This window comes from Lissotriton helveticus, chromosome 4_1 (assembly GCF_964261635.1).
Source record: "Lissotriton helveticus chromosome 4_1, aLisHel1.1, whole genome shotgun sequence".
Taxonomy (NCBI): Eukaryota; Metazoa; Chordata; class Amphibia; order Caudata; family Salamandridae; genus Lissotriton; species Lissotriton helveticus.
Window position 1 is genome coordinate 1,826,998,361 of NC_136063.1, and position 72,089 is coordinate 1,827,070,449.

Below are 72,089 nucleotides of genomic sequence, written 5' to 3' on the forward strand. Positions count from 1 at the left end.
TAAACAAACCAAGGAAGTGCAAGCCCCAATAAGGGCTAGATTAGGGCTCTTCAATGTATAGGGACTAGATTAGGGCTCACTAATGTTTGTGGTGGAGTAAGATCTCTTTAAGATGTCTTATAGATTCATAACACTAGATAAAGGAGTTGATATTATGGTACTTTAAGACGGCCAACAGATTCACGGAGTACAAATAGGAGCAATATATGCATTTGTAGAAATGAAAGAGTGAATCAAGAGAAAAAGAAAGCCCAGAATTTGGCAGTTGGGATCCGTTTCAGCTCAGAACAACATAGCATTGGTGGGATGCCATGAAATCGTTTGAAGTGAGTAAACAAAGATTTAGTCAGCATGAATTTACATTTTACAACAAATGAAGAGTGTTGTGCAAAATGCATTTCAATTATCCATTTCTTTAATTAAGATCTTTTTGACTGCTCCATTCCTTAAAAGTAAAAGATTACTGTTCTCAGTGCCTAGTGGTGGAGAAGATACATTCTGTTTGTAAATCAATAAATACATTTGAAAACAGGTTTGGAGATTTGCAATTTTGACAGAAAATGTGTTTTGTATGCTTCAAAAAACGTGACTAATATTAGGACTTATTGTGAAAGAAATTCTTTTTGATGATTGTGTGTGTTTCCATTATCATTTAAATCTTGATGAGGTGTCTGTGCCCGTTGACTTTTGATGCCCATTAACTGGCGACTAGAGAACTAAGCACTTGGGGTGGAAACAATACCAGTACCTACTTTTGCATGCCTAAGCACTTTAGTAATTTAGAAATTGATGTGTATATCTGGCATATATAACCGAGTGTGGCACAGGCTCGTATTAACAATCAAATTTGCTGAGGAAAGGCTAGGCAATAATAACGCTGAAATGTAGGATGACATAGAGGATTGAACGGAATGTTCCAGCACTCTCTAACCTGCTCTAGCAGGGTTATTTCATCACCATTGCCTAAGAGCACTGAGTTTCCTCATGCAGCTTGTTCAGCATTCTAGACAAGCATCACGCATCAAAATGAGTCTACTAATTTCATATTCTTCTGATGTGTTTTATACTTTCTGATGTGGGTCCGTGTTGGACCTGGTCCTTTTTGCAGGGCTGTTCCAAAACCTTTTGCCTTCCTCCTGTATTTTTTCTGACCTGTTATTATTGGCTTTAGGACTCTGGGCACTTTACCACTGCTGATCAGTACTAAACATGCACGTGCTCTCCCCTCTAAACTTGGTATGATTTGTCTAGACCTGTTTGGCATATTTAATTTACCTGTAAATCCGTTGTACAGTGGTATCTTATAAACCCAGGGCATGCAAATGAATATCTACTAGAGGGCCCGCAGCTAGCTTGTGCCACCCACAGAAGTAACCTTTCAAACCTGTCTCTGGCCTCTGCCACTGCAGGGCCCCATGCATAGTTTACTGCTACAGTAAATATTACTATTTTACGAATGCCACTTTTAGAAAATGGATACAAGGAGAAAATGGACGCAGCGCTGAAACTTTGCAGACACTCACCCCCAGTCACAGATCAGGGTTGAATCCATCATCATTCTTTAGCTCACTTCACCATCTTAGTTCAGACCCGGCTATATGCAAATCAGTCTTGACCATGTGCCTCATGGGAACAGCCCAGCCCGAACTGCCAAGCCAGGTCTTCCCTGAACCAGAAACAAGCATCCTGGGAACGGTTTCTGGGTAACACCTTTCATCAGCCAGGTTAGCTTGAATTCAGTGGCAAAGTGATCAAGGAACCCACATCTGGGCATACCCAGCCAACTTAGGGCGAACAAAGCAAACACAAGAAGATGATTGACGGCACACTGAAACTTTGCAGACACTCACCCCCAGTCATACATCTGAGTTGGATCCATCATCATTCATTAGATCCATTCGCCACCTCAGTTCAGACCTAGCTATATGTAAATCAGTCTTGACCCTGTGCCTCCTGGGAACAGTCCAGCCTAATCTGCCAAGCTATGTCTTCCCTGAACTGGAAACAAGCATCCTGGGAACAGTTTCTGGGTAACACCCTTCATCAGCCAGGCAGTAGTAGTAGTAGTAGTTGTTTATTTGCATAGTTACTTAAAACCATTGCAATACAAAGTTTAAAATAAACAATATATCAACAAATTTTAAATTACCTTCCTGTACAAAAGAAGAAACAGTATATCATCCCTCACAAATTTTCCTTCCTAAATAAAGTCATAAATTCTCATGTTTTGATTAGCAGTAAATAAATATAGGTTCATTAGTAAAATTATCCAAAAAACTGTTAAGAGCAGCTTTAGGCAAAATCTTTCCCTCAACCTTCATGAATTTCACAAGACTACCATTCTACTGAGAATCATGAAATACCAAAATTATCTAAAAGACAGTTAAGAACACGTCGTAATGATTTCTTATCTAGTGCCTTGCTAAACTTCACAAGTTCGCAGATCAGGTAAGGTGCGAGAGATGCAAAGAGTGTCTAAAGGCAATTAAGAGTCAGCTTTTGGCATTTTCTTTTCCACTGCATCATAAACCTCACTAATCTACAGTTCAACTGAGGATCATGGGGAGTGAGGCAGGCAAGAACTGCCTGTCTTCGTGAACGAATTCCTCATTGGTTAAAAAGGAATTTTAGCAGGCGCTTTCGTTCTTCCAACAGTTTGTCACAGCACAGCAAATGCGGCATATCCTCTGGCGCCGAACCACATAACCGACAGAAGAATCCCGCATTTTCCTTTAACCAGTGCGTGAGGTGCCGGATACAGGGTAACAGACCCAACCTGTACTTTAAGAATTTCATTTTGGTTATTTTTGGATAACCCAAGCCGAGATAGTTCTGCAAAACCTGTGTGGTATATGAGTTCTGGATCATCCAGCAGTGTGACCTTTTTTTTAATGCTGCCTTATCCTCAATCCATGTGAGATACTTAATTGTTTTCCTGACCAATCTTTTCAGCATGTATATAGGGACGGTGCACCAAAAGGAGTACTCGAATGCTCCAGATCTTATTCCAAAAGTTCTTTTATTTTATTTAATTCTCATAAAAACAGACTCCCCAGCCAACGCGTTTCGTTCACATTGAACTTCGTCAGGGCTCACTAAAACAGAGTAACTGGCTTGGTCCCAAAAGCTTGATAACTTGGGGAGGGTCCCACCAAAAATCTTGGCCGCCCGTTCGAATAAGTTGACGTCTCGCGGATGAAAAAAATTGCAGGATGTGGCAAAGCATTGCGATTTATTTCATCCGCGACACGGTGAATTATTCCAACCGGCGGCCAAGATTTTTGGTGGGACCCTCCCTAAGTTATCAAGCTTTTGGGACCAAGTCAGTTACTCTGTTTTAGAGAGCCCTGACGAAGTTCAATGTGAACGAAACACGTTGGCTGAGGAGTCTGTTTTTATGAGAATTAAATAAAATAAAATAACTTTTTGAATAAGATCTGGAGCATTCGAGTACTCCTTTTGGTGCACCGTCCCTATATACATGAACTTTGGGATCTGCTTTGCAAGAGAGTATTGGTGCGACATACTCTGGACGTCTTGTGCACAATCCTTGGACTTTAATTTCATACTTTGAAATACTGTGTGCATAACTTGAGTCAGCCGCCCTTTCTTTTTTAATCCAATCTTTTCAGCATGATATGGCTTGTCGGGGTGTCCCAAGCTGTTGTAAACCAAGATGCAACAGGCTCCTTTTGAGGTTCTTTGCAGCTGGTGAGGCTGGATGTTGTTCTAGCTCGTTCCATGGATGGTCATTTAAGGTACCTTGTTTGGTTTTTCGCGTTTTGTCCCAAACTAATATATACGCGCACTGTCTTGCCAGGGTCTGTTTCTGGACGACAAACTCAAGCCTGATTTGGGCCGGTGAAGTTTGTTTGGGCAGGCTAAATATAATCCTGTACGCAGCTGTGACTGTATTGTCCAGAATCTTAGCATCTCTGCCTCCCTTACGTTATTGTTGGCAACAATTTAGCTCGTATTACTTGTGTCAGAGGCAAAAGAGAAGGGCCCGTAAGTTTACTATTTAGTGCTTTCAGAGCGATTGCTGAGGCAACGCCTTTACCTCTGATGCTAGTTTTCTGTACAGTAAACAGGCCGCTGTTATCAATTTTTACACCTAAATATTTGTATACTGACGTATTCTCAATACGAGTTTTGCTCCAAAACCAGGTGTATGGCTTGTTCCGTTTCTTACTAATTGTCATTGTCTGTGTTTTTTCTAGATTTATTGTCAGATAATTTGCATCCGAATATCCCTGTGTTGCATTCACGAGTTGTTGAAGCCCAACTTTTGTGTGGCTGAATAGGACTATATTGTCCTCATAGAGGAGGCACGGTAATAGTAGCTTTCCTAATTTTGGTGCATGGGAGTTACAGCTATTTAGAGTAGGGATTAAATCCCCTAAGAACATGTTAAATAGAGTGGGAGCTAGGACGCATATCTGTTTAAGACCCTTGTTGGTTCCTATGCGTCTTGACAGGAGTGAGCCGTCTCCCAACTTTATCTGGATCCACGTCTCCGTATGTAGGTTGATCAGCAGGTCTAACAATGGTCCTGGTATCCCCCATCTCTTTAGTTTGGACCATAACATGTTCCGGTTTATGTGATCAAAGGCGGCCTTGTAGTCAATAAAACAAAAGTGAATCGGCATTTTGTTTGTTTCAGCCTTATCTATTAGCATACCCATTGTTAAGAAATTAGAAATTGTTCCCACCGATTTAGCAAAACCGGTCTGATTAACCGGAATTAGGGATTTTTCTGAGGCCCAGTTCTGCAGTTCTTCCAAGAGTGTTCCTTCGAAAAATTTGGCCTCATTATCCATAAGGGCAATTAGTCGATAATTTTGGGGAAGAGACTAGTCCCCGGATTTAAAAATGGGTGAGATGATTGAGCCCTTCCAGGAGCTAGGTAGTATATTAAAGTGCCTCATTTCCAAAAATAATGGTTCAAGCGCAGCAGTCTATTCTTTTTCCGCTTGTTTATAGAGGATGGGCGGAATTCCGTTCGGGCCTGGTGCCCCCTCTTTTCTTCCCTTTTTGATTTGGCGCCTGATATTTTTTTGTTAACCTGACACTCCTTCGTTTGCACTAAGCATGGGCGGATTTTGCGAATTGGCAATCCGCGAACTTGCGTATTTACGGATTCACAATCCGCAAAATCCGTGAACTCTCGCGAATTTGCGGATTTTCTTTTTTTTTGTGTTCGCAAGGATTTCTGCCAGTTCGCGAGGGTTCTGTGCCAGTTCGCAATTGCGAACTTACTTGTCGGCTCGCAACGGCCGCGACTATGTTGTTTCTACATCTGGTTCATCATCACAGGTTCACAGCACCCTCTGTTTCACCACTGCCACCCTCTGGTACACCCATGCCACCCTCTGGTACATCACTGCCACCCTCTGGTTGATTTATCACTGTAGATTATGGGGGTGAAAAAAAGCAAGCACACCTGCCCTGCTTCAACTGACATGAATTAATTTGGGGTTGATTAATGTGTCACTGAATTTAAACTTCCAGTCTGGCTGGCACCTGCTTCCTTATCTGTAATTTGCTTTCTGTTGCAGTGCAATTTTTTCTTCACAGGACCTTTGTGAACTCTGAAGGGGCCCCTCAGGAAGCACTACAGGGAATGATTACTAATGATAAGATTGAACTTTTGCACCTGCTGAGTGCTTTCAGTTTTGTCTGTAATTGCTTTCTGTTGCAGTGTAATTTTTTTAACAGGACCTTTGTTGTATACTTGTAGCTATTCTCTGAGCCTGCTGTGAGGGTCAGAGCAGGGTCATAGAATAGTTGCAAGTAGGCAAATGAACTCTGGAGGGGCCCCTCAGGAAGCACTACAGGGAATGGTTACTAATGATAAGATTGAACTTTTGCACCTGCTGAGTGCTTTCAGTTTTGCAAAAATTCAAATATCCAGCAGCATCCACAAAAAGTAATCCTTCCAGGTCAAGATCCAAATCAAAGTGACCAGCACATGAAGAAAGCACTGGGAGGAGCCTGGTGGACAGGAACAGGAAGTTGGAGACTGTGGGGCACTTCCTTCCTCCCACCCCCACCCACCAAAATGGACTCCTTGCAAAGAAAAAGTGCAGGCAAATGTCAACCTGAGGAGTTATTCTGATAAAAATCATAATTTTCAAGGTTTATGCTGCCTGCTGGTGGATTTCTTGTGCGAAATTGCAAATTTTGCAATGTCGCTGCCCGCCGCATCTACGTGTTCGCAAGTGTTTACTCCCGCGAAATTGTATAGTATTCTAGTTGGCAAGTGCGACCAAGCAAAAAATCCGCTTTGCACGGATTTTACGAATTTTTGGCAAGTTCGCGAGAGTTCGCGGATTGCGAATTTACCGAAAATCCGCGAGCGGAACGGATTTTACGCCCATGCTTAGTTTGCAGATGGTGCATGAATTCCTCAATTACCTGTATTCCTATGCAGTGACAGTGGGTTATTGTTGACAGAATCTATTTCCACATTAACAACTTCTGTCTTAAAATAAGAATCTTTTTCTTGATTAAAATGACTTCTGAGGTGGGTTGCCCAGTTTTCTTCTGTGATATTAGAAGAGATTCTTTCATGCAAAGGTCTTAAAAAAAGATTCATGGTTTTCCAGAATCTTGCGGCGTCGCTTTGTTTACAATCTGCATATAGTTTTGCCCACATATTTTCCTCCATAAGTCTATTGGCTTCCCATTTTGTTTTTTTCTGCAGTACTCTCGATTTCCGAAGCAGATGTTTTACAATGTCCATAGGGTTGTACCGTAGTTGTCTCATCGTTTGATAGATTGATCTTTTTATCCCCTTGATCTTTTCTTTATGTTCTCGTGTGAAGTTTTTCATGCTACTACGGCCCAGTTGGTCATGTTGCTTGTTTTTTTTTTAATAAGTTGCCATAGTAGCAATGAAATATTCCCATTTCTCAATTTCGCTGGAGCCCACTCTAGTATGGAAAAGCTGTCTGGCCTTTTCTAATGTGCTTTCATCGGTTGCTACCGAGTATTTGATCCTTTTGTAATTGATTGTAAGGACTGACTCTTTAGGCACCAAGGATAGCTCGTATTTAGGTTTCATGATGTTGAGAACAATTTCTTGGGGACAATGATCGCTATCAGCTTTTTCCCCTATATGAAATGAGCTCATTCGTTGAAATAAGGATAATGAAATGAAGGTATAATCCAGTGTTGAATTAGTTCTTGTTGAATAAAAAGTGGTGACCGGTGGATTGTCTCCAATGAATCTTCCTTGTAATGCTCTACTATTAAAAAGTTCAAGATCATGTAATATCTGCTTGTCTTGTTCGGTCGGTTTCGATGTTAGCAACTTCCCTTGGAATGGTATGTCCCAGGTTGAGTTTTGAATTAGGTTTTTGTCCTCTGATGAGTTTCCCATAAGGTTGAGATTAAAGTCCCCGGTGATAATCAAGTTTGTTGTTGTTGTTTCCCGTATGCACTCCTCAATGAACTTACATAGTTCTTTAGCTGCCTTTAATTTCCTTTTTGGGTGAATATAGGTATTGATCAAGGTGAGGTTGGTTCCCTACGTGCCTGTTTCTGATTGCGAGAAATTAAAGTTTACTGCCATTGAACCAAGGGTAGTTTGTCCAACTTCTTTGAACACGTAGGCACTAGTGGCTGAAACGTAGGTTACTAAACCACCTTGAAGATGTCTATATTTCGCCCTCCTTGTGGTGCCTATAAAGAAACGCAAAAAACCTTGAAGGTGCGGTGGGTCTGCTTGCCATGTTTCTTGCAGTACCAAAATGTCGAACGACCTTATATAGCCGATGAAATCCGTGTCCATCATTTTAGAGGCAAGTCCGTTAACATTCCACAAGCATATTCTTAAGTGGTTTCCTCAATCGATCTTAAGTTTGTCTTTTGTCAATTTGCATGGATGTTTACTTAGATCACTTAATCCTGTTGGAGAGGATGTCCCGTCCTTGGTACTTCTAGTAATACTGTTATAATACTGTTATGTTTCATGTTTCTTGGTCCATTTGACCCGACTACAACTCTAAGTACCGATATCCTGTGCCTAATTACTTATATCTTGGTTTTATGTACGGAGTTGTTGTTATCCCCCAGTTTTTAAATGTTTGAGCCTCTGCAAGTATTTTGTATGCAATTGACGATGTCGACCATGTTGCTTTTGGTTTTTCACCACATGACCTATCCTCGGCTATGAATTCAATTGAAACCAGATCTGCTGTCATCACATCTTCTAGAGAGGGAATGTGAGATAGCATCCGTAAGATGTTGCCCCTGTTCAATCTGTCATGCCTGCCTTTTGATGTATAATCTGGGCTCAGCAATATAGTATTTGTTAGGCTTCTTGAGTCACCCGGCCTATAGATCTTTTTGTTGCCTTCGCTAGTTTGAGTAGATTCATGGCCTTTTGTTTCTGACAGTAGAGCCTGATTTGTAGAAGGATGTTCTTCCTCTTTTTTTATAATGTGTTATTTGTTGTCCTCTTAGGTTGGACCTTTGTCCCACCTCTCCTTGCCCATAGTCACCAAGCGTGTTTGCCAGTTCCTTTATGGGTTCATGTCTATTGTCTCTGTGGTTCATCTTTCTGTGTATGGATGATGACACTTGTTCAATGGCAACCTGTTCTCTGTTGGTTAACTCAGCAAGATAATGTTTTGTTGTTTTTTCTGACATTTTAGGCAGGATCCATTGAACCATTTTGATCTCAGGCTTTGATACCCAAGTGCCTTCCCCGATTGCTGTTTTGTTGGCAATAGAACAGAATTGTAGTATCGCACTTCCTTGGTTGGTTCTGCTCAAGCTTAGATTGTGTTTTTACTTTTTACTATTACTTGGGAAGTTAAGTTTGTCCCTTCCTGGTGCGGCTTCTACTTCCTTATTCTTAGCATTCCTCGAGGTATGAACTTTCTCAATTGCTTCCTTCATTTTATCGCCAGGCTGCGTTATTGTTTTTGCACTTTCTGCATTTCATTCGGGGGTCCCTGCTATGCTCATGTCATTTCCAAACGTGAGTTCAATTGTACTAATGGTGTTGGCGTCCCAAAAAGACGCTTGAATCCTTCATGAATTAGGTTTGTTTTTTGATTTCGGCCTTTCCTTTTTTTGCTCTTCTTTATTTTGCGTTCATTATTTTGTCTCCTTTGTCTTCCAGTGAGGCCTCAGGCGTCTGGCCGTCTGGTGCTTTGGTTACTGTGTTTTCTCGTTCTCTAGTCATGTAAGCCTGGGCTTCCTTTGTCCTAATGCCTCCCTTATTTTTTGCTTTAGCTGGTGCTATATTTGTTGTGTTTGTTACATCATGTTTCAATTACCGTAGGTTTCTCAGGAAATTCTTTATCTGAGAACTGCATAGACTTTTTGATTTGGTTACATAAGTCATTTACATAGATGAAAGGGAGGTCAATTTATCAATTATGGGCCCGCATCCATAAGTTAGGTTCACACCTTGCGAGTGATCGTATTTATTTTGTAAAAGTGTGTTTAATGAACCCAGCTTCCCGTCGATGGCAACCACAAAGACAGCCAGGGTGTCTAATAGTGTCAGTTGGGTGTCCATTTTATCGGATTGGTAATGGAGGACCTCTACCTAGAGTTGCATTGTTTTTAACTTATTTATGTATTTTTGTAGGCCTTCCTGTTTTGCTGAATTTTTTATCACATTTTGGCCTCCTTTGCATTCCCTCCCCAATTGTTGATCTTGGTTAAATTCTGGTGTCCCACACAAAGCGTTCCCAGTGGGTTCACTCCTGCATTTATCCTGGGAATAGCCGGCCATGAGATCTTCCCACTCTTCCTTTCCCAGGTATGAAGAGATTTCTGTAATTTCTGCTGCTTCAATTCCTAGCCCTCCTTCTTTTTCTTTTGTCCCCACTACTTTTAGCATTGTCGATTGTTCGTTGCGGTGAGGAATTGGCTTTGGAGCTGTCTGAGAGGTTTCTGTTCCTTTCCATACCTCCTTTTCCCTTTTTTGGTCCGGTTTGTTGTTGTTAATCGGGTGCAGTTTTGCCTCAGGGCTTCCCAAACTGCAGATCGTTGGTGTATCAAATGTGCCACAGTTACAAATACTGTTATTGTTTTGCGTCGGTGCCCTGGCGCCAACTGCGTTGTCGAGGTTTGATAGTTTTTCCTCTATATACTCAATATCCTCTCCCTGTGTCCTTAATGCATCCATAGATCTGTGTACTTGGATTAAATCAGTAACAATTATCTGTTCCTTACCAGTAGCATTAATATAATATGTCGTCCAAGTCCGAGTTTTCTTACGTTGTGGAGTTGATGTTGCTTGTGATGGACTGATAGCTATCGTAATGGACACATTAGTCGCATTAGGACTTCCCTTTTCGTCTATAATTCCATGTGCGCCAGAAAATTGTTTTGGTTGTATCAGTTGTGTCGACTGTACTGACTGTCCTGGCAGAAGTGGTAATTGAAGGCCCTGTACCTCCTTCACTTTTGAAAAGAGGGCATCCCCTGCATTTTTTAAGAAGCAGAATTTTGCGTAGATTTTTGGTTGGTACAAGGATTGGCAGTTTTTTGATTTGTTTGGTTTGTAAGTTGTTTCCAAAGTTAAAGGCTGCCCAGAAGTTTTTGTGTCTGGGCTTATATCAATTATATCAATTAGGGAAGCGTCCTTCTGTGTTGTAGGCCTGATTTTGGGTGATGTTTCCTCCCTTGATCCCTCGAGCAACTTGGAAGTCCGTTTTAGCTTTCCTTAGACCATTGCACCTCGGATCCGGCCTGATCTCATGATACTTTATAGATCCTGACAGTTAGTGCCCGATATCTGGCTCAAGAACTGAAAATGATATTAAATTAAGCTGTTTTGTTTTTACATTTAAGTTGGGTTTTGGGAGGCAGTAAAAGGGAAAGGTGAGGTGGGCTGCAATTGAAGCAGTTAATGCAATCACTCTCTGAGCCTTAGTATGCCTGTGAAGACTCTACTCCCTGCTCACCTCTGAGTTATGTGTTCCCCAGTGATCTCAGTGTCCTTAAGGTCCTTAATGCACTGCTGGAGCCTCATAGGGGCTCTCACTCCCACTCCCCCTGCCACAGGTAGTTGTTAGGGAACCGATGCTCCCACCTAGCTGTTGCAGGGCACTGCCTCCTGTCACCGCTGAGATTCACACTCACATTCAGCACACAGCTCACACAGCGTTCTTCGTCCCACGCTTGACACCCCCAGCTCCTCCAGCTCATTGTCCTGGCTTGCCATTTGCCCTACCACCTTCCGCCGCCTTCCGTCACAGTTTTTTTTCAGCCGCCCGCCCAGAAAGGCAGTCAAGCACAGTCAAGCTGCAAGGGACTGTCCGTGGCCACGTTCACCGCCAGCGTCCGGGGAAATGCGGGAGGCGGGAGGTAGTGCGGGTGAAATGGGAGGCAAAACCTCCGTGGAGATAAGGAGATAAGGCAGCAGGATCCTGCAGGAGAAAGCAGGAGAAAGCAGAGTGCGGTGTGCGCCTTCACTCTCGTGTCTGACTACTGCCGCTCGGCAAAAACCTGGACTGGAATCAGAGAATGTGGATGCATGCATGTGCGCAGCCAGGCTAGACATACCTTGGCAGTTCGGGCTGGACTGTTCCCATGAGGTACAGGGCCAAGACTGATTTGCATATAGCTGTGTCTGAACCTGGGTGGATGAAGTGAGCTAGAGAGTGATGATGGATTCAACTCAGATCTGTGACTGGGGGTGAGTGTGTTAAAAGTTTCAGGGCTCCGTCCATCAGCTCCTTATGTTTGCTTTGTTCGCCCTAAATTGGCAGGGTATGCCCAGACGCGGGTCCCTTGCTCACTTTGCCACTGGATTTAAGCAAACCTGGCTGAAAAGGAGTATTACCCCTATTATAGCTCACAATGTTCTCTGGTCTTTTACCTCAGTTAACTTAGAGGGTCTTACCTGGGCTTGGAAGAGTCATAAAGTATCCCCAAGAAGGTAAGGGAATGCTGTCCTGCTCTTGTCACAGAGAGGGTGCAGGAATGAGATCTTCCTCTTATCCTTGTCTACATTTGAGCCTGCCAGAAAAGAATATGGTCATCTTTTACCCATGTATTTTAACTAGCCTGGGTTTCCTGAGCTTTGCAAAATTGTTTACGGTTTCTACAGAAGTATTTACCTTTTAAATCAGGTCCTGAACTCACCATATCAGAGTCCTGCAGCTCTTCCTCACAGAAGGTTGAACTGGGTTCAATGACACCCTTTTGTGTCACAGTTGCGCATCTAGCCCCTTTTTTCTGGATTTTTCTTTTTTCTTCCACACAGCCTTTTGCTTCAAAGAAGATCTGGTTAATTCATCAGAATGCTTAAAGAGTTTATCAAATATTTGTCAAGCAATAACAAGAGTTTAGTTGAAAGCGCCTATCTTTTCTTGGTGAGTTCTAAAGCCTTTAGAAGTCTTACACAGACAAGCAAGGCTGTTAATCCTGTAATTACAATTGGTTATAGAATAATTGAACACAAGTCTTGGTTCAACAATTAAGTTTGAGAAGAGACCTCTGTAACAAACCTGAAATGCAAACTCCCTAATGGCCTAACTTAAACATAGGTAGACCAGCAAAGCACCACTTATCTGCGATTTCCCCTAAAAGAGATGACTTCCTATTTCTTGAGAAGGGGGAACACATCTTCCTCCACCAGTCCACTCAGATTCTCAGTGTAAAGCATAGAGAACCCGAAGGGTGCAGTTTATATAGTCAATGACCCAAAAGGGCTGCCAAGATTTTCCAATCATGTGAGAACTGGAAATCATCTGAGAATTTGGCTTTTGTTTAGATTAATGATGAGGAAGTCGGATGGAGATCAGAAATCCTTTGTTTGGGCAATATAGGTTTTACTCTGAGCCCTGGAGAGGTGGAAGGTCAAGGACGTTTTTGGGTTATGAAAAAGGTGGTAATAACTGTGTTTTGTGCCTTTAACATGAAACACCACAAGATGTTGCTCCATGATAATTGGAGTTCTGGAATAAATACAGCATGTGTGGTAAATTGAGCTGAGTAGGCGCTAAGGAGATGATTTGTTGCTTGCTACTACTTGGATGCATGATAATAATCAATAGTTTCATTAATGGACAGAGTATGCAGGACTCATGATGCTGTTAGGGCCACGGAAAAGTGGTACTTGAGGAATTGAGAGAAACTATGCTCCCAATGGATTCATTTTTCATTTCATTACGAATCATAGTATCACTTGTGTGTCTGTGTCTGTGCATGTTTGTGTGTATATATATATATATATATATATATATATATATATACATATATATATTCACTGAAAAAAAGATAGGTTATAGACCATATATAGTTAGGAATTAGCATTTTTAAAACCTTATTTTACTCACACAAAACCATTGAAATTCGCATATATAGTTAGTTGTACTAACTATATATTTCGCGCACCCGCAATGCACTGCTGATGATGTCACATATTACATCATTCATGACATGGTCAGTGACATCACTGATGACATCACTGATGACATCTCAAATGACATCACTGATGACATCTCATTTGACATGACTGATCACATCACTGATGACAGCATTCATGTGATAATACGATGAACTTCTTCAGACTCTAATATACCTTATATACACTCAGTGTAAACAGACACTCACAGAGTGTCACTCATCCATGGAGTTACTCACACACCTAGTCAGTCATGCAAAGAATCAATCACACCTCCATTTCCTCAACTATACAGTTATACACACCTTACTTATTCAAACAGATACTAACACATATTTACTCTCTTATACAATCCCTGATACAATTTCAGAATGATTCATACAGCCACTCACACATTCACTGGCTCTTATGCACAGTTATTTATATATGTCAACTCTCACATATACTGTGTTTTACATAAGTTCTTACTTTGACATGTAGCACTGAGATATCCATTCACTCACCAATACACTCATGCACACAGTCAACCGCCCATACAGCTGTTTCCACATGCACTTTTGAACCCATACATCTAGTGAATCAACTGCTCACACATCTATGCACAGAGTCATACACCTCCCAACCACCCACACACACACTCAGTCTCCCATACAAATACTTGGGCAACCAATCAATAACCCATATAGTTACTCATATAGCTACTGATCAACACATGCAGCAGTTTACAAAACAACAGACATAATGATGCACAAATTAAGACAGTTTAGTCACTAACCCAGGCACTCAGTGAGGCACATTTAATCACTCACTCATACAGTCAGTCATGCACCTACTAAATCCTTCATCCAGACACTTATACATCCACTCATTCTTCAATATGTAAGACATATTTAAACTTTACAGAAACATACAGACACTGGATGTTGATATCAGTGATGTCATCAGTGATGTCATTTGAGATGTCATCAGTGATGTCACTGACCATGTCATGAATGATGTAATATGTGACATCATCAGCAGTGGATTGCGGGTGCGCGAAATATATAGTTAGTACAACTAACTATATATGCGAATTTCAATGGTTTTGTGTGAGTAAAATAAGGTTTTAAAAATGCTAATTCCTAACTATATATGGTCTATAACCTATGGTTTTTTCAGTGAATTTTCAAGGTTTTGTAAATGCTAATTCCTAACTATATATGGTCTATAACCTATGGTTTTTTCAGTGAATTTCAATGGTTTTTTAATAGCAAATATCAAAAGCTGTAAAATGTATTCTTCTTTTAATCGAAAAATATATTTTATATGTTTTTAATATAATTTTTTTATGTATATATATATATATATTTTTTTTTTTGTTTCGCTACCGGTCCGCGCACCGGGTAGCTTCCCATTAGCTCAATTTGGTGCCGTGACCCGGTCCGCGAACCGGTAAACGTTCCGTTAGCGCAACTGCCGCGTTAGAAAACATCGTGACGCGTCGCGTAAGCGCGACGTATCGCGTTGCCGCGTAATGCGTCTTATGACGCGCCGCGTTAGCGCACCCGGAAGTGCTCCGGAGCGCGAACCGAGGCGCGAAGCGCAGCACCCCGGAAGCGGTCTGGGGCGCGGCCCGGAGCGCGTAACGTAAGCGTAACAGGTCATGTGACTTGTTAATAAAACTTTTTATTGGTTCATTTCACTTTTGGTTTCCTAATGATGTAAGGCTAGGTCATGTGACCTAAAAATAACACTTTTCATTGGTTTAGAACATTTTTTTTCCCAAATGATGAAAGCCCCCACCTTTTTTCTCACTCTGACTTTCAACTTTGTGAGAGGAAGACCTATTTTTATTATTAAGAGATGGCTTCAATAGTAGCTGCAGCTGGTGCACCCCCACCACCACCACCACCTCCTAGGAAGGAAGGACCACCTATCCAGTTCCTTCCCAACCCTGAGGAAGAGGAGGAAGAAGAGGAAGAGGAGGTACATGAGAGAGTATTCTTGCCTGAACAGCCCCGGAAATCCCACCACAAGGACAGTTTCATTTGGCAATTTTTTACATTCCCAGAAAGCCAAAAAAAAGTCAATGCCCGTCATGTCACATGCCTGATCTGCAAAGAAGTTCTGTCCCGAGGCACAGATAAAAGATATAGATATGGGAACTATACTATGCATCGCCACATGCAAAGGTGGCATCCAATAAATTACAGTGTGGCTGAGGTGCGTGACCTCCGTGAAAACCCACGAACTCCTGTGGCCACCACCTCAACACAGGAAAGTTTTTCGGGACCAGAGGCGAGGGAGACGGTCCCCAATATCCAGAGCAATTTTCAACACATCAAGCTAGTGTGTATTTATTGTGGGGGACTACTTTGCCACAGGGAGATGAGTGTGATTTTAATGAACAGAGCATTTGAAAATCACAAGTGCTCAAAACGCCCCAAAAAGTGATTTTTTTTTTGCTCCTGTTGAGCCCTTTCTAATGCCTGTTTTTCGTTGTTCCCCCCAAAAAACCCCAAAAAAACATAAAATTGTTCAAAAAATACAACAAAAAAATGTTCAGAAAAATTAAAAAAAATATATAAAACAACAAAAACATTAAAAAAAAGTTCTTTTCAGAACTACATCCCATTTTTAAAAAATTACTAAAATTTTTAGCACTCTTCACTTCATTTTTCTCATGGGTGCGCTTCCCGGTACGCGCACCGGTGAGCGCCCCGTTAGCGCAACACAAAAAAAAACAAAAAAAAACAAGAGAAGGAGAGCATAAGAGAAAGAGAAAGAGAGAGTAATGTTAAGAGACAGACAGCAAGAGAGAGCAACACAGATGTACTGTGTAATACATAGTAAAACAGTGTAAAAGATATAACAAAGTGTAAGAGAGAAAATGTAAAAAATATAAGGCTGTGAAACAAAGAAAGAGAGAAGAAGAATACTAAAGCAGAGGCACATGAAGAATGTGAGTGTCTGTAAAGACTAAAAGGAAAGAGAAAAAATGATGTACAAATAAAAGGTAATAACGGAACCAGATTTAAATAACACTGGTAAAGGAGAGAGAGAAAAAAGTAGTGTGCATAAATAAAGAGGGATGAAATAAGATGGATAACATCGAATAAAGTTAAAACATGTGGATTGACAGAGAAAAAAACTAAAAGAAGAAAAGAAGAAGTAACAGAAAGGGAATAATTGAAGCAGCAAAGAAATGTAAATAACGTAATGTGCTTGAACTTCAGGGAGAAAGCATAATGAACAAGTAGTGAAAGAGTGAAGAGACAGAGACAATTACAGTAAGATAGACGGACTGAGTGAACGGGAATGAAGAACTGTGAGAACAGAGGTACTGAGAAAAGGAGTGGAAGGAGTGCAGTAAGTAAATCACCCACACAACACAACAGCTACCCTACCTCAAAGCACTCTAAAATATTATTTTACTGTTTCTCTTTGTTTTCCCCTTGTTACGCTCCCCGGTGCGCTACCCATAGTAAAAGTAAAGAGGGGTGATAGAGGGAGAAATATTGAATTAGGATAACACATGGTGAGTGACAAAGAGAGAGGACAAAGAGAGTAAAAGGACCAGTACCTGAATGGGCTTGAGTACAACAGCAAAAAAAGATAAGTAATGCAGTGTGTGTGACTTACAGGGAGTTAGTGGGTGTAGGTCGGAGTGTGGGTGTGTAAGGTGTGTCTGTGGGTGTGGTTGTGTGGAGTGTTTTGGTGTGGGTAGAGATGAGGGTGTGTGAAATATGTGTGAGAAGTGTATGAGTGTGGGGTGTATATGTGTTCAATGTATGTGTGTGTATGGAATGTGTGTGTGTTTTTGAGGAGTGTGTGTGGGAGTTTTTTTTTGTGTGTATGATGTGTAGGTGTGGTGTGTGTGTGGGGTGTATGTTACAGGTGTGTGTATGCGTTGTGAGAGGGATGAGGTATATATGTTGGAGTAAGGTAAATAATTAAGAAAAAGATAATGAGTAAATAAGCAAAGGAAGGGAACAGAGGGTAAGTGAAGTAAAGAATAGGGATCAAAAGAAGTTGAATATGAGAGGGTAAATAATGGAAGGGGAGTAAACATGGAGAATAAAAATAAGTGAGAGAAGCAGAGTAAAAACACAGGAGTGAGGTAGATTGATAAAATGTTAGTGACCTTAAAGCAAAGGGTAATAACAAACTACATTTTTTTAGTCATACTTACCATATAATAAATGTAACTTTTTTTTTTACTACAGTTGGTATCTGTGAAAGAGAGAAAAAAATATAAGTTATAATTAGTAAAATATGTATTTTAAATTAAAATATACCAATGAAGAGCTAAAAACATCATAACACTCTATTTAGAAATATAGTGAGTGAAGAACACAGAAAGGGAAATAAACTAAGTTAGAAGGACAAAAAAAGGGAAAAAGAAATAGAAGGAGAGCAAATTACAATGAGTAAGGCATATAGATTCACTAAGAAAAAGAGAGAGAAGTACAGCGAAATGAACTGAAAGTAAGAAAGATACTAAAACAATGTGAGTTAGCAAAACTAAATCAGGAAACACAAGTAAGTACAAAGATAATGACTGAGACAGAAAACAGTCTAATTAATGATGCATTTAGAAGAATGAGGAATAGAAGATAACTGAGAGTAAGTGAAGAACAGTCATAGAGTGAAAGGATGAAGGGAGACAGAATAATATACAACAATTGAAGGAAATGGACTAAGGAAGTTATAAGGTAGACACACTAAGAGAAAAACAGAGTGAGGTGGAGTACAATGAGTGAGAAAAGAAAAAAGTAAGTGAGCAAAAAAAAGGAAAGAGAGGAGAACACGACTAAAACAGTGCTACTGAGAAAAAATAATTTGGTGATGAAAGTAAAGAGAAGGACAATGAAAAAAAGGAAATGATGGATAGTAACGGAACCAGAGTAAAAGAAATGGGATGAAGAACGACGAGAGAGGAGCAGTGAAGTTGTTGTAAAAGAAGTGATAGAAGGTAGATAAACACAAGTGAAAATAATACAAGTAGAGTGAGGCACTGAGTACAGAGAAGTAGTGAACGAAAAATAGAGAGAAGAGGTCAAAAGTAAGAAGCAAACAAAGATAAGCGAGGGAGAGTGGATGTCAAAGAATGGGAATACAATTTAATTTACACAATCCAAACTATAGAATAATTTCTACAACATGTTACATAGTTTATTTTTGCTGTTCTCAGGATATATTGAATTTCACTTAAAGCAGTGAGTTCAAATTACTCATCATATGACAGCGGGAAAAAAAAACCCCTTACATACTGACAAACGACAAATGTACGCTAATCTTTGATTGACTTACTTTTCCTTGAGGCCAAATAGTATATCATGGAGGTCCTTTTCTCGTTACATAGTATTTTGCTGTTCACTTAGAAATCCATTTCATCGACTTTCTACAAGAAAAGCTCCAAGAACATCTGAAATATTTTCAAAAATGTAATATACTCCTTTTTTTCAGTCATGACTCTTTACTCATTCTTGCACCTTTCCATTTGGCCAAATAGTGTCAGATGTATGAGTATATATGAGTACACCTCCCGTCTTCATAGGCCAATTACCTTTACCTAAATTTTGGCTGTAAAAACACTAGGTATGAATTTATAAAGCCAAAAGGCAAACGTTGTTTGAAAGTCAAATTATTGTCGTTACATTGGGTCCAACCTTTAGAAGTTTTTAAATAGCATGTGTAATGCCCTGATGTTGTAGAAGGACCGTCATGAAAAATAATAGCTACAGTTGCAAAGGTTCTTCCTGATATCGATAACTGAGAAGCCACGAAATTTTTAATAGAAGTTGTCAATTTAGTTCCATCAGGTCTACATCGTTGGAACATTAAAATAACATAGTGACCATAATTTTGTAGAAATAATGTGGACAGCATTGCAGACTTACATTGGGTACACACCATATTGTGATCCGCTGCTTTAACTAGATTATTGAAAGACACTGATTTGCAGTCTGGTAAAGTTAAATATATAAATCTTTCATAGTCTATTCTAGTAGTACTTGATGAAGCACAGCTATCACAGTCATGTTGCCATTGATAAGAAAGGCCAAATAGATTTTTATATCTACTCCTTCATCTTGTAATACATCAAACATATACATTAAAAATTCCTGACAATCCTGCTCGATATTCTGTGAAAATTGATTTTGACCTGAACATATATCTAGAAGATTTCTAATTTCTGAAACACTTTCTATTTTAGCTCTATCACTACTACATTTCTCTAACACAGAATTCAATAAACAGCACAATGTTTGTTCCCGATTTTCAACAATCTCTCTTTGTAAATTTTGAAGAAAAAAAACAACATTAACTACTACATTAGCATAGCAGTTGACACCAGAACTGTTTTCAAACTGAAATCCAACAACATCTTCAACAGAATCCTTTTTGTTTCTCTTTACAATTACACTTTTATCTACTTTATGCCTTTTTGCTGATACCTCACTGCAATTACTCTCATTTCTTCTTTTTCGGCCTACCACATGTTTTTCAATCAGAGGATATTGAGGCAAATGTGGAGCATACTCTCTTCTTAACCTATTGTATTCTTTTACACAATCTAAATCTGCACAAATCTTTGTTTCATCACACTCAATCAAGTACAATCCTGCTAAAGTTCTGACTCGTGATAATGCCACATATGCCATACCCTCTTTAAACACAGAACTTCCAATGTTCACCAAAGCGCTATCTACACTTAAACCTTGAGACTTATGAATAGTCACCGCATATGCCAAACAAATAGGAAACTGTTTTCGGCGAACATATAAGTCTTTCACGAGCAAAAATCTAGCTGAACAACGACAAATTTGTTCTATTTCACCAATGTCATCAAATTTAATTTTTAAAATTTAAATTCCATCTCTATTTTTGTAATTCAGAAAACCAACAACATAACCCATTTCTCCATTTACTAGACCTCTTTCAACATTTAAATTCCTTCTTAAAATGACACGACAATTCAAACACACATTCAGAGTCTTTTCAAAACCAGCAGTTTTAGATATAGTCTTCTCTAACGAATCCAATTTTGATTTCAAATTTTCAGACAAAATAATTGTTGCTCCCATATGCTCTATTTTATCAATAGCTTCCAGTTTCACTATCTCTTCATTTTCTAACTGTAACATTTTGTTGTTGAACATGGAACATTCTTTCAGAGTTGGCAACAAACATATGCCAGATTTCTTCTCGTTAATTTTCTTAAATATGTTCTCTGGAAGAATGTTTTCATTTGGGTACAAATTTGAAATTAATCGTGCATGTAAAGCTTCTTTCTCTTGCTGACTTACTTTTCCGATCCTTACATCTTGTAGAATATTTTTATAATCTTCATCATTTGCCTGCCGCATATTTTGAAGCAGTTCTGCATATTTAAAGTTTAACCATATATTAATGTTTCCGATGCTCCCTAAGCACTTCCTGGTATCTTCATGTGTGAGCATTTTGAACACAGGTTGTCCTTTCACTGGAGTCAACTGCAGAAGATCTCCAAAAACAATAATATGTTTTCCACCAAATATGACATCATAGTCTGTTCTAAGAATTTCTTGCATTCTCAAATGCACAAGGCAAGCATGATATTTGACACCATGCTTACTTCATCAATGATAAGAAGTTTCATTTTCTTCAGGACTCTCGAAACTTCGGAACACGCATCTCCTGATAGCTTGTGATACTCCAATTTGTTATCATGCTCCACTGGCAGCATCAGTAAACAATGTAAAGTAATCCCTTTAATGTTATGTGCTGCCAGCCCAGTTGGAGCAGTAACAACACAAGACAGCGGTGATTCAGCCCTTTTCTGAAGATAAGTTGCAATGGCTTTAATCAGAAAACTTTTTCCAGTTCCCGCTTCTCCACTCACGTACAGTTGGACAGGCTTAAATGATGTACATGAGCATTCTTTTTTCTCATGACTGAATCCATGTTCAATCTGTTCTGTGACTTCGTCATATATCTGTTTCTGCTCAAGGTTTAGTTGTTTCACCAAATCTTCTAAGTTAACTTCATCATCTTGACCTTGTTCCATAACTCTTTCCACCTCATCCATGGCAGTAGCAGCTTCATTTTGGATAATTGGTCCTCCTAGTGGATCCTGACTCAATGAAGCAGAACTCTGACTGCCTTGAGAACTGTCTCTCGCAATCTCTGCAGCAATTGTGGCTTCTTGCTCTATTTCTTCATTCAACATTTGCAGATAATTTGGAAAAACAGGACATTCTATGGTATCCTTCGTTGCATTAAAGGAGTCTTCATAACAGAGAAAATCTCCAAGAAGTTCCTCTTCTTCACGCCATGGTTTAAACAGTTGCAAAAGAGCCAAATAATAAAATTCTCTTTTATCTGGATTATCACAACTCAATTTGCGATGATTAATCAAATGACCTTTTTTCTGTTTCACTAGACATCCTTCACATCCAATGACTCCATATATTCCATTATTGATATCTTCTCTGATGTTCCTCTTATAAATATATCTCTGCAGAACTTCATAGAGACAAGCGTTCTCAAGGTGATGACTTCTATTTGGATAGTATGTATGCGAAATGTTTGTCTTCAAAATATCTGTACTTTCTGGTTCTTTCTCCGCCAAATACTTTATCTCTTGTACAGATTTCAAAACTCGATTTCGTGTTGCAGCAAGACCTAGACTCACCCAAATGATGGTTTTAGATTTGGCATAGAGACTTGCTGACGACAATCGATCAGAACATTCATACGCTCCAATTTCTCGATGCGACAACATCTTCAGACTGTAACTGTATAATTTCTTGCTTAGACTCTTTTCATGTGAAATGTCCTCCCACATTTCCTTTAGTTATGTCTTTTCTTTTTTTGTGAAGTAAGACGTCACATATCGAGCCACAGCAATAGAGTTGTCAGCAACGAATTGAATATCCATGTTAGCATTCCACATGGACAAAATCACTGGGTTGTAGTCGTTGATGTACTTAGACTCTTCGTCTCTTTTTAAATTGTATGTATTTTTTGGTGATTTCCTCGTCACAGTATGTCGCAGAGAAGACATCAAATTATTTACTCTTCCTTTAGAAATCACTGGTCGTGGAAAGCTGAAACGACATTTTGTGTAGAACTTGTCCTTGTTTCTGAATTTTCGACGACAGTACTTTCCACAACGATGGGATTGAAAGCGTAAAACTTGTTGCCTTAAACTGTTTTCTTCTGTAGTTTTCGGAACAGCACATGTTGAATACTCTTCAATGAAACTCATCACTGTGTCATCCGAATCTGTTCCAAATTTGGGTGCATCTTTAATCCACAACAACATATGTATGTGAGGAGCACCTCTCGCTTGATACTCCTTTCTCCAAAAGAAATCCAAAACCTCTCCAAGGGGAGGATTTTTTTTGTTGGTAATAAGTGTGGAGTGTGAAGTGTGGAGAAGTGTGGCTCAGGGGTTAGAGGCAGCAGACCCGGAAACTGAGATCGGTCCTGGACCAGGGTTCAATTCCCCGCCTCGGCGGGGTCTTGGGCTAAAAATTCCACGGACTCGATAATTCTCGCCCCGGTGCCTCCTTGACTCACGGGTTCACACTCTGCGACTCTGGGCAATAGCTTGCTTAACCTCCACAATGGCCCCTCGCGGCGGGATGCCTGACTTTCACCTTGTGGATACCCTGCTATCTCACAGGGGAATACCAGGAAGGGTTCCCTAAGCAAGCGCCGGGAAACCCACTGCGGGTAGCTGTGCGCTATATAAGCTCAACTACATTTACATTTACAAAAGACATCATAGCTTCAAATCTATGATTAAAATATCTGCATACATTCACTGGATCCAAAGAGCACAGTTCTCCAGGTGTTTTGAATTCTATATTTTGTATATTAGCATTGGCCTCTCGTAGAAATAGAAGTAAGTCCTCCCATGCATACTCGGCACAGCTAAGAGTGAGGAACCATGTAGGAGTTCCTAAGTTTCTTAGCATACATTTCAATTCCCCATGGCGTCGGTACCAATACTCATTTGTACCACGCTGACATGCCATGAGATTGATTAGATGAGATTCTAAAATATTATCTTGAAGATTCACTTTCTGCATAAAGTCCCTCGCCGAAACATTTTGTAGATGTGCTCCACTTTTCAGAATATGGTTTACTGCATAAGAAAGCCCAGACAAGTTACTTTCATATAGTAGATGAAACAAATAGGGAATGCATTGACGAAACCTTGCATCTTCAGCATATAATCTTACAGTTCGATATTCAGATGCAGGAATTTGAAGTGGTCGATCGTCATATCGTCCACCTCAACCTGTTTGAAATAGCTGTGGAAAACAACGAGCTTCCAAACTTTCTTCCCATACACTAATGGGACTTCCTTTTGCTGTTTTCATTTGAAACAAGTCAATTGCATTCCCCATTACTTCTTTGGAATGTAAAGGATGAACAGTATAATGTTCATATATTTCTTCACTTCTAGACACATCAACTTTTTCAATTTGGCCAGCTGAACAATCACTGTCTTCATCTGCAGCTGTTTCCTCTGCTGCAACACATACATCTTTGTAGTACTCATTGTTTTTGACTAAATACAACGTTGCCTTTTTGACTTTCCTAACATCCACTAAATCTTGCCAGATTTGTTTACTCTTTGTTGGAACCCCATTAACTAGAATAACTAAAGGTTTCTCTTCTACTTTTTCTATACCAATTGTATCAATATTTTTTTTCAAATCTAGGGGCAAATAAACAACTCTTCCCTTTAATCCTCTCTGCAAATCTGTAGGAGGCAATTTCCCTATCTTAGGCTCCATGCGAACAATTGCCTGAAAAGGATGGACACATTGAATCAAAATAGACTCATATGTATTTAAATCTATCAATTCACGGGGAATATCTATCAACTCCAGATTATTATGAACAGCTCTAGCAGGCATTCTGTTTTGATTTAATTTGTCATAACAATATTTACAAATACGCTGATCAGAACTCAAATCAAAAGAATTCTCCACCCACAAATAAGTTGCTAAATCTTTCCACTCATAATTATCCATCTTTTCACTTTTTGAATATAAATCAACTAACCTAGTCTGAATCTTATAATGAGTCCGTCGACAACACACACAAGTAAAATTCGGCCTTTCACTTGATTTCACCTTAAACCTGGTAATTTCCTTCTCAAACTTTTCTGTATTTAAAATCTGTACATTGTCTTCCACATTACCTTGAATTGCTGTCTCAATTTCTACACTGTCCTCTTGCTCACGAAAATAACAAATCTCAATTTCTTCACAAATCTTCTTCACATCTAATTCTGTTCCATGCAAAAGAGCACTGTTTAATTGTTTAAGCTTAAGTGCTGGACTTTTTGCATAATACAACATTCTCACTAATTTCCTCATTTTGGTATGATGCACTGCTAACATCTTCCTCTATGCAAACAAACTCAATAAGCTTCCTACACTGTTTTAAAACACAGCTAACATCATTGTAAAGAGTCAAATTGACACCTGTGTCTAAGAATGCAGACAGGGATATGCTTCATGAAGCCTAGTCCACTGCACACTTAGATACAATCCTCACCACCTAGGCTCCCCAGGAAAGCCCAAACATGTACCTTTTTCCCCCATATTTAAAAAGTGACGCAGGTATGCGTCATTTTTTAAACCTTTGCGCCACATTATACTCAAAAATGTAAAATCCAATTATTTTCCCCAAAATCGTTTTTGACATCACATTTAGGAAACACAGCACATATCATATTTACAACCATCTGCCTCACAGCAGGGATAAGATTGAGGCAAAATCTTGCACATGAAGCTTCACAATTTTACACAATACAATTCCTCTATGCAAACAAACTCAATATGCTTCCTACACTGAGTTAACACAGCTAACATCATTCTAAAGAGTCAAATGTATTTCTATTAAACATGCACACAATCTTTATTCCTTTTAAAAAATTTAAAAAGTATTTTTATGCTTCATGAAGCCTAGTCCACTGCATTTTTAGACACAAGTCTCACTACCTACGCTCCCCAGGAAATCCCAAACATGTACCTTTTTGCGCCATATTTAAAAAGTGAGACATGTAATTAGATGCGTCACGTCTTAAACCTCTGCGCCACAATATACTCAAATATGTAAAAAACATTAATTTCCCCAAAATCGTTTTTGACATCACATTTAGGAAACACAGCACAGATCCTATGTACAACCATCTGCCTCACAGCAGGGATAAGACTAAGGCAAAAGCTTTCACATGAAGCTTCACAATTTTACAAAATACAATTCCTCTATGCAAACAAACTCAATATGCTTCCTACACTGAGTTAACACATGTAACATCATTGTAAAGAGTCAAATTCACACCTGTGTCTAACAGTGCAGTCAGGGATAGGCTTCATGAAGCCTAGTTCACTGCACTCTTAGACACAAGCCTCACCACCTACGCTCCCCAAGAAAGCCCAAACATGTACCTTTTTGCACCATATTTAAAAAGAGACACATGTAATTAGATGCGTCACTTTTTAAACCTCTGTGCCACAATATACTCAAATATGTAAAAAAACATTCATTTCCCCAAAATCGTTTTTAACATCACATTTAGGAAACACAGCACAGATCCTATGTACAACCATCTGCCTCACAGCAATGATAAGACTAAGGCAAAAGCTTTCACATGAAGCTTCACAATTTTACAAATTACAATTCCTCTATGCAAACAAACTCAGTGTAGAAAACATATTGAGTTAACACAGGTAACATCATTGTAAAGAGTCAAATGTATTTCTATTAAACATGCACACATTTTTTATTCCTTTTAAAAAATGTAAAAACTATATTTTCCCCCCAAAATCGTTTTTTACATCACATTTACAAAACACAGCACAGGTCCTACGTAGAAGCATTCCATGTCACGACTAAAAATTCACAATTTTACAAAATACAATTACTCTATGCAGTAAAAACTTTTTACCAAGAATTATCAAAAAGCATGACACAAAGCAACATGTAAAGACCACAATTTCCTTCCAAATCTTCTCCATAGAGTATACAAGTCTCAATGTGTATTAAATGAATCATAACTCACCTTTACAAATGCTTTAGGACATTCACAACAGTGTCAGATACACACACCAATATTTCTTTAGCAGAGCAAAAGGTATGTTCTCCAACCACTGCAAACCATAAAGGCACAGAAAACCTCTAATTCTACACAGATATCCCTTTTTGTTAACCAATTAAAACTCTTCCCTCTCTATATTCAAACCAACACCCTTCCCCCCATCAGCTCTTTCTACCTGTTACCATAGCACCTCCCTCCTCACTGAGCTGCCAGGGTTAAAAGTTTATTCTACAATGTTGCAAATCACCTCTGCAAGGATGTTTGACCTGCAAATACACCAGCTTATCTGGTGTAAGGTTTCTTTAAATAACTTTTTTTAACCATTCAAATTACTTCTTACACAGAACACAACCATGCACCCTAACTTTCAGTTTTCACCTATCTCATTCTACCAATAATTGCTTGTGATTCAAGAGCACTGAAACTCCACAGGTTTTTTTTTTTGCAAACTCCTATTATTCCAACTGCCATTTCTTTTCCACACTTCATCTAACTGCACCAGAATCGCCTCTGACCATGTATTCTGTCTGGATTATTGGACATAGTTATATCCACTGGGCTCAAAGGTATGCTAGTAACAGAAATTTACACAACCTTGATTTATCAAACGTGAACATAAAATGGATTGGCCACAGAGGATTAAAATGTCACCAATTGATTCCATTGGTGAAAACCTTTTTGCATTTGCCACACCCTGACCTGTTAATTCTGCACTGTGGAGGAAATGACTTGGGCACTTTGACTGGTGTAGGTCTGGAAATGCTTTTAAAGGACACCTTTGATCAATTGATGGCACTTTTTCCACAAACTGCCTTGGTATATTCCAATATATGCCAAAGGCAGAAATGGAAGTGGTCCAACCAATTTTGTCCACAATTTGAAATAGCACGGAAACATGTGAATAAATCTGTTTCTGCTTACATGAGAGACTATGGAATGGGTTCAAAATACAACAACAACTTGCGTTACAACATGCAAGATATTTACAGAGAAGATGGTGTGCACTTCTCAGATGAAGGGAATAGAATATTCCTCCTGAATTTAAGACTGTGCATTGGTACCTACTTGTAGGTACCTAAATCAGCCACAGAACCCAAAAGCCCTTTTCAGGGCTACCCTATCTCTGATCACTCCAAATGATTATCTTTTTCTAACTTTTTTCACTATTTTTCACCAACTACGCTCCCCGGTACGCTTCCCGGTGCGCGTACCGGGCGCTACCCCCGCGAAAATTTAAAAATATAATTTTTTTTTGTCCTATATGGGCCTCCTAAGACCCCCTCAGAAAACCTAGAGGGTCAGGGAGTGCCAACTGTGCCCCCTTATACCCATTCCCAACGTTGTTTGTCCACCATTTTCTGACTCAAATCTACCGAAACACAAAATGGAGGACTCCCGTAGCGCTGCCGGTACGCGTACCGGGGCGCGCACCGGGAAGCGCTCCCAAAAAAATAATAAAAGATAATTTACATAAAAACCACTGGAGACACTTTCACCAAATATAGAATAGGCAATACTACATACCAGTCCCTACCATTTTCCCAAATTTGGTGGAATTCCATTCAGCCATTTGGCCTGTAGCCCTGTCTAAATATCCTGAGGTAAATTACATAACAAAAACACATCTGAAGTGTTAGAATTGACAACCAATTAAAATGTTACTTTCATTTTCTATTTTTTTTCCTGACATTTGATTGGTTATGTACATGAATATAAATGAAAAATGAGAGGGAAACACGGCCATTTTGACTACAACTACCTGAGGTACATCTTGAAAGGATTTTCGCATTTTTTCTTCTCCACCTCTCTCTAAAGTAAGTTGATAATTTGTAAGGGGCACTTTAAGTTAATTTGTAAAAACGTTTTCTGATAATTATTTACTGTCCCTCTGCTATAGTTATAGATAGAGATAGGCTCCTCTGTTATATTTATAAATTGACTTAGGCTTCTCTGCTATAATTATAAATTTACTTACGCTTCTTCACAGGCACTTTTTAATATTTCTACTTCCTGCCTGTTACCATACATTGCCCAAAGTTAACTTCACTATTAAAAAATCAAAACTACCTGTCTGAACTTAAACCCAACAGTGCCATATTTCTACTGATTTTTTTTTAATGTAAATTTCAGCACAAAAATGGAAGGAGAACAGAACATTTCCTTTGAAATTGTCCTAGAGATGAACAATGAGGAAATCATTGAACCCATTGACTTGGAATTCATGGATGAATCACGGGACCATGAACTTCTACAATGTGTAGAATCTGTGGATTTGTTAATTCAATATGAGGACGTTTCTGACAGTCAAATGTTGGAAGTTATGTTCACTCAACAAGAGAACATTTCGGACAGTCAAATGTTAGAAAAAGAATCAGAAAAATTAATTTATATTTAATAATCAAAAATTGTTCGAGACATTATTCATTATTATATGTAATTCATAAACTATTACCAAATTGATTATAATATAAAGTCAGACTTATAGTATACTGTGCAACGTATTTGTGTTACATAGTAATTTTGCTCATAGTTACTTCCTTTCTCCCACTATATTATCTCCAATGTGTATTTGACATCTCTTTTTCATCTCCTGCCTCCATGTTGTTTCTGCTTCCCTGACAGACTATGGTATAGATTCCATATACATACCACACTAACTTCTATAACAACATGCAAATTATCTACAGAGGAAACGGTGTACATTGAATTTAAGACTCTGCATTGGTACCTACATGTTGGTACTTAAATCACCCACACAACACAACAACTCTATTCAGAGATACCCTACCTCTAAGCACTTTAAATTATTATTTTAGTGTTTCACTGAGTTTTCCCCATGTGTGGGGGTGGGGGAGGTGTGTGTGGGGGATGTGCGGGGGTGTCTGTGAGGTGTGTATGTGTGTGTCTGTGTGTCTAGGGGGGATGAGGTGTATAGGTGTGTGGGGTATATGGATGTGGGTGGGGATATTGGTATGTAAGGTGTGGGTGTGGGTGTGTGGGGTGTTTGAGTGTAGGTGGGAGTGTGGGTGTGTGAGGTGTGTGTGGGGTGTGTGTGGGTGTGGGAGGTATGTGTTTAGGATGTGTATGTATGTATGAGATGTGTGGATGTGTCTGTGAGTTGTCTCTGTGTGTGTTGGGGGGAGATGTGTGTGTGGGATGTGTGTGGTGTGTCTGTGAGATATTTGTGTGTATGTGCATGTGTGTGTGTGTGTGGTGGAAGGGGGGTGAGGTGTGTGTTTGAGTGTGGGTGTGTGGGATGTGGGTGTAGCTGTGGATGTGTAAGGTGTCGATGTGGGGGTGTGGGGTGTTTGACTGTGGGTGGAAGTGTGCATGTGTGAAGTGTGTGTGGGGAGTGTGTGGGTGTGTGAGTGTGGGGTTGTGTGCATGTGGGTGTGTGTGGGACACACTTGTAGGTACCTAAAACAGCCACAGAACCCAAAAGCTCTTTTCAGAGCTACCCTACATGTAATCACTCAAAATGATTATTTTACACTATTATTTTCACTATTTTTCACCTAAGTATGCTCCCTCGTACGCTCCCCGGTGCGCGTACCGGGCGCTCCCCCCGCGAAAATCAAAAAAAAAAAAAAAAAAAGTTGTCCCACGGGACCCTTTTATGGCCCCCACATCAAACCTAGAGGGTCAGGGGGGGTCTACCCTGCCCCCTTTTGCTCATTTCCCCCTTTGATTTTTGCCACCTCTTGTATCTCAATCCTACCGAGACACAAGATGGCGGCCGCTTCTGACTGTTTCGAATGTTTACAGACACCCGAGAACCAATCAGCTTGCCGTGCGCAAGTCGCGTGGCGCGCCCGGAGCGCTCCCCGGTACGCGTACCGGGGCGCACTTACAGATATATAAATTTTTTTAAACCTAAATTACTCAAAATCCACTGGAGCACATATCTTGAGACATAGCAAAGGCACATCGGGCTACCAGTCCCTACAATTTTGCCAAGTTTGGTGAAAATCCATTCAGCCATTTGAGCTAAAACTGCGACAGACCGCCCTATGGAAATTAACATGGGGAAAACACATTTTGAGACCCCCCTTTTATCTCAGCCCCCGCTTGATGAATCCCCCCCAAACTTTTAGGGAAGGAGCGGAGAGCCGCGAGGCAAAGTTGCTGAAACATTCAGCCTGATTGCTCAACCGGCGCCAAAGTTATTCCAAATAGAATGTTGCGATTTCCCTATGGAAATCGATCCTAACTATATATACCTACTGGCGACCGCCAGTAGGTAATATATATATATATATATATATATATATATATATATATATATATATATATATACACATTTATATTAGAATTTGACAGTAAATGGCCACACGGATTAAATAATACAGAAGACATGCATACTTTTCTGTAAGGATATAATGAAGTCTGTTGTGTTTACAAAAATATTGGTTAGAGGTCAGTTGTCCTGAATTCTTTCGATAAACGCTATTTATTTACAAGTATTTCCAAACAGTCGGCTGATACCTTTTCTATACCTCGCCTTGATTATTGTTTTTACAATGTACGGATTTTTTTTTAGCAATATGGTAATTTTTGAATAATTTTATCAATTTTAATATTTTACCCAGATGGAGTATCTTATTAATAATGAATTACAATACATGTTTGCTATTAATTTTGTATATTATAATATAAATCAAGGTTTTAATATATACTGCACTGCACTTTTTTATGCTAATTTGCACATAACTATCTTTTGCACTATCTTGTTAGTTCCTATTCATAGGACCTGTTTGCACTAAGCACTTTCATTGGGTACTTTGGTTGCCTGGATTTATCCGATTACAATTACAATACATAGGGGTAGCGCAGAAGTGTAATGTTAAAACTCAACGTGATACAATATGGATTCATCCAGATAGGAATTTTTGTGCATTTATGCACTAGCTAATGTTTGTATCTTAACAATTAACGTTGTGAAAAATCGCTATATTTCTTATAACTAATGTTGTGTGTAAAATATACAGGCATTTGAAATTTTAAAGATTTAAATAGCATTTAAGCATGTATTGGTGTCAGGTATAGAAGAAATACTTTAAACACCATGGTGCAAGTCTTTTTACATTGTTGTTAGACCTTGTGACTACTATTCTGAATGCAACCCAGGTGTGCACGTTTACCACATGTAGATAAAAGAAACAAGACGCAGTTTTAAGCTGAATGTGATCAAGGGCTGCATAGCCCGAAACGCATCGTCGTGAGGGGTGATAAATAAAAGTATTCTTGCCTGAAAAAACTTGCTGCAGAGGCCTGAGTTTCCTTCCTCGCCGGGGGCTTCCTGGAAGTGGTTGGGAATTTCTTCGGATATATATATATATATATATATATATTACCGCCACTCCACTTCGCAAGCAAAGACGCAGGCGCTCTCTTCTCCCGAAGAGACACATGGAGCACAGACCCAGGTTAGTAGAAAAATCGTTGGTTTATTAGCTGCTACTCAGTCGGCCATATATATATATATTCACTGGAAAAAAACATAGGTTTCATTAATGTTATAGTTAGTTGGACATTTCACTCGTACAAAACCATAGAAATTCCTCCATTATAGTTAGTTGTGCTAACTATAGCTCGCGCGCCCGCAATGCACTGATGATGATGTCACTGACATGACATGGTCAGTGATGTCACTGACCATGTCATGAATTATGTAACATGTGACATCATCAGCAGTGCATTGCGGGCACGCGAGTTATAGTTAGCACAACTAACTATGACGGAGTTATTTCAATGGTTTTGTAGGAGTAAAATGTCCAGCTAACTATAACACTCATGAAACCTATGTTTTTTTCAGTGAATTTCAAAGGTTTTTTAAATGCTAATTCCTAAATATAACGTCTCTGAAACTTATGGTTTTTTCAGTGAATTTCAAAGGTTTTTTAAATGCTAATTTCTAACTATAACGTCTCTGAAACCTATGGTTTTTTCAGTGAATTTCAAAGGTTTTTTAAATGCTCATTTTTAAGTGCAATAGTAGTTATACCTATTTTTCTGTACTGAATTCCTACAGTTTTACTGTTTATTTATAAATATTTAATTTATTAAACAACATTATATATTTTTCTGAAAATTGCAACAAAAAAAATATATATATATATATTTTTATATATTTATATAATTTTCTTTTTACATTTTTTGGGAGTTGCGCAACCAAAGCGTACCTACTGCAGCGGGTATGCATATTCTAGCTGCTATTTTGGAAAAGTTGTGAAGGATACACGTATGATGAGTGACGAGTGAGTGTTTTTTCAGTTACGTCATATACATACAATGTTACATGGTGTGTGTGACCAGTATGCGACCAGTCCGCGACTCCTGCTCCCGCGCATTCACGACACATGCGTATTATGGTATGCGACGCTTGCGCGGTGGCGGGGTCCACGTGACGTCATATACGTGCTGGGGCTCGCTGGGTGCGCGACTCCCATGAAATTTATTATGTTCTAAAATGATATGTACGTGTCTTTAATATGCATATTAGGGGAAAAGATTATCTAAGGTATTCATAAAAATAATATATTTCTACTTGTAATAAATGTATATTATTTTTAAATATATTTTTGTGAAGTCGCATCAGGTGCACGCTTCGTGAGCGCACGGTGCGCGGATCCCATGTGACCTCAAAAAAAGATATTTGATTGGTTCAGAACATTTCCCACTGTAACTATTGAAGGATCCCACCCATTTTAATTATTCTGTTTAGAGCAGTTGATGAGAGACATCTTTTCTTCTTCCAGAGATGGTTTTGGGATTTTTTTGGTGTTTTTAAAAAATTGGCGAAATGGCATCTGGTTTGCAAGTTCCTCATCATTTTTCAGATGAAGATATCTTGGAGGAAGATCCACCCAAGCAGAGGCCTGAATCAGTGGTATGGACATTTTTCACCTTTCCTGCCGGAGAAAGAAAGGTCAACGCAAAGAAATGTCACATGCTTGCTGTGTGACAGGCCCCGTCACGAGGCAGTGACAAGAAATACTCCTGTGGAACAGCGAGCATGTATAAACATCTGTGCACCATTCACCCGAAGAATCTGGCACAAGAAGAAATGAGGCGTGCAGCAAAAAATCCACCACCAGGCTTTGCTAGCACCTCCGGAGCGTCCACTTCTGCACCACAGTAGACATTCGCCCAGAATTTGCTTTTCTGCAGCAGCACTACACTAAGTGCAAAACCAACATCTGTTATGGTGAGCAGTCAGTGGACGCTATTTGTGCAGCTCAACGTAACCACAAATGCAATTGTTTTTTATTTTTTGTTTTTGGAATGATGTTAAATTCCGAAACCTAACTGTTTACTTAGTTCCTTTTTTGTTCAATTTTTAAAAAACACCAAAAAAATTACAAAATTGTTAAAAAACTACAAAAAAAATTAGAAAACAAAAAACTGAAGAAAAAAAAAGTTCAGAGCTACCTTATATGGTTTAAAAAAATATATAATTGCATGGTAATGTCTGAAAGTTTGATTGAATGTATGTGTAGGGCATGATTGACTGAAAGAATGCATTAGTACTGTATGGTGAATTTATAGGGGCAGATCTATGAGGAAGTGCTGCAGCGTGACACTGCAAGCCCTTTAGCTGCACTGCGCTGGGACACTGAAGCACATGGATGTGACCTCTAACCACCTAAACACTTCTCATTCGCTCCTTCAGTTCCCCTGATAGTAACCATGCAGTCTGGCAATCACCCTGTCACTCCATATGCACTCCTCCAGTCACCCAGCCACTACCATGTACTAATCCAAACACTCGCCAGTACCCAAGCACTTATAAATTCACCACGCACTCTCCTTGCGGTACTCTAATCATCCACTCAGTACCCATGTACTCATGTAATGATCCAGGCACTAACACATGCACTGCTAGAATCCCTGTGTACTACCCATGCAGTCCTCTAACCAACAACACACTTCTCTATCGCTCCTTCGATTCCCATGGTAGTACCCATGCAGTCCAGCAATCACCCTGTCGGTCCCTGTGTACTACTCCAGTCACCCAGCCCTACAATGTGCTAATCCAAACACTCCGCCAATACCCAAGCACTTATGAAGTCAACATGCACTCTCCTTGCAGTACTCTAATCATCCACTCAGTACCCATGTACTCAGGCAATGATCCAGGCACTAACACATGCAATGGTACAATCCCTGTGTACAACCCATGCAGTCCTCTAACCACCTACACACTTCTCATTCGTTCCTTCAATTCCCCTGGTAGTAGCCATGCAGTCTATCACTCACCCTGTCAGTCCCCATGCACTCCTCAAGTCACCCAGCTTCTACCATGTACTAATCAAAACACTCCACCAATACCCAATCACTTTAAATGCACTCAGGCACTCTTATTGCAGTATTCTAATCTTTCAGTCAGTAGCTATGTACTCATGCAATGATCCAGACACTAATTGATCACCGTTACAATCCCCTATGTACTACCCATACAGTCCCGTAACCACTTACACACTTCTCATTTGCTCCTTCTATTCCCCAGGTAGTACCCATGTAGGCCCCCAATCACACTGTCACTCCCTGTGCACTCCTCCAGTCAACCAGCTACTACCATGTACGAATCCAAACACTCTGCCAACACCCAAGCACTTATAAATTCACTTTGCACTCTCCTTGCAGTATTCTACTCATCCACTCAGTAACCATGTACTCATGCAATGATTCAGACACTAACACATGCACTGGTACAATCCCTGTTTACTACCCATGCAGTCCTCTAACCACCTACATACTTCTCATTCGCTCCTTCAATTCCTCTGGTAGTACCCATGCAGTCCAGCAATCACCCTGTCACTCCCCGTGCACTTCTCCAATCACCCAGCCACTACCATGTACTAATCCAAACACTCGACCAATACCCAAGCACTTATAAATTCACCACGCACTCTCCTTGCAGTACTCTAATCATCTACTCAGCACCCATGGACTCATGCAATGACCTAATTACTAACAAATGCACTGATGCAATCCTTTGAGGACTACCTATGCAGTCCAGTAATCTCCCTGGTACTACCTATGCACTCCTCCAATCACCCAGGCAGTGCTATGTCCTTATCACTGCACCAAAACTCAAGCACTAACAAATGTACCATGCACTCTCCTCGTACTACTGTAATCATCCAGTCACTACCCATGTACTCATGCAATGATCCAGGCACTAACACATGCATTGTTATAATCCCTGTGTACTACCCATGCAGTCCTCTAACCACCTACACACTTCTCATTCGTTCCTTCAATTCTCTTGGTACTACCCATGCAGCCCAGCAATCACCCTGTCACTCCCCGTGCACTACCCCAGTCACCCAGCCACTGCCATGTACTAATCCAAAGACTCCACCAATACCCAAGCAGTTATAAATTCACCACACACTCTCCTTGCAGTACTCTAATCATCTACTCAGTACCCATGTACTCATGCAATGATCCAGGCACTAACACATGCACTGCTACAATCCCTGTGTACAACCCATGCAATCCTCTAACCACCTACACACTTCTCATTCGCTCCTTCAATTCCCCTGGTAGTACCCATGCAGTCCATCAATCACCCTGTCACTCCCTTTGCACTCCTCCAGTCACCCAGCCACTACCATGTAGTAATCGAAAAGTTCCACCAATACCGAAGCACTTATAAATTCACGCAGGCACTCTCCTTGCAGTATTCTAATCTTTCAGTCAGTTGCTATGTACTCAAGGAGTGTTCCAGGCACTAACTGATCACTGTTACAATCACCTATGCACTACCCACACAGTCCTGTAACCACTTACACACTTCTCATTTGCTCCTTCAATTCCCCAGGTAGTACCCATGCAGTCACGCAATCACACTGTCACTCCCTGTGCACTCCTCCAGTCACCCAGCCACTACCATGTACTAATCCAAACACTCCACCAATACCCAAGCACTTATCAATTCACCATGCACTTTCCTTGCAGTACTCTAATCATCCACTCAGTACTCATGGACTCATGCAATGACCCAGTCACTAACACATGCACTGTTACAATACTTTGAGGACTACCTATGCAGTACAGTAATCTCTCTGTTACTACCTATGCACTCCTCCAATCACCCAGCTAGTGCTATGTCCTGATCTAATTCAATTTCCGTCTTTATTCGATCATAATCAATCATAAAAGACACATTAAGACAAATACAAGATAATATAAAAAAGACATACAAGAATATTTTGTTAAAAAAAACGTGTCATATAAGATCACAATACTGTTAAATCAATGATTAAGTTTAAAAGGGAGAATTCAGGGTCAAAAGCTATTAATGCATAATTACACAGGGCTTGGTAACAGTCTTTAATATTGGACTCAATGGCGTGGGGGAAACTTGAGTACACCAATGCATAAGCAGATAGATTACATAATGCCTTGCCGGTTTTTCCTTCCAAGGACCCAAGTCCAGCTCAGAAACTTAGCCATAGCAACAACTATGACTTCAGAAGTTTCCGTTTTTAAAATACGCAGGTCCGTTTGACAAGATCTAGTTCCAAACTTTGTACAAACCGGCTTGAGCCATTTCAGCCGAGGGCTCTTGTATGCTGGGCACACAAACAGGACATGCGATAGAGTCTCGTCCTCAGTTAGGCAAGTTTCACATTTTATATCCTGGTCATCCCGCCACTTTTTAGTAAACGATTTTAGGGGGAGTGTTCCCACTCTAAATTGGTTGAAGAGTTTTCTATCACCAGGACGTGTGATAATATCCCAATAGTCCACCAGATTATGCTCCCATTTATATTCAAGAAAGAGGCCTTTGAGGGAACCACTAGTAACCGAGGACAGTGACTTTACAAAAAACCTTGTCCCTATATAAGGCTTTAAGATCTCTTTTAGATGGAAAGGAATTCCCCTCTGGGTCCTCCCACAGCTGATTGAGGTCCATTTCAGATAACAATGCCTTAATCTTTTGTAGCCAAGAAATTTTGTTGGATTTATCTGCTTCCCTAATGGACTTAACAGCTTTAGCATAAGGTGCTAACTCCGGGGTTGTCCAAAGTCTTCGCGAATAGGCAAGTGGTCTAAAACCCGCAGCCTCCTCAAAGGAAATACATACTAGATCTAAAAGTAGGGGCCTCAGAGGAGAGGATTGAGGAAGGCCGGTCAATGCCCTCAGGAACTTGTTCTGTGCTAAGACTAATGGTACTAAGTTTTCGAGCCCCCAAAGTTCCGCCCCATAAATTATTGAGGCTCTAACCTTCCCTTGGTAAATAGATAGAGCCGGTCCAACTGGTTTGGCTTGGGACAACCGGAATTCTTTTAGGAGGGCCCCTGCAAGTTGATTATGCCTTAAGAATAATAGATCTAACTGTGGCTTCCAGTTCAAGCGTTTTCCTAATGTAACACCCAGGTATGAAAAGGAGTCGGCTTGTTCCAGGGGCACATTGTTCATTTCCACTCTAGCTTTCACTACTTTGTGTTTATGCAAGACCATCAACTTCGTCTTATCGACGTTAACTACTAAATCATGGTCATTGCAGAACAAAGTGAATCGATCAAGGGAAGGTTTCAGACCTGATTTGATTACAAAATGTGTAAAGTGCATAAATGCCCAAGGGCGTCTTAGCACTAGGGGTGCCTATGCCTGCCGGAAGTGGGAGAAGAACAGTGCGCTAGAAGAGCCAGGACTATGCTTAGAAGAGCCAGGTCTTTAAGGTCTTTCAGAAAGATAGCAGTGAAGGGCTGTTTTTTATTGATACTGGTATCTGGTTCCAGGTTTTAGCTGTATGCAGCAAAAAGCCTCTTCCCCCCATTTTAGTTGTTTAAATCTGGGAGTCTTAAGTAGCTTAGCACTGCTGGACCTAAAAGTTCTTGGCGGATTGTACTGTTTTAGGTAAGTTTTCAGAAAGTGGGAGCCTGACCCATGCAAGGCCTTACACGCCAGGCATGCTGACTTAAATTGAATTCTTTTCTCTATTGGCAGCCAGTGGAGACTTCTCAATCTGTGGGCCACCGGCTCGAACCTAGGGATGTCCAAAACTAGCCTGGCTGCAGTGTTCTGGAGGAGCTGAAGCTTTAGCGGAATTAATAGAGAAACCCTGGATCCAGCAAGAGTAGGTGCGTCCGTGGAATATTCAGAGTAGTATGAGATAACATTATTTATGAACAATGAAAAGAGGGTAGGGGCCAGAACACACCCCTGCCTTACTCCCTTGTTCACAGAAAAACGGTCTGTTAGCTCACCCTGCTGACCCCATCGTACTTGGGCAGATGTAGACTCATGTAGATTTACAATAAAAGATAAGATCTCAGCAGGCATCCCTGCTTCCCTATGAACCTCCCACATCTTATGGCAGAGGACTAAATCAAATGCAGATTTAAGATCTACGAATGCTGCATAAAGTGTCCCCCCTGCTAACACCACTGTGTTCCAGTATATCATCATGAATCTAAAAACGTGGTCGATAGTGCTAACATTGGAATGAAATCCTGCTTGATAGGTGGAAAGTATTTCGTTCTCATCTATCCAACTATTTACCCTACTTAGCACTAATCTCGCCACAATTTTTTTAAGGGAGTCTATGAGGCTTATGGGCCTATAATTAGATGGACTGGCGCGATCCCCCTTTTAAATATTTTGGAATGATTTCTGCCACACGCAAGGATTCAAGGATGGGTGCACCTCTTGCCAAACCATTAGCAAGGAGCAGGATATATTTCAACCAGTTCTCCCGATCTGATTTAAATATATCCGCCGGGATACAATCCGGTCCAGGAGCCCTACCTGCTGCCACACCATCGAGGGCTCTCTCAATTTCCGCTAGTGTAAAGGAAAGGACTGAGTCCGTCACAGCACAGGGCTGGTACATAGAACTATCTTCGGGCAATGGAAATTGGGACTTGTAATGTGCGACCCAAACTTTTGGTGGAACGTTGTTAACTGGAGCCGGGCCAGCGCTACCACTGCCTCATTTAATTAAGTGCCAGAACTGACACCAGTTGTTCCCCTTGCATGCCTCTAGGAGGTCCCTCTGTCTATTTTCATCGTAAGCCTTCTTTGCCCTGAGTTGTGTAGCCTTGTAGACTGCCCTTAGTTCCCTTAACTCCTGTGCTGATCCCACCCTAATGGCTTGGGACAAGTGTCTGAAAGCTATCCTACATTCCCCATGATACCATTTTGCAGCTTTATGAATGGAGGTTACATTGGATCTTTTTAATATTTTTAGTAAAATAGCTTTTCAGCCTAGCAAACAGGGAATCATGGGTCTCTATAAGAGTTGTAAGGCTAGCCACGCTAGAATCAAGATAGGATAGGGCTACAAGGGACTCTTCAAGAGTAGACCTTATATGTGCCATGGTGCCCCCATCTTCAGAGACACATGCCCATTTAAATATTCGACAGTCGTGAGACATAACGTCTGCCGTGACAGTCTCTGTGCCGCCCCTCTGCAATAAGCGACCCTTTACCTCTAATGTCAACGACAGTGGATCATGATCGCTCTCTGGTCTAGATAATACCTCCATGTCCTTTAGCCTTGACCACAATTCTAAGTTGATTAGGAAGTAGTCAATCCTACTACTTCTTCTCCCATTATCAAAAGTGGGGTTGCCTTTGACATCAGATTTGGATCTCCCATTAACTGCCCTGAACCCACCCTCCAGTGTCAAACTTTTTAATTGCAGTACTGCCTCTGTCCATTTATTAATTGGTGGGAGCATTAATGATGGAATGCCCCAGGTCGCATCCTCGTCGCTAGTAAGACTGGCGTCTTCTGGGCCAAGCGGCTCAAATGTGCAATTAAAATCCCCCGCAATGACACAGTTATGGTTCCCTTTCATTGACTTGATGAAATAATCTAGGCTGGAGATGGTCGGTGAGGCTTTCCCGCCAGCCATACCTCTTGCGTACACATTATTCAATATAAAATCAGGGTCATGTTCAAAATTTATTTTAAAAACCTGTATATCTGGATTGTCAATCCCCAGTTCGGCTACCTGGAAGCCCACCTACTGTCTTACCCAAACAGTTAAACCTCCCGAGGGGCGCCCGATGGGGTTGGCAATAGCCTGTTTACTGAAGGACAAATAGCCTGGTCGGAAAATAGTACTCACAGACCAGGTCTCCTGGAAGGCAATAATATCATAAAGATCAATAAGAGTAGACCAGTCATAAAAGGTTGTCTTCGGTGATAAACCAGCAATGTTCCACAATAGCAAACTTAATGTGCAGTGAGCGATACCTACACCCCGATCTAACAACATCTGAGCATCCTGAGGCCCCGATCTAACAACATCAGGGCCTCAGGATGCTCAGAGCCCCCGTTGTAACCAGCAGAGGAGTTGAAACAATCAAATTAGAAGCTGCAGGTAGGTTAAATGTGACCTCTGTCGCAGATAGAACTACAGGAATCAATCAGTCACACGCATCTAAGCCAGACAAACGAGCAAATCTATTAGTGTGGTCAAAAGCAAAGAGACTACCTATAGGTTTTTCTGGTGCGAGTCTGCTCCCGCCCTCTAATAGAGCAAAATAATGGGGTCTGTAGAAGAAACCTAAAGGCAAGAGGGAGATTTTCCCGGAATGGTGCCATTGATTTCTACTCCCTAAGTGACCCAATACAAATCTAACCACATGGGTATTATTAAAGTTGGCAACTGCACAGTCATCCCACCCTTCCTTTGTGGAGTGTCCAACCCAAGATGCACGTCTAGCCATAATCATTTGGTTACAGATATCCCATCCCTGAACCCCATCTACCTTCAGTTGAGCACTAAGCCAGTGCACTGTTTCAGCCATCAACTGCTCAGTGGATTCTATCTGCCCCTCCTGTAGAATCGGTACAGTCTTTAGGACCACCACAAGAGGAGCGGCGGCCGGTGGGAGGTGTAAATATAGATAATATAATCATACTGATCAAGAGGCAAAACATCACTAGGTGCAGTGTATTCTTGCTCATACTGGAGAAATTCTTGTGTTTGTAATGTGGGGTTTAAAAACATAATCAACATCAAAAGCTGTTAAGGAAGTGGCCCATTGAATCCATCAGGATGTAGTGCTTTAGTGTTAGGGACACTTCCTTTGGTGGCAGCCTCTAAGTCTGGGACTGGGGTAACCACAATTATGTGTTTCTCCTGAGCCAAGGATCTTTCTTTTATAACAGCTGTCTGAACTCCAGCCAATATTTTTCCTGTAGATGCAAAACACATTTCAGCATTAGAAGATAAATGTGATTTATAGGCAATTGGCACTGTGTCAACCTCATTGAAGGTAACATACATGTATCCAGTGGAACACACAATGACGCAGATCCCAAAGTTAATAGTGTTGTCACAAATATGTAAGTGTTTGGATGCAAGCATGTTAGTTTACAGTTTTCTGAGTATGTCAGTATGTTCTGCAGTCCAGGGCTTGTCTAACAAATCTGGATGTTTAACCCATTCTGCTTAGTCTGGATGCATTTTCTTCCAAAGTTGAGCAAACCTAAACCTGATTATAATTTTTTAATGGTGTTTGGTGTTTGTAAAGGTCACATTTCTCTAAGAAATGTGGGGAAAGGGGTTTGCCTTCATTGGACACGTTGAATCCCAAAAACAGGACAAAAGAAAAGTTATTTTAGTTTTCTAAACACCTAATTTATAGCCATGTTCAGCAAATACAAAATCGATGAGATCTACTCTGGTTATGTGTGTTTTGAAGTCATTGTTCATGAGATTATTATAATCAACATAGGACAATGCTTCAGAATCAATGTTGTGTAAAATCGATGTTACTTGGGCAGGAAACTGCCAGTGCTGTTCTTATACCCTTGAGGAAGTCAGCAAAACCATTTTTGATTTCCCAACGCACTGAAAGTGGTTACATCTCTGCTTTTAGTTGCTATATTTTTGCTGAAAAAGCCATTGAAGATATCCAACATTGTTTTGTATTTTTTGCACACTATGCTGTTCATTACTGCCATGCTATGTGCATTTAGAACTGCAAAAGTCCATGTGTGACTGTTAAAATATTTGTAATTAAATGGTATGAATGGTCTGGTTTGGCTATCAGGAATAGCAGGTTATTCATTGATGAAATGCAAGGCTCAATGATGCTTAATTGTAAGAGAATTTCTCTAACAGGATATTTAGCTTCATATTAAATATGGTAATGTGGTTGATCTTGTGGGCTGGGCCTTTTGAGCATAACATGATAAGGCAATTCCTAACTCAGCATGGCATGGTTGTGGTATAGTGCAGGTGCTAGGGCCAAGGCCCATTATGTGGCATATGCTTGTTTTACCATATCAGAAACAAGAACATAGAAGGAAGGTATACCGATATCTTCCCCTTGTTGGGCTTTTCTAACAAACTCAGGTGGCCAATCTCTTTCAGCCAAGAAAATGTCATATCTGTATGCTACATATTTCCAGAATATTACTTTAACAGTGTTGCCCTTGATTTGGATGTCCAAATCATATAGTCTGTCTGGAGGGTTGACTCACTGATCTGATGTTTCAACTTGAATGCTGGTAAACTATCATGACCTTTGCCACTCTGCACCAATATGTTGCTAGGAAGATGTGTTCTCAATATGTGTGACATGTTTCATAGAAATACCTGCAACCTTCTTTTTTATGAATTAGCTATTGGCATTGTGAATGACGCTGCCTTTTATTTATGGTTTAAAAACAAAAACAAAAATAAAAAGGCATTGTCATTTGCAATGTCAATAGCTCGAGCTCGCTTAAATGAGAGGCCTATTGCATTGCAAATATTGTTCTATGTAGCCTTGAAAATCCTGCAACCATCCCATTACTCATGTAAGTATATATATGGTATATCTGTAGCGAGGATGCAGTCTTAAGACACTCGGGCTGCACATGGTCAGAGACGAGTGTTTGGTCCTGTGCTGTGTAAACTGGCTAAAGCTTGCGTTACGCCATTATGATGCCACAAACTCCCCTGCAGGAACGGCCCCCACCCTGCCAAAGAAGGGCCTTGAGTCTGTTCAGAGTCCATAAACATTCAGCCATGTGTTTCTAGTGCTTATCTGTATCTAGCGCTATTGTTTTCTTGCAGACGGCGGTTGAAATACATGTTTATTGTTCTAATTTACAGATTCCTCAAGCTGAGCTGACGGCTCCTGTGAACTGGGGCTGAGGTTAATCCTTGTTGGATAACATGGATCTGGTAAAAGCGCCACCGCAAACACCATCCTGGGGAGAGATGTGCTCGAGTTCAAAGCCTCACCAGGGTCAGTGACACAGGAATGTCAGAAAAGATCCTGTGTCTTCCACGAGGGACGCATCTCGGTTGTGGACACCCCCGGCTTCTTCAACACCAACAGCCGTAATAAAACTATTATCGAAGAGATTGCCCAGTGCACGGTACTCAGCATCCCGGAGCCACATGCAATAGTGCTGGTCCTGCAGGCGGGGAGGTTTATGGAGGAAGAAGGGAAGGCGGTGAAAATAATTCAAGATTTATTCGGGAGAGGGGCGGAGTGGTACATGGTCATGCTCTTTACCCGGAAAGACGACTTAGAAGGTGGATCTCTAGAGCCTTTAGTTAGTAGGGCAGAGGGTAAACTTAAAGGGTTAATCAATGCCTCTGGGAGGCGGTACCTGGCTTTTAACATCAGAGTAACCGGAAGAGAAAAGGAGGACCAGCGGGGGCAGCCGATCGGCATGATTGACAGGATGGTGTCAGGGAATGAAGGGTGGCACTACCGTCAACCCATGTTCGGGAAAGCAGTGGAGGCCTTCACAGAAACAAAGGGAGAGATAGCGTAGCCTCCAACAACAGAGGAGAAATGTCAGACAGGACAATCCTCAAACTTTGGTTGAGGAAGCCCTGCTAGGGGGACCGAAAAACGCTTTCTATGGGGAGACGCTGCAGATCGCACATTTGGGGGTCATTTATCAGGTGTGGTGGAGGCTGCTATTGGATCAGTTATTGGAGGAGGCGCGGGATGGTCGCCAGCACTGCTCGTGCACAGATTCAGCATGTATTTAAGCAGTGAGACTTGTGAGAGGGGTTTCTCTGAACAGCAAGTATCAGCTGATGAGAAATAGTCTCCTTGGGTGAGGAGGCGGTTGTGCTGACATCAATTAGTGATAAGACATGCTCTCTACAAGATTAAAAGTGTTGTTTAGATGTCCCGACTGCTGTAAAACGAGTCCTTGAAACCCTTCACTCTTAGCAGAAACGATGTCCTGATAGCTGTAGCTAAACTATGCATCTAAATTAATGATGTATTACAAATTGATTAGGAGTGCTGAAAAGATAGGTAACAAGCACTGGCAAAGGCAAAAAGTCAGACATTCACTGTCAGCTTTTAGCGCTGCCAAGGTCCGTTCTGTTCTTCTACCAAAAAAACAAGCCCAATCCTCCGTAAAAACAAAACCCAAACCCAAACTAATATCCTACTTAAAAGAAGCCCAAATGACGGTCAACAGCAAAAAATTGCTTCCAAGCCTAAAAAATATAACCACGAAGAGGGAGGTATGGCGAAAAAAGTACCTCCTACAAAACTGGAATTAGGAGGAAACGGGAGGGAGGAAAACTATATTTAAATGTAATCAGCTATAGTGCTGAAACTACACACAGTCAAACAGAAACAGAGCATGAAACAAATAAATAAAGCAGTCCCTTGAGAACAGACAAAGAACTGTAGTGTGATGAGACAGTCCCTGCTGCATGGGAGGAACGGAAGAGAGAAAGGAGGGACAAAGAGGCAGGACTGACCACTGGCAAGCAAGCATTTTTGAGGGACACTGAAACAAACAAATCAAAAGCTGGGGATGGCTTTAACCCAACATAAGAAATTACAATAGGTTTCGAATGCTCGACCTAAAAACGATGTCAAGCTAAAACCGTGGAGCTAAAATGGGACTGGGCACAGGCCTTGTCATGCTTCACTATAGTGATACACTTGACAGAATATTTTATTCATTAATTTGCTTTGGATACTTTACAATAAGGCAAGGGGAGTACAGATGCCTGTATAACATTGTGCTTGAGGTGGTTCCTGAGTTAGATTGATGTTAACGAAAAAGACTTTGTTTGGTATAATGCAACATATGATCCAAAGTGAGTTATTTAGGTAAATATTGATCCAGAAGTATAGATCAAACATGCAGCTCAGAAGTTAGCATTTTTAGGGACAGTAAACATCGCTTATGTTCATTATTTGATGTTTAGATAACTGGATTGTCAGAATTAGGGGAATTTGTGAGTATTACCTTATCAAGAGGAACGTCTTCTTGTAGTAGTTAATGGCTATTTTGCTAGTTATTGCAGTGCACCTTTGCTAGTAACTGGCAACATATATTTGAGTGGTCTCTGCAATATCACTACCAACTGAGAATTTTTTTGTGTGTCAGATTAATGCAGTATTAACACTTGCCATACTAAATTACTCTTTAATAATCACCACGTAAAGCCTAACTACATTCGAAATCGTGCTAACTAATGTAGATTAGAAAAAGGAAATTTCAATGGGTTCAGAGATATGCTATGAAGGAATAAGAAACTTGAAGTCAAACATGTAAGTTGTAATTTCTAGGGTAAATGAGTATTATAGGGCCCTGGACAGGTAGAGCTTCAATCGCTGTCCATGACAAGACGTGTGTAGGAAAAGTTAATCAGTGAAACAAGCGCATTTCAGAGAGAGTACCCCATGTCACGATCAGTGTTTTGAAACCTTGAGTGAGCGAGTTCCTAGTGACAACTACCGGTAGTGGGTGTTGCAGTTTTGCTACACTTCGATTAATGTCTCGGCACGACGCTCAGCATCCTGTGATTGTGGGCAAATCGCTTAACCCTCCCTTGCCTAACACAAATGAATATGTTCATCTGTTGCGAAACTGGTGCTCATGTAAAGCGCTCTGATACCCGATGTCTCGGGTCTAGTTCTCGCTTTATAAAACTCTAAAAAATATATATATATATATATATATATATATATATATATATATATATATATATATATATATATATATATATATTGGGGAAAAGTTGCATTCGATTTTTGTATGCTTTTATCTTGCTTTGCATTCACTAGTTGGCCAGGTGCTTAAATCAGAAACAGCTTATATTGGGGGATCTTGTGATCTATTCAAATGCACAATAAAACAGTTTTAACGTTTATTTTTAAGTTTAGCCATCTTTAAGTTTCTCTTAAACAAAAATGTAATTCCTGTAGGAGTAAATAAGGTTCGGCCATAGCATTTTCTGCGTAAAACGTGTCCAGAGGAGCTCAATGCTTTACTGAAATTATACAAGCAAACCCGTTGTTTTTTTCTAAATTCCTCTTTCCTGTGATTATGTTCTGCCTGCTCAAAACACTAGAATTAGAACAGCCTGCAATTTCATTAAACACAATAAAGATATTGCATATTTGGCAAGAAACTAATAAATGCATCGGAAGTGTCGTATTGCAACACCTGATTAAGGCATCTGGATAAAGCACAGTATGCCTGCAGAACATCTGCCGCAGTTTTTTTAACATATCTGATTTAAATTAATATAATGTGCATAGCAATTTCACCATATGAGGTACAGCATATGTCTCGGATTGGCAGGCTCTAAATCATTTTCAGTTTTTAAAAAATTCCTGCTATAGCAAAGTCTTATAAGCAGTGCTATTTGATTAGAATATCGCTTATGATTTCCTTGCCTCCTGTACTTACCTTTCTGCCCACGGTTCTAAAAACCAACGAGCTATATTTGAAAATGGCAAATGTGAGTTTTGCAGGTTTTTAGTTCAATGACAAATATTAAAGAAATAAAAACAGAACATGGTCCTATTATGTGACACAAAGACCTTCATCATTCCGCTTTTACTGATTTTTACAGATGAATACTGACAGAAAACTATGCGTTTCCTGGCTGTATTTATTTTTAAAAGCAGAAACGTATTGAAAATTGTGCTTCTAAAGATTGACTTTCTATGCTGTGTGTTGTGTATTCCAAGACAACAGATGATCAGATTTATAGCAGGGAGAGTTATAAAACAGGTTAAGATATCTTTGAATACAGGCATATATTAAAAATGTATTTGTAATATATTGCTAATATGTATCTGTGGGTGTGGTGTTTTGCTAAATGTGGCTGCTGAATTCGCTGGAACGAGACATGCATTAAAGTATGAGTGCATTTTTATCGGATAAATAAATGTGGAAATGTACCAATTTTGACTCCACTTATTCACAAAGCACAAAATAAATATGGATAAAAACTAATAAGATGAATAAAAACTGAATATGGATGAATACAGACGGAAATGTTAAAAAACATAAATACCATAAAACCAGGAGCTCTAATAGTAAGTCTCTTGGGCTTCGTAATACCATGTTCTGAACATATCCAAATACAACTGCATCAATGCAATCCTTTTTACATTGGCCTTGCGACTACCACCTGATGATTCAGGTAGCTGCTGTTGAGTAGTAATTTTTATTTATATCTTTAGTGGCGAATAGAACATATTCATTCAAACATTTATTCACAGGTGGATGTTTTCCAAAGGTTTTCCAATGTATCTTTAAGTTCTCCGTTAGATAGACGCTCGAAGTCAAAATGCTAACCCCTCAAATGGTGCTGGAGGTGTATGAAACAGTAAACAACCTTTAGTACGATTCTTTATTCCGATTTCAAATATCACGCATACTCTTACTCCGCAAAGGCATTCATACCGAATACTTTCACTCCGCACATACATTCACATCGAATACTCTCACTCCGCAATACTATTACTCCGCAAGCTGCATGGTAAATTTGGAAAGGGCATGCAAGCAGACTCCAAAGTTGCCGATCTTCCTTCCTTTAAGTAAGTCTGCACCTCGGAAAAAATAACTGACTCCCCTCCTATATTGTCTCGGGTCTTGTAGCCACTTCTAAGTTTGTTTGGGTAAACATTAGTGGCATTCATAAAGGTTGATTTAATTATCAATAAAATGGTGAAAAAAAAAGAAATCTACCGTGATAGAACTACTCTAAAAAAAGTATTTTAATTATTATTAAAAGAAGATGACTTTTCACATATATTATTTACAAAAAAGTGACTTACCAAATCAATGTTGTGTGTATCTGTTCCAACACACGGCACACATCATTGTTCATGAATTTTATAGTGATAAAAAGAAATGACGAAACTATATTTTAGTAAAAAAAAGGACGGAGAGAGTAAAAAATGATGTGGAGTGGCAGAATGGGCCCCAGGGGGACTGGGCACGAGCCGGTGTCCCCCTGGGGTATTTCGCGCGAGGGGAATATCCTCATGCGACCTGATTGGCTGATCGGGAGGGTGGAAGGGGCTGTCCAGGCGCGGGGAGGGAGAGGGAGGGCGACGTCACTTGTTGCGAGTGAAGGAGCGGTGGCGTCGTGTTTTGAGGAGCAGCTGAGAGGAATTCCTGTCAGCGTCTAACTATTGTTGTCGAGTGTTTTCGACGGTGGTTCTCTGTATAGTCGAGTCATGGCAGCAGAGGAGATTGCCAGAGAAGCAATTCGAGCGTTGGTGGCGGTGGGGCGTAGCGATTTACTACGACCCGGCGCTATAGTGGAAACTGCTGTTGAAGTGAAGCGTCCTCGTCGCTTAGCAGCGGAAGGAGTGGTTCGCACTGTTCCCGCCTGCCGGTCTCTGACAGGTAATTCCACGGAGGCTATGTGTGGGGAGAAAGTGCCAGCTGTTCGAGCGAGGAGAGCACGATCTTCGAGCAGGGGCAGCCGAGGGAAGAAGCCCCCACCCCTGCGTTCTGCTTCTGCTCCGTGTTTGGTGAGGGGAGGCCGGCTCGTATTTGCACAGCAAGCCAGGAGGCGGGCTGGGAGGCGAGGAGGTAGAGCCAGCGGTACCTTTGATACTCGAGTGAGGCAGATACAGTTCAGTGCAGAAGCTTCTTGCAGTGGAAACGGGTCAATTCTCGGGACTGTTGGGGGAGAGGAAAAGAAGGGGGAAAAAGGGAGAGAGAAGAGAAGGGGGAGAACAAGGGACATTGGAGAATGTCTTGGGGGAGGGGGACAAGGATGACTAATTCTCCTATAGATACATCAGTAAACCCTGTTATCTATAGGGGAGTCATTAACTATTTATTGATGAAAAAATCAAGGCTTGTCCTAGTGAGTTCAAGCGTAAGTCAAAATAATAATTTTCTATTAAAAGGAAAGAACAATTGATTCAAGCATGTCTATAACTAGATTAAATGCCTAATTTAGGGGGACCCAATTCCAAATTATTCATACTTACAGGTCAGGATAGAGGGAGTCGTGATGTATTTAAGGTCAGAGCTTGAATGGCTCAGTTTCTTTCTTCACGATATTGTCCTGAATAGCAGGTCCCTAAACTGTGAACAACATATCATAATTAGGGTCTCTAACGCCCATTTTTTAAGGGGACCTGATTCCATGTCTTTGATAATTACTGTTCGTGCTAGATAAAGTTGTGGTGTATTATGGTCAAGGCTGAATGGCTCGATTTCTTTCTTCACGGTAGAGTTATAAAATATTGGGTCTCGGAACTGTGGAAAACATATCATAATTAGGGTCTCCAATCTGATGATGGATAAACATTGCCGATATCAAGCGAATGCCCTTCCTGCCTACTTAGTAAATTATGGCGTTTACCTAATGAGTTTAGTTAGGTGCGTCCCCGAGATATAATTTTCTCTACATGTATGATGAGACAAAGGGATAATTATTTATTTTCAATCGTTTTCCAGATTCCTATATTAAGACATAGAGCGGGGATTCCCCTTGTTAAAATCATGTTCATGACATGTAGAAAAAAGGTTGAAATGCGACAAAAAAATATAGATATATAGTTACCCTCGGGTCGTGTCGAACTCTAATATCGAGTTAATGGGTACTTGTAGTATTGGGATTTGTGCCTAAAGCAGAGCAGGGTCTATGGGTTAAGAAATATGTCAACATGTTAGCGCATAAGGTTCCCTTAATATTTAAGGTCACATTAGTATTTAAGGTCATAATCTTGATCGCAAATGAACTTTGAAAACATATACCTGATATATATATAAAAAGGGGTGCCTTCTCGCCGTCCGAACTGCCGATTACTTGATGATTAGCGGGCTGGAGACAGAGGATAAGTGGGATATAAACGATTATCCTTTCAAACGAACGCCATAATGGTAAAGGTGATTCGAAGGATGTGAAATATCAACATACCTCAATGGCCGTGCAGATTCCGTCTATATCGGAAAGTCCTCCTGATATGGGGAAATTCCTTCTTTTTCAGATTCCTAATCATTTATGACAAGCAATCTGCATGCCAGAACCTTGCTGAGAATTTTGAAACTCAAATTGAGCACTGAAAGGGGCCTATAATCTGCCACCTGTGCACCTATCTCCTTGGTGTTAGGGAAGGGGATCACAAGCGTGCTTTGGGTAGTTTCAGGAAGCCCACGGAGTTTGAGAGGCTCTGCATATAGGGTCACAAGTTGTGGTGCTAGTCTGGCAGCATATCTCGTATAGAACTCCACCGAAAGGCTGTCCGGCCCAGTGTTTTGCCAGACCCCATGTCTGCAATGGCTGCGCGGACTTCTTGCAGGGTCATCGGGCCCCCAACTCCTCCTGCATCTGCCTATCTAATGTCCAAAGTGGCAAGGGATCTAGGAAGTGCCTAATGAGTGAGTGAGGAGCTGCTGTGGGAGCAGTGTATAATTTTTCATCGTAGTCCTGAAATACAGTGTTAATTTCCTCAGGGTTATAAACTAATTCAACAGTCCCCATCCATATTTGTGTGATCAGTGATCCATGGGTTGCTGGTTTGATTAGCCATGCCTGTAGGCGACCAGCTCTTCCCCTTTCCCGCTGTGCCTTGTCTAGGTACTTCTTATAACTGTGGCATCGCAACCATTCCAGCACTTCATTGTAGCGCACTCGCTTTTCCTGCAGCCTTAACAAGGAAGTGGGGTTGGGTGCCTGAGCGTTATCTAATAGTCACAACCTTTTCTCCAGGTCTAATATCTCTTGTTGGATTTCCCTCTGTGCTCCAATCGACTGACCTAGGCAATGTCCCCTCACCACCACCTTAAACACCTCCCACTCGACCAGGGTGGAAGATGTTGTGTGAGCGTTAGTGGGAAAGAAAGCATCAATAAGAGAGCTCAAGGATTCCCTGAAAGGAGCATCCTCCAGTATCAGTGGGTTAAGCCTCCATGAGGTGATTGGAGGGCGCTTCCCCAGAGACTGATGGGTCATCAATCATGGACTATGGTAGGAAAAGGTTCGCCCCAAAAACTCAATATGTGTGATGGAGCCACTAAGGTCTGGTGTGCATAGAAAGGTGTCGAATCTGGTACGTACTTGGTGAATCGAGGAGAAAAAGGAGTATTCCCTGCCTGCTCCATGTTGCACCCTTCAGATATCCTCCATCCCCCAATGGTTTATCCAGTCCTGGAACCCTGATACTGTGCGGTGGGCCTGCGCTGCCGGGAGGGGTGGTTCAAGTGGTCTACTGCTCAGTCCGCGACACAATTGATGCCCCCACCTGGTACTATGTGTTCCCCCATGTACTCAGCCATCTTAGCTGCGAGGGTAGTAAGGAAAGCAACTTGGTCTAGGGTAGGTGCGTAAATGCTGCCCAGCATTAGCTCCCGACCTGCCAACTTCTCTGTCAGGAGGACATATCTGACTTCGCTATCTATTAAGGTGTGTGTCGGATCGAAGGAGACCCCCGGCCTTATCCAAATCAATACACCTTGGGCATAGGCTGAGAAGGTGGTTGCAAATACCAGCCCTCTCCACCACCTGCTCAGTTTTCCAGCCTCATCTCTGACTAGGTGGATCTCCTGAAGGAAGGCTATATGCACATCTCTTTGTCTTAAATAGGAATATAGATTATAACGCTTAGCCATAGACCCCATCCCTCCTATGTTCCATGTTATGAACTTCAGTGTATTATGTGCAGGTGACATAGTTGTAGTGTGCCTCTCGCCAACTGCTCTCTGCGGCCCTCCCACTTACCGAGTCCCTCAGTTATACATGCCCACCCTATTCTGCAAGCTATGTGAAATAAACTGTTCAAAGAACCGCCTTGATGAACAAGTACCGAATCCCAGAGCGGTCTGGCAACGGCCATCCGCCCAAACCTTATGTAGAACATCAGGTACTAGATCAGGCCCAAACCCACTATGGTAAGAATCTTAGCGGGGTGTGGCAAGATCAGATGTTTAACCGAGAACGAAGAAACTGCATGTGGCGTGGCGTGCCGGCCATAGTCAGACCAATGCAGCCTGGTTCCTAAGCAACTCGCTGGAGTTCCCGGCCCCCTGGGACCCTGCAAATGTCAGCGACCTGCTCCAATCTCATCTGCTGTCTTCGGGCTCACCACTGGCAGGGATATACTGTCACTGAGGGAAGAGTCTGATTCAATCCCCTTTGTCTCTTTCAGAGAGCTGGACCCTGTTTGTGAGGGGGGTTTCGGTCCTGCATGATCGCCGCCACTGCCTGCAGCGTCTATGCCCTCTCTTTTTCTGTTTTGAAAGAGCTTGGCTTCTTTGGAGCACCGCAACCTGGGCACATCCTGGGTCTTTTCCTGGGCCCTTGATACTGGGGTAGTGTCCCAATCTTCTGCACTGCCCGAGGGCCCCCCATTCTGTAAGCTTCTATCCAGTCTCATGCTATCTTAGAATCGTCACAGAAGTGAGCTATCCTGTCTAGGAGTATACGCAATTGGGTTGGAAATATCAGGGAGTATTGGAGCCCCCTTTCCCTCAGTGCTTTCTTGGCCTCAAGGAAGGAGCATGTAGTCAGTGAAGATGGATACTCTACTGTTGTCCTCCACATATGGGCCCTCAGTCCGTCTTTTGTAGCAGGGTGTCTTTATCCTTAAAGTGGAGGAGCCTGGCACCCCTGGGTGTGGTGGTCGACCCGGGGTCTGCGTCCTGGACAGGACATAATGCGTTCTCTCCAGGGTGTAAAATATTGACAAGCTCTCCCGTGCAACCACTATTTGCAGCCAATGTTCCAGGAAGGCAATCATGTTGCTACCTTTCACACCTTCCGGTCAGTCTAGGACCCTGATGTTGGTTCTCCTGTTTCAACCTTCTGTGTCCTTGGCTCTCCACTCCAGCACTCGGACCCAATCGTCGAGGTCCCTAACCTGCGAGGTCAATGCTTGCTGCACCGGCCCAATGTCTGCAATTGTGTATTCCATCTGGTTCACCCTCTCGGCTAGCGTTCCGCTCTAAGGAGGCCCGACACTGTGCCTATGTCCTGGTGCACAGTGGCTTTTGTGTCAGCAATGGCCTGCAGTATTTTGGTCAGCTGTTGTTGCACCGGACCCTCAGGGTCTTTCTGCGCCCGATTTAGGGGGTTCTCTTCCTGCTCCTGGGTGGCCCCCGTTTGTCTCACTCTAGGTTGGCCCACTTTGCAGGGGGAGTTCCTAGCACACGCATCTTGATGATGAGGAAGTATAAGCAGTAACCTAGCTCCCAATATACCACAATGGTATGCCCCCAATCAATCCCTAACAGAATGGTCATTCAACACTTGTAGTCGTCCTCACTGAGCCAGTTCCTGTATTCTTCCATTTCAAGCGCTCCCAAATTAGATGCTCCTGCTCTTATAGCAGAAATCAAGCTCACTGTATGAGTGCCTAGGTCAAGGCAGACCCTGGAGTTTGCCTTGTCTGCAGGGCCCATTTTGTTATCAGACCTAAGTGCTCAGCCCCAACCATGTCAGCCTCTCTGCCAGCTGTGCATGGCTTGTGGTATGATCGCTCATGCCCTGCAGAATTCAATAGTACGGGTCCCATGGACCTCACCAGGTCACCTGCGGGTTAAATGCAGTAATCCCCACCTTGTCCTGCCGTCTTGTCCGGGCGTCACAGCCCAGGGCCGCCCTGATCCTCTCCGTCTTTCACTGAGTCAATGTCACCATCTTGGAGGACTGCGGCCAGGAGCTGCCCCCAGAACTTGGCCGTCCAGACTCTCCCAGGTAGCGGGCAGCCCCAAACCATTTTTGGAACCCTCTCTTGCTCTTAAGGCTCCCTCCGCTGAGCACCCGGGTCCCGGCTACTGCCAAAGCCCCAGGATATTTGGCAGGCCGGCACGGAGCTGCAGGCTCACGCAACCCCCATCTTAGGCAACCAAGCCACGCCCGTGTCTACAACTGGTTTTGAAACTGAATGTTTTAGTGCCTCTGACTGGGTTTGTGAGTAGTTCTATCTTTATATTAGAGGGTAAGTGAGTTGAAGCATAGGTTGGATACAGCATGTATAACTGCACATATAGGTCTATAACTACACATCTGACTTAGTAAACTTAAAACTACATGCAAGTATAAAGCATTCTGTCCTTTAGCCTACCTGCATCCTACCATACAAATCAGCTATATGCAATAACTGCTGCATGCATACGTTCTGTATAGGTATGTCACTAAATACCTCTGACTCTTTCTCACAGATTAGATAATAATTGTTCCCTACATATGTACAAAACCTGTTCTATATGTGTAACACTGTATATTTAACTTTGTCTAGAAGTTTCAAACTACACATGTGACTCTGTATTGTGTAAAATGTCATGGCTTACTATCCAAGCACATACAAACATTTTCTATAACTTACCAATAAAGTCTATAATACCCAAGTCCCAGGTTTCACAGGTCCGTGCATTATGTACTGCTCCAATGCATGTTTTTCCCTTTCAACTCTGACTGGTACTGCTCTTTTAAAATGGAATAAATGAACACTATAGGTCCCAGAGCTCAAAGGTAATTATTCTATTTGAGCAGCATATTATATATGGACCTCCAAAACATTGCAGAACTTGTAGTATAAATTTAAAGCTTAGCAAGCAGTTTTCTATACCAACTAGAGCATTCAGTAAAAAGGAAAATGGACAATATACAGTTCCATGGCAAGCAGCTTGTCACTTAGCTAGTTTGAACCTCAAGTAAAAAGCCACATAATCATACACTTAGAAGCAGACTTATTCACCCATTAATGTCATGTTATGTTATTTATTTTTATAGCGCGCACAGATACTCAGGAGTGTCCCGGCACGGGGCCAGCGAGGGGTGGAAAGAAAGAAACCTAGGCATAGAGATGAGTTTTCAGGAGCTTTCTAAAAGTCAGTGGATCTTTAATCTTCCGACGCGCAAAGGGAAAGGCATTCCAGGCCATGGCAGCTTTCCGGGTGAGTGAGCTGCCACCTAACCTCTGGCATTTAAAATGGGGAACCCGAGCCAGAAGCTGAAACGAGGAGCGTAATTGTCTCCCAGGGGCATAGAAGGAACAACGTTTTTGCAGGTAAGTAGGTCCTTGACCATAGAGAGCACGATGGGCAATGACAAGTGATTTGAACTTTTCCCTTGCCATCATGGGCAGCCAGTGCAATGAGCGCAAATGATGGCTCACACTACCTTTGAAAGGCAAGTCATGAAGAAGCCTGGCTGCAGCATTCTGGACCACTTGCAGCTTTTTCAGCAGGTAGCCAGGAATCCCCACATAGAGTGTATTAGCGTAGTCCAGCCGGGAAAGGCACGGACAGCTGTCTCTTTTGAGGCCCTTGGCAGAAGAGGGAGACATTTTCTAAGGGTTTTAAGAAAGCCGAAGTACGTGCCGGCAAGCTAATTAACTTGCTTGTGAAATGCAAGGTTCTCCTCAAACCAAACCCCCAAATTCTTTACGGGCTTCCCGATATAGGTGGGCATAAGGGACTCTACTGGACAGAGGGAGTCCCTAAACGTAGGGGGAAGATTCCCAAAGAGGAGGATCTCAGACTTCTCCTCATTGCATTTGAGCTGCGAGGAGGCCTAAAAATGGAAGACAAGCAGTGCTTCACAGAAATGACTGAGTCTGTGTTCTTCTCCCATGTAAAAAGAAGCAGGGTATTGTCCGCATAAGAGATGATCTTTGCTCCCAGTTCTTCCACCAAGTAGACAAATGGTGTTACATAAATGTTGAACAGAAGGGGCTAAGGACAGACCCTTGGGGAACCCCTGTGGTCACTGTTAGGGGAGCAGAAGAGGCCGGCGGAAGCCAGACCTGTTGGGCCCGTCCGTACAAGAAGTGCTTGATCCAGCCCCAAACGGAACCAGAGACCCTATCTCGGTGAGTCGCGTGAGCAGCCCTGAGTGCAAGACAATGTCAAAGGCAGCCGATAGGTTGAGCAAAATCAATGCCACCCTACCGACTGCATTCAGACACTCCTGAATGGCTCCTGAGACCTCGACCAAGGCTGACTCGGTGCTGTGAGTGGCCCTAAACCCTGACTGTGCCGGGTGCAGGAGGCCTGCGGTTTCAACATACTCAGTGACTTGTTTAGTCACTACCTTCTCACAGACCTTAGCTTATCTTGGCAGGAGGGAGATAGGGCGGTGGGTCCCAAAGCTAATGGGGTCTAAGGAAGGCTTTTTTAAAAAGGGAAGGATATTGGCCTGCTTCCAGGCAGCCGGGACGCAAGCTTTCTGCAGGGACAGATTGATAATAATGTTCACTTCGGCATGAATAGTCTCAGTGGCTGTCGCCAGCAGTCTGGCTGATCAAGAATCCACGGGAGAGCCTGACTTCAGGCCCCTTAACAGTTTGAGAGATTCGTACAGGTCCACAGGGTGAAAAGCCTGAAGGAGGTGACTAGGATGGGCCAAGGATGACACTGACCCAGCCTCTAAGGCACTGTCGCAGTGGGTAAAAGATGCTTGTATGGTACAGATCTTATCCCTGAAGAAAAATGAGAGATTGTAACACCAGTCATAAGTCGAAGAAGACATATTTGATTGAGCAATGGGTGACATGAGTTCTGAACAATAGCAAAAATTTATTTGGCATTATTGTTAGCAGAGTCAATGCGAGCAGAGTAAAAGCACCTTTTAGCCGCGAATATGGCTTCATAGCAGGTCTTTTGTTTGCGCCTCAATTGTAGTTTAGCTGCTGGACAAAAGTTGCTGTGGCGCCACCTCCACTCCAAAACTTTGCAGTCATGCTTGAGTAGCTTAAGTTCCAGGGTAAACCAAGGTTTCGAGTGACACAGCCTGGAATGCCTAGGCGGGTTAGACTAACAAGTCCATAGCACTAGTCACCCAGTCTAAAAATCCAGTGAGACCGCCCTCGAGATCACCCAGGAGGGTAGGCCTAGAGGTATCCAGTGCCTGATTGAACTCCAACGGATCAATTTTGCTGAAAGCTGGCTTACGATGGCATTTAGTCGAGGGGTCAGCATTCCTTACCTATTTCCCATGGGAAATAGGTAAGGAAATGGTCCGACCAGGGGACCGGACAAGGATCTTCCCCCTCGATGAGGAAGTTGGTGCATATGGGATCCAGAATGTGTCTTACTTGGTGGCTGGGACTACTTATGCACTGAGAGAGTTGAGCAAGATTAAGGATGTCCAGAAAATCAGACGAGTCCCTGCCCTCTACCAGGTCAAGATGAATATTAAGGTCTCCTAAAACCATATAGTTGGAAAACTGGAGAGCCAATGGGACAACAGGGTCACCAAATAACTGGAGAAAGGGCCCAGCGGAGCCGGGGGGCCTGTAGATCAGAGAGCCCTCCAGGGTGAAATGGGCAGAGAAGCGAATGCTAAAATCCAGGGCTTCGCTGTCCACCCATGAGATTATAACTCCCCTACGCAAATCCCACTTGTTGCTGTAGATAATAGACACTCCGCCCCCTCTTCCCTCTGGGTGATCTGCTCTCGCGATCTTGTATCCCTTGGACGTGGCCAGGGTGACAATGGGATCGGATGTGGCATCGAGCCAAGTCTCTGTGATGAACAGAAGGTCCACAGGTCTATCAACAACCAGGTCAAAAACGTCCAAATAATGCTTCCTGAAGGAGCGGGCATTAATCAGGGAAGCCGATATAATGGAGACCTTCATAGGCCTCATAAATGAGCTTAAGATCACATGTTCCACAGGTAACAGTGTTACAAACAGACAAATCACAAATACATGGATGGGTGCAAGGGAGTGGACGAAGATTCAGTAGAACATCACTAGTATAGCGTAATCTGCCCAGCAAACAGGGGGCCCGGCGGGCAGTGTGGCTGGTGCTGGCCGCTTCCTGGACCTAATATCAAGTTGGGAGTGAAAGGGAAAAACCAGGTTCACCCTCCTAATATTAACAGTAGACAAAAAAAACTCTTGTGTGGAACAACAGTCAAGAACCTGGTTGTTAATACTCGCAACGCTCGTTGGGGTTGGAGTAGGAATGACAGTGTTATGTGTAATAGGAAGAAAATGATATTTCTTTCTTGAGTCCCCTCACTCACCAGGATTTCCCCATGGTGACATGCTTCATCATTGGGGCCATCCCAGTCCTCTACGGGCTGGGGCGTGCTACGACTTGCGAACTACGTAGGAGCACTTTAATTGTGATGGACTATGTGTGGTGCATGTGATGTTGTGAGAGCGGAGTGGTAAGTGTCAATGTGATTAAAAATACCTGCCAAGTGAGCTATAAATAATTTATTCTGGCTCCTGGGTGGTATATTCAAAGTGGTGTAGCAAAATAGGGATCTTACTTTCAATGGGTAAGATATGCCTAATCACGTATGCCAACATGTTTCGAGATACCCCTATCTCTTCCTCAGGGCTACACAGGGGCCAGCCCTGTGTACGCCACTCCTAAACCGTGCTATAATTAAGAAAAATCATAGAATTAATGCTGCAGGAATAAAGCATGCATTAGTACATACGTCCAAATGGTCACGTTGTACCTGTAAAGAAAAAAGATATCAATAAAAACACAGAGGGGGGTGTCTATGTCCCGACATATTATAGCGTTCATAATGTGCATCTGAATAGCGATTCATGCTAGGTAGCACCAAAGTCCATGCTTATAGTGAAAAGCCAAGTGGCGTGTGGTAAAAACAAACAAAGTGAGTGATCAACACACAGATTAATATAATAACACTAGGGTAAGAGACAGACATATCACATACATTAATAAGGGACCTAACTGTGCCCCATGGTCAGCGAAGGATCGTTCTTGTCCTGCCCAAATCTGTGGAGTACAAGGAGGAAAATAGCCCGTTATTGAACTGGTGGTGGCGCTGAAAAAATGGATCGAGTGCGTGATCTGACTCTTGGTAAGGGCTGGGCCGTAGTTGTTCGTGGCCCCATTTAAAGTAATCCCCGAGACTTACTTGTAGTACAGGATAGCGGGGTAATGTCACCTACGAGTGTTCCTCCAGACCGCATATTGATGCGCGTGTGTCTGGGGGATTGTATTTAGGCAGTCTGCTTCCGTATTCACCTCCCGCGAAAGCTAGAACGCTCAGGCGGAGGTTGTGCGCGGCGGCCATGTTGGGGGAGTCAAAAAGAAAAAATGCCGTTTGTAATGAAAAAACGGTCGAACAAAGCCTCGGTTTATATTATAAATTAATTACCAGGGGTCTGTGTACAAAGGCCCACCCTAACGACTATTTAGGGGAGAATATCAGAAAAAAGGGGAATAGGCTTATTTGGAGTATCCTCGGTTCAAAATCAAAGAGGAAAGTGGGGATAAGTATTCAATGGGAAAATCAGAGAGCCAGATCAATAGTGGGGGAAGGTGAAGGCAGTCAATCCCATGTGGTGTTAATTCAGGATGTTACTGTGATGTAGGAAACCACTTATGCTGCCATAAAATAATGCAAATTAAATTATTATGTCAATTGGCCCCAGGGTATTTCATCATTGAGGCCTTGGATGTCAGAATGGATTTTGTACACCCATCGTTGTTCTTTATCGAACAATTTCTTCTCCAGGTTGATTTGAGTTTTGACGGTTTCTAGGACCACCCACCGCAGATCATTGGCGGTATGCGCTTTCTCAAGAAAGTGTGTGGTCATTTTCGTGTTGGAGCGTTTACACCTGAAACTGCTCCGGTGTTCCACCATTCGAGTGCTCACCTTTCTAGTAGCCATGCCTACATAGTTAAGTGATCATGCAGACCACGCCAGTGGTGTTGCAATTCGAGAAGGACCGCAGTTCCCATTCTAGGCCACTTTCAAAACAGATCTTTTTTGTGGGTGAGGTCAGGTGGCAAACACTGCAGTTAGCACACGGGTAGTGTCCTGCAGGTAAAGGGTGGAGCAGGCGGTCAGCGACTACTGTGCCTTGTGTCTCACGTGGTCTTGTGTGAACCATGAAATTACGGAGATTTTTGCCTTTTCTGTGACTGAACATGGGTTTTTCCAAATTTAAACCTCCACTGTTTAGTGTTCTCCAATGTTTTTTGATTATCTTGGTCACCTGGGTAGAGGCTATGTTGTAAGTAGTTATGCAGATTTGTCGCTTCAGGGTGTTGTCCTTGGTGGTTTTGGGTTTCAAAAGGGCTTCTCAGTTGTTGTTTGCAGCCCTTTAGTTGACTTTTGCTACCATTTGCTTAGGATAATGTCTAAGTACCAGTTTCTTGCTCAGGTCCTTGGCTTGGGCTTTCTAATCTTTTTTTGTCTGAGCAGTTTCTTCTGAGGCGTAGAAACTGCTCGAAGGGGAGATTCTCCCTTAGTTGTCTGGGGTGAAAGCTGTTGAATCTAAGGAGACAGTTTTTAGCTGTTGGCTTAAAATGAGTGTTTGTTGTCAGCTTGCCCTCCTTTGCCAGTATGTTGAGGTCCAAGAACACAAGATGAGATCTACTCATGGACAGTGTGAAATTGAGAAAGAGATCTTGTGAATTAAGTCATTCTAAGAAGGTCACTACTTCATTCTCATCTCCTTCCCAAATCATGAGCACGTCGTCTATATAGCGTTTCCATAGTTTCACACGGCTCAGATGGGGATTGTTATCGGGGTGTAGGATTTTCTCTTTTTCCAAATGGTGGACGTATAGTCCCGCCACGCTCGGCGCGAAAATACTCCCCATGCTCGTCCCGTGCTTTTGACGATACACATTGTTCTGGAATTGGAAGAAGTTGTCTGTCAGCGCTAGGCGACAGCATTCCAAAACCACATGTCTGGGCGTGTGGTACGGCCATTGTTGTTGAAACAATACCTCCTCTAGTATTTCCAAAGTTTCTTTATGGGGTAAACTGGTGTAGAGGCTTTCTACGTCAAGGCCAACTAGGATGTGGGTTGTAGGGTCAAAAACTCTGTCCTTTATAAGGCAGAGAACTGCCTTGGTGTCTGGGAGATATGTATCTGTATGTTGTATTATGGGGCGAAATTTTGATAAGGGCTCAAGTATTGATCCAATGCCTGAGACGATTGGCCTCCCCGGTGGTTTTTCCATGGTCTTGTGTATCTTTGGTATTGTATAGAAGTATGGCATTGTGGGTTCTCTGTTGTCTAGGAAGTCTGCTTCTTTTTTGGACATCCAATCATTAGCCAATGATTCCTCAATTAGACTAGCTATCTCAATGCGAAGTCGTTCTGTGGGGTTTGAGCCTAAGATTTCGTAATTCCTCTCGTCTGCCAGGAGGCGTAGACACTCAGTGTTGTAGGCCGCGGTGTTTTGTACTACTATCGCGCCACCTTTATCAGCTGGTTTTATTGTTATTGATTGGTCGTTAGACAATTGTGAGATAGCTTCCATCTCTTTCTTGCTTGTGTTATGAAAGGTTTTTATCGTTTTTGGGTCTATATCAGTCACCTCTTTCAGGACAGCTTTTTCAAAAGCCAATAATTCCACTGGCATGCTGCTGGCTGGGGGTGTAAAATTGGATTTCTTTTTTAATCCGGTGTCCCCAGTGCTAGTATTCGTTTGTCCATTCTGACACCCATTTGCATTCTTTTATGGCAGCGTAACTGGTTTCCTACATCACAGTAACATCCTGAATTAACACCACATGGGATTGACTGCCTTCACCTTCCCCCACTATTGATCTGGCGCTCAGATTTTCCCATTGAATACTTATCCCCACTTTCCTCTTTGATTTTGAACCGAGGATACTCCAAATAAGCCTATTCCCCTTTTTTCTGATATTCTCCCCTAATTAGTCGTTAAGGAGGGCCTTTTTACACAGACCCTGGGTAATTAATTTATAATATAAACCGAGGCTTTGCTCGACCGTTCTTTCATTACAAACGGCTTTTTTTTCTTTTTGACTCCCCCAACATGGCTGCCGCGCACAACCTCCGCCTGAGCGTTCTAGCTTTCGCGGGAGGTGAATACGGAAGCAGACTGCCTAAATACAATCCCCCAGACACACGCGCATCAATATGCGGTCAGGAGGAACACTCGTAGGTGACATTACCCCGCTATCCTGTACTACAAGTAAGTCTCGGACATTACTTTAAATGGGGCCACAAACAACTACGGCCCAGCCCTTACCAAGAGTCGGATCACGCACTCGATCCATTTTTTCAACGCCACCACCAGTTCAATAACGGGGCCATTTTCCTCCTTGTACTCCACAGATTGGGGCAAGACAAGAACGATCCTCCGCTGACCATGGGGCACAGTTAGGTCTAACCCTGGGCGAAGCACTACGCTACGCTCGCGTAGTTTGCGAAGTTTGCGCAACTTCGCACTACGCGAGCTGCATGTAGCACAGTGCGAACACGCGTAGCGCAGCGTAGCGTAGTGCAGCGGTCATTTTTTGCTTGTTCGCGGTCCTCAACGTCATGTTCGCGACCGCGAGCAAGCAAAATTACATCCTGGTGAGATTCTCAACGCAGGGAGGTCAGGTTTCTCATTGCGAGTGGTCGCGCATGCTCGCGACCGCTCGCGATGAGAAACTACCAGTCTGTGTTGAGAAAGCTGCCGCTCGAGTAAAAATCTACTCGAGCGGCAGAAAACTACTGCTTGCACTGTGCAAGATGCCGATTTCAATGATTGCACAGTGCCAGATGCTTGTCCGCACTGTGCAATCATTGAAAACGCATCCTGTACAGTGCGAACATGCTACTACGCAGCTCTCGTAGTGCTACGTGAGGTTTGCGTAGTGCGAAGCATAGCTTCGCGTAGCGCTACTTCGCAAACTACGCCCAGGGTTAGTTAGGTCCCTTATTAATGTATGTGATATGTCTGTCTCTTACCCTAGTGTTATTATATTAATCTGTGTGTTGATCACTCACTTTGTTTGTTTTTACCTCACGCCACTTGGCTTCTTCACTATAAGCATGGACTTTGGTGCTAACTAGCATGAATCGCTATTCAGATGCACATTATGAACGCTATAATATGTCGGGGCATAGACACCCCCCTCTGTGTTTTTATTGATATCTTTTTTCTTAACAGGTACAACGTGACCATTTGGACGTATGTACTAATGCATGCTTTGTTCTTGCAGCATTAATTCTATTTCTTTCACTTTTTTCCTTAATTATAGCATGGTTTAGGAGTGGGGTACACAGGGCTGGCCCCTGTGTAGCCCTGAGGAAGAGATAGGGGTATCTCGAAACATGTTGGCATAAGTGATTAGGCATACCTTACCCATTGAAAGTAAGATCCCTATTTCGCTACCCCACTTTTAATATACCACCCAGGAGTCAGAATAAATTATTTATAGCTCACATGGCAGGTATTTTTAATCACATTGACACTTACCACTCCGCTCTCACAACATCACATGCACCACACATAGTCCATCACAAATAAAGTGCTCCTACGTAATTCGCAAGTCGTAGCACGCCCCAGCCCGTAAAGGGCTGGGATGGCCCCAATGATGAAGCATGTCACCGTGGGGAAAGCCTGGTGAGTGAGGGGACTCAAGAAAGAAATATCATTTTCTTTCTATTACACATAACACTGTCATTCCTACTCCAACCCCAACAAGCGTTGCGAGTATTAACAACCAGGTTCTTGACTTTTGTTCCACACAAGAGTTTTTTTTGTCTATGCTTCCTGGACCTGGCAGCCCCGTAAGATAGAGCGCGCACTACCCAAGATAGAGGCTCTCAGTGGCGTGCAGCGGAACCAGGAAGTCAATCAGTTCCCACCCAACCGCCTCAAATTCACACAGATTGTGCAGGAAAAAATCACAGATGCTTGTTTTAATATTAAAAAGTAAAACCAATCCTCATATATAAACCGGTAAAAAACAAGACTCGTTATTTTAAAAAGGTCAGTTCAAGTGTCAGAGATGTGCAAAACAGCGAAGGTGTGAAAGTACAGGGGCTTAATGCAGCAAACCCCTCAAAGGTTTGCTGCAAATATAAAATCACTAACACAACTACACACACATCGTCTCATACAGTGTCAGTTCTTTTCCATATGCCATGCTGAATTTTATCAACCTCAGATACACATATACATTTACAGTAAAATGTTTTTTGTCCAACTTCAATATTATTCACATACCTGACAATTGAGTTTCTTGGTCAAATTTTTTTTTTTGCACTTATTAGATGGATTCACTACTCTCAGAAGATATGAAAACTAAGCCTAAGAAAGATGCTGCACACTCGTACAAAGCAACCATTAATGGCAGCCTTTTCAACTTTGCACTCTTTGATACTGCAGAAGGCAGCAAGTAAAATCATGCCTTTCATAATTTACTCTACTTCTAAGGGGCCGATTCCGATCTTGCTTAGAGGGGCTCCGAACGCGATCCGGACGGAAAAAGTACGAGTCGTACGCGTGTTCCCCGCCCGACTCGTACAGCTGTGCGAGCGAGCGAGTACAATGCTAGCATCGTGAAATTCACTGACCGAATCGTTTCCGGGTCTGAACCGCTCCGTACGTCTCATCAGTAACCGTAACCAAACCGTGCAATGGAGACGATTTCTGACCGAGCCAATACGATGCATGTGTCGGACAGTCGGATCGAGCCGAAGTGTCCAGCTCACAAAACGTACGGGAAGCTGCCTTTGGGGGTCCGTGTCGGACCCCCCATCACCCGCAGCCTTACGAGTCAGACACAGGGGGAGATCCAAGGGTCTCCTCAACTCAGTCATGTAAGGTGCAGATGGCACCGATGCGTACCCACTATAGGGGGCGCCCTTGTGTGAGACGTCCCATTCAGTCAATGGGAGCCCATCTACGCATTGTACGACCGGCTCCCATTAACTTCTATGGGAGCCTGACCGAATCGAGTCCGGCAGCATGCTTCCACATCAAACTCGCTCAGTCAGACTGCATTGGTCCTGCTCTGTCGGAGAACACTCCGGATCCGGCTCGGTCGGAGAGCTTTCAGACGCGGATCGGAATCAGGCCCTAAATGGTTAGTATGTGTTAACCCTTCCATGCACTTTTGTAAAGAGGCCCAATATGGAAGGGTATTTGTGCATATTCACAAATTATTCATGCTCATCGCAATGAATTGGTGAAAAATTATGGAAGTACGAAAACATATTTGGCTTGGTAGTTTTATTACTTTAAAACTGCACTATACTTTATAAGAAAGCCTTCAGTCAGAAACAAACCTTTATTCTTCCAATATACATCTACACACTTCTAATTTTCAAAAAACAGATAACACTTTCTTTAAGACCCTTTCCCCAAAACACTCTCTTAGCAGAGTCTCTAAAGCAACCTACTAGAACCAGTAGGACACACATTTGCCACACAGTCTAGAAGGATCATACTAGTTACAAAATGATCTACTATAGGTGTGGTTTACGGTACAGAATTAAAAGCATACCCAAGTCTGCATTACAGTTTTCTATATTTATCACAGAACTAGTTACTTATCAAGACACTGCCTAATTGTATTTACCTGAATATTCACAGCATTCAAACAAGTATGCTTTTTTAAACCAGGAGCACACCTCCATTTAAACTGCCTTTCAGTTTGAAAACTGTCACATTCAGCTCCAGCCTCCTTCTGTCTGCTACTGCTGCTTCACTTCAAAATGGTAGGAGTGTGGATTGTGAGCCACAGCTATGTCTTTTGGACTAGGCTGTCTGCTAGAAACAGTGGCATTGACAGCGAATTAGGTTTGGCTAATGTGGACAATACTTGGATTGGCTAGGGAGGATTACATTGATATCAATTGCTACCTTTGGTGGAAAGCATTATGAATTGCCGAACCGCTCACCTCATGATTGTGCACTGTGGTGGCAATGAACTAGGCACACTGACTGAGGTAGGACTGGAACTCCTAATGAAGGATACCTTTGAACAATTATTGACACTTTTCCCGCACACTGCCTTGGTGTACTCCAACAAATGCCAAAGGAAGAAATGAAAGAGGTCTAATCAATTCTGTCCGCAGATTGACAAAGCCAGGAAACATGTTAATACAACTTTCTACATTCCTCCGAGACCATAACATGGGCTTTATCTACAACAACAACTTGCATGAAATCTGTCGAAGTGATGTAGTTTACTCCACAGACATCAGCAACAGGGTGTTTCTCAGAATCTTGAAACTCACCATTCTGTCTTATGTGTAGCTGTCATATATACACTATCAGCACAAAGGCTTTTTTCAGAGCCATTCTTATTCCCTAAAATGTTCACCATTTTCTTTTAAAATATTTTTGTTCAAAATTTGTGAATACATCGGAAATACAGAAAACAAAGGCAGACGTACAATAGACACCAGTATATTCAAAATTATTAACTATATAAGTGATTCTGTGCATCACACTGGGTACATCAGTATTTATATTATTGTATAAGTGCAGGTATGAGTCTCCGAGGGTGTCTGTGAGTGTTTGAATGGGTCTGTAAGTGGGTGTATAAGTGTCTTATTGGGTCTCTCAGACAGTCTGTGAGTGTGTGTATGAGTGTCTGGGTGAGCCTGTGAGTGGGTTCATGAGTATCTGAGTGGGTCTGTGAGTGGATGCATGTGAGTCTGAAAGAGTCTGTGAGTGGGTACTTGAGTGTCTGAGTAGGTCTCTGTGTGGGTACATGAGTGTTTTAGTGGGACTCTGAGTGTATTTGAGAGAATGAGGGGGTCTCTGAGCAGGTGCATAAGTGTCTGATTGCTTCTGTGAGTAGGTGCATGAGTGGGTCTGTAAGTGGGTGCATGCATGCCTGAGTTGGTCTCTCAGTGGGTGCATGAGCATCTCAATGGGTGTGTGAGTAAGTGCATGAGTGTCCATGAGTTGGTATATGAGTGTTTGAGTCAGCCTGTGAGTGGGTGCATGAGTGCTTAAGTCATTCTGTGAGTGGGTACGTGCTTGAATGGGTCTGTGAGTGACTATGTGAATGTCTGAGTGGTTCTGTGAGTGGGTACGTGAGAGTCTGAGTGGGTCTCAGAGTGGGTACACAAGTGTCTGAATTGGCCTGTGAGAGATTGCAAACTAGTCTGTGAGATTCTGTGAGTAGGTGCATGAGTGTGTGAGTGGGTGCACGAGTGTCTGAATGAGTCTATGAGTGGGTGTGTGAATATCTGAGAGTTTCTGCCAGTGGGTGCATAAATGTCTGAGTGGGTCTGTGAGTGGGTACAAGAGTGTCTGAGTAGGTCCATGAGTTACTGCATGAGTGTCTGAGTAGATATATTAGCGGGTGCATGAATGTCTGAGTGGGCGATTGAATGTTTGAGTAGGTCTGTGATTGGGTATATACGTGTTTGAGTGAGTCTGTGAGTGGGGGCATGAGTGTCTTAGTGGGTATGTGAGTGGGTGATTGAGTGTTTGATTAGGTCTCTTAGTGGATACATAAGTGTCTGAGTGGGTCTATGAGTGGGTGCATGAATGTTAGAGTGGGTCTGTGAGTGAGTATGTGAGTGGCTGAGAGGTCTGCGACTAGGTACAGGAGTGTTAGATCTAGCACAATTGGCGTGGGTCTCCCTTCCATTTTTTGCTGTTGCCTCATGTGTTTTTGCTGGTTATAGATGCATTGGGCACTGTGCCACTGCTATTCAGTGCCACAGTGCAAGTGCTCCCTATGGTAAATTGATGATTGAATTAGTGACTCCATGATTGGCTGGTTTGGTTTACTTGTCAGACCATAGTGCAGTTCACTGAGTGTGCCCAGGTCTTGTAAATCAAATGCTGCTGGTGTGCTTGCAAAAAACAGCTTGCAGCACTGGTTGTAACACCGAGAGAAGCAGCCTGTAAAAGTGTGTCTCAGGTCTGCCATTCCAGAGCCTGTGTGCAGTCTGGTACTGCCATGTTGACTGGGCAAGTGCACCCACTTGCCAGTCCCTAAACCTTCCCTTTTCTGTATATTAGTCAGCCCTATGGTAGGCCCAAGGGCAGGGTGCATTGTAGGTAAAAGGTAGGACATGCCCTGGTGTGTGTGGCATGTCCTAATAGTGAATTACAGCCATTTTCGTTTTTCACTATTCGTAGAACACATGAAAAGTTCGGATTCAAATGGAATAGAGTGAGATCAGAGGAGCATAAAGCTCAAAGCCAATCTAAAACAGCAGAACTTCTCATAAAGAGTAGCTCATGAAACTCAGCTGAGTCTCAGTAAATCCAAAATAGTCAGCATTCAGTTGCAGTAGTAATCTGTCAAAATCAAATAGCAATAATAGTTCAAAAGGGAAACAGCAGCATCAGCAGGGCAACCATAAAGAGTCTGGCAAAGGGAGGGTAAAAAGCCATTCCACCTCTAAAGGAACATGCACTAATATACAAGACATGAATACATATTACAGACATTGTACTAGACTCCTTTATCCATGGACAAAACAGGAGGCATCCACGTCATTGAGCAGGTTCAGCCCCTCCGTTCTCAAGAAAAATACATGCAGCTTATAAAGTTATCACAAAGTTAGCTGCAAACATTCTTGCGTAGCTAGATTCTGGAAACATAAGCCTGAGCACAGGCTGGTGTTAGATTTGGGGGTCTCTCATTGAAATTGATAGGTACCTTTGTCCAAATAGGGACCCTTGCGTCTACTCAGGGTAAGGGGGTACACTCCTAAAATAAACCCTGATCGCTCCCTTGGTAGCTTGGCATGAGCAGACAAGCTTATCTCAGAGGCATTGTGTAAAGCATTTGTGAAAACATACAGTAACCCAGTGACAACACTACAGATGGACACAACACAAGTTGTAGTATAAAAATAAGTATTTTTATATAGACTTAACACAAGACCACAAAAAACAAAAATCCACAATACTGTACTTCAAAAATGGTAGAAATAGCTTAGTTCTCTTTAGATGTAAAATGCAACACTTTAAGTTCAATGTACCTTTGGATGTGTAACGCTATACAACGAAAGTGTTGCAGGGAAGGTGATGCATCGGTTCCTTATACGCAAGAACGGTGATGTGTCGGGTCCCTACTGCTGCGTAGGGGATGTGTTGGATCTTCTCCCCGTGGGGAGGTGATGCATCGGTTTCCTATTGCTCTTCTGTGACGATGCGACCAGCAACGCCGTGATGAGATGAAGATCCGGTGCAATGAAACCAAATAGCGGCGTCTTCTTGATGCGACAACGGGGCTTCCAAGTCCTCCCTAAGTGCCTGGTACATATGGGAGATTAGGAGACCACCCTGTGCCATACACAGCATTACTTGGAGCACTCGTGTTGTTGGTGGCTCCTCTGGAAATGACGCCCACAGCTCACTAGTCACATGTGATATCTTTCTATATTGCAAAAATTGCCCTCGTCCTAATTCATATATTTCTTCCGCACTCTCGCGGGAGATGAATTGTTTATTTGAGAATAGGTCTCCCATCATCAGGCCTCCTCCATCTTTCTATTTATGGGCGGACATAGTGTCCGCTATTTTCGCGTATGGCTGTACCACCCTGAGCGTCATGTCTGGTGCATATGGGCATGGCCTATCACCTTTTTGACTATTCGTTCCCACACTCATGCGACGTGTTGGACTACATATGGGCAAGTTTGCAAGACTCGCGCTCCTCTCATTAAGTGTCCCGCTAGTGAGTCACCATCATACGTTCCGGCCAGGAATCTATTTTCCCAATTATCATTATGATTCAGCCAGTGAATTGCGTGCTGAAGCTGCGCAGCCATGTAGTACAATTCAATACTAGGAACTTCTATCCCCCCCATTTTGCCCTGTTCTAAGCATAGTCCTGAGGCTCACTCTCTTTCATTGTTATCCCCACAACAATTCTGTCAGCATTTTATCTAATGTTTTAAAAAAGTGATTGGGGAGCTGGTAAAATGAATGTTGAATCACATAGAGATAGCTCGTCAGGACGATCATATTTGAATTGCGATTTTACCCATAAGCATTAGTGGTAGCCCTGCCAGAATCGCATTGAACCTTTCACTCCTTCCACCACGCGCTCCACGTTAAGTTTCAAATGTCTCTCTGGTGTATTTGCCAATCTAATTCCCAGATATTTAGGGTCAGTTACTGCCCATGGTAATCCTGTTATTGGCAATGATTCCCCTAACTTCCTGGCCAGCCGGCCCACTCCCCTATTTATGTTGTATTTATTGTATGACAGCTGATGAACTTTGCATACTGAGAAACATTCAGACCACAGTCTTGATTCGCAATTTGCTGAAGTTTGTTTTGTAAATGGAAATTTGTATTAACGTTCTGGTTATTTTGTTAATTTATTTCAAATAAATATAGCATAGCAGGCAAGATTGTGTTCTCTTGGGGACTCAATTAAGGCATGGGTAGTCATAGTATGGCCCGCGGGCCACCAGCGGCCCGGCATTCCTTCCCTGGCGGCCCGCGGACCTTGCAGACATCTACCAGTGTGACTCGGAGACTCTCCTGCTCTGTGGGGGCCAGCCATAGTCAGAGAGGAGCTGCGGTGCTAAAAGGTGAAATACAACACAGCCTCATTAACATGCAAATGGTCTTTTAAAGACCTGTGAAGTGCTCGGGTGCGGCTGGTCCTGTGTGTGTGTGCCCGGAAGCTGTCTCAGCCCGGGCACACACAGGCAGGATGAGATGACAGAGAGGGAGGGAGGGAGAGAAAGAGAGGGAGACAGAGGGAGAGGGAGGGAAAAGGAGACAGAGGGAGAGGGAGGGAGGGAAAGGGAGACAGAGGGAGACGGGAGGGAGGGAGAGGGAGGGAGGGAAAGGGAGACAGAGGGAGAGGGAGGGAAGGAAAGGAAGGGAGAGGTAGAGGGAGGGAGGGAGGGAAAGGGAGGGAGACAGAGGAAGGGAACGGGAGACAGAGGGAGAGGGAGGGAGGGAAAGGGAGACAGAGGGGGAGAGAAAGGGAGACAGAGGGAGAGGGAGGGAAAGGGAGGGAGAGAGAGGGAGAGGGAGGGAGGAGGGAAAGGGAGACAGAGTGAGGGAGGGAAAGGGAGGAAAAGGGAGACAGAGGGAGGGTGAGGGAGGGAAAGGGAGACAGAGGGAGAGGGAGGGAGGGAAAGGATGGCAGAGGGAGAGGGAGGGAGGGAAACAGAAGGAGAGAGAGGGAGAGGGGAGAAACGGAGGCAGAGTGAGGGAGGGAAAGGGAGACATAGGGAGAGGGAGGGAGGGGGAAAGGGAGACAAAGGGAGAGGGAGGGAGTGAAAAAGAGGGAGAGGGGGAGGGAGAAAGAGGGAGAGGGAGGGAGGGAAAGGTAGGGAGAGAGAGGGAGTAAGGGAGACAGAGGGAGAGGGAGGGAGGGAAAGGGAGAGAGAGGGAGAGGAAGGGAGGGAGAGGGAGGGGGAAATGGAGGGAGGGGGGAAGAGAGGGAGGGAGAGGGAGGAAGGAAGGGAAAGGAAAGGAGAGGGAGGGAGTGGGAGGGAGGGAAAGGGAGACAGAGGGAGAGGGAGGTAGAGTGAGGGAGGGAAGGGAGAGGGAGGGAGAGAGAGTGGGGGAGGGAAAGGGAGACAGAGGAAGAGTGAGGGAGGGAAAGGGAGGAAGAGGGAGGAAGAGGGAGTGAGAGGGAGCGGGAGGGGAGGGAGGGAAAGGGAGGGAGACAGAGGGAGAGGCAGACAGAGGGAGAGGGAGGGTGGGAAAGGGAGGGAGAGGGAGACAGAGGGAGGGGGGGTGA